At 46.5% G+C, this 72,089-nt stretch overlaps 1 protein-coding gene and 1 long non-coding RNA gene across 2 annotated transcripts; both read left to right on the plus strand.

Annotated features, from left to right (window-relative positions):
- The first annotated feature begins 28,739 nt into the window (after positions 1-28,739).
- On the plus strand, positions 28,740-55,778 carry ADRB3 (adrenoceptor beta 3). Its single transcript, XM_081843305.1, has 3 exons — positions 28,740-31,780; positions 49,228-49,294; positions 53,991-55,778. The coding sequence occupies exons 1-2, from the start codon at positions 30,150-30,152 to the stop codon at positions 49,265-49,267; spliced, it is 1,671 nt and encodes a 556-aa protein (XP_081699431.1). The 5' UTR covers positions 28,740-30,149; the 3' UTR covers positions 49,268-49,294; positions 53,991-55,778.
- A 7,920-nt stretch (positions 55,779-63,698) lies between these two features.
- Positions 63,699-70,515, plus strand: LOC309331283. The gene is made up of 2 exons (XR_014151765.1): positions 63,699-64,465; positions 70,358-70,515. It is a non-coding gene; the product is annotated as an uncharacterized lncRNA (long non-coding RNA).
- Positions 70,516-72,089: the final 1,574 nt, after the last annotated feature.

The following is a 72,089-nucleotide window of genomic DNA, read 5'->3' on the forward strand; positions in this document are numbered from 1 at the left end:
TGCCACCTCCATAGTCCCCAGGGTCCACATCTGACTTGGACAACATGCCTCCACAGAGGTGGCTGTCCACCCCTTCTGCTCCAGAGGAGTTGCTAATGGCTTCTCCATCACCTAAGTCACAAAGATGCCAGCACAGGCAGGGACAGGTCAGGGTCAGCCTTTTCAAAGGAGTGCTCATTTTCTTGATCAGTTTAAGGAACACTCCTGCTTGCCATATTATGTTTTGCCCACCCCATTCCCATATAACAGGGTCAGGGAGTGAGGTTTCACTTGTTGGATCAACATCTTAGCTTGCTTAACCTTGCATTGTACCTACTGTGCTGCTGAACTCTGTTTATGTATTGCGCTGCTCTGATAATTAAAGGATTGGGAGAAGTGAAAATCAGAATTTGAGTTCTCTCAGTGACAGCAGGACAAAGGCAGCTTCTTGTATCCTCACTTTGATTTTAGCTTTGTGGAAATCCACATAATTCACAATGCTGCAAATCCAAGGGATTCCAACGAAAGAGACAGAGGAATCCTCACCCACTATCACATGGCCAGATCTTTCTTCTATGCCAAGCATGAGGAAGAACGAGATGTCCTCACTGTTTCTGCCTGTGTGGGGGTGATTTGGTGGACCTAATGCTGAGGGGAGGGGCTTCTCTTCTCTCAGGCCATGACCCTCACCAGGCCTGTTCCACCTTATATAATAATAATAATAATAATTTATTATTTATACCCCGCCCATCTGGCTGGGCCTCCCCAGCCACTCTGGGCGGCTTACATAAAAACCAAAAATATAGTAAAATATTACACGTTAAAAACTTCCCCGAACAGGGCTGCCTTAAGATGTCTTCTGAATGTCAGGTAGTTGTTTATCACTTTGACACCTGCTGGAAGGGCGTTCCACAGGGCGGGCGCCACTACCGAGAAGGCCCTCTGCCTGGTTCCCTGTAACTTTGCTTCTCGCAATGAGGGAACCGCCAGAAGGCCCTCGGCGCTGGACCTCAGCGTCCGGGCAGAATGATGGGGGTGGAGACGCTCCTTCAGGTATACTGGGCCGAGGCCGTTTAGGACTTTAAAGGTCAGCACCAACACTTTGAATTGTGCTCGGAAACATACCTTGTTTTCTCTGTCCATTTTTGCCCTTCACTAGGCTCCCCTCCTGGCCCAGCTTGCCTGTCAGTGAATGTGAGCCTTAGGCTTAGAATTGCTGAGTGAAATCTTAGGATGAGGAGCTGGAAAAGGGTAAATGTCTATTTTCTACTTGGCATGAGAATCTCTGCTATTTATTTATTCATTTTATTTATAGAACTTATACAGGGCAAGCCAAAGACATTTTGCTGACTGAGGCAACGGACAAGATGGCATTGCCTTCTGCATTCCATGCACAGAAGCCAAACCAGCCTGGTTGTTGAGTCTTCAACCACATCTGTGGCATACATTAAGATTACCAGATTTTTTTCCAATGAATCCGGGGACACTTTTCAACTTCAATGGATTTTGTATGGGGACTGATTTGTAAATCCAGGGGCTGTCTCAGGGAAATGGGGACGTCTGGTAACCTTAGCATGCATATAAATCTATATAATACCATTTTAGACAGTCATGGCTCCCCCTACTCCCCCCATCAAAGAATCCTGAGAACTATAGCTTGTTAAGGGTGCTGAGAGCTGCTAGGAGACACTTATTCTCCCCACAGAGCTACAGTTTCTAGAGTCGTCTAATAACCAGTTCCTCTTTGTAGGGAATTCTGGGAGTTGTGGCCCCAATCCTTCCCCTAACAGAATCTTCTCCCTGATCTACCAGGCACCATCCCTTTGCTTCTGGTGGAGCCTAAGGAGTTCCGGCAGCCCTATCAGTTCTTCACTATCAATTGTTCCTTAGAGTCTCTCAATCAGTTTCCTAATGCCCAACCCATTTCCCTGCCAAGCCACATCCTGCTATTTGTACTGGTATCCTGATGCTTCCCAGTGGGGCAGATGCCATCGCTCTGCCCTGTAGGGACGGCTTTGCGTGACAAGATGCTCCCCCCATGACCACCACACATTTCAGGGTGGGGGAGTGTTTATGGCCTCTTGTGAGTGCAAAGGGACTGAGCTTGGACTGCCACGGGCAGCGAGGGGGAGTTCCTGCTGGCCAATGCGCTATTATCTCCAGTACTTCCACCAATACTAACTGGTCTGCTAATTAAAAGTGAGTTCACCCGAGACAGGAAGAAAAAATAGTGAGGGGAGCATAAACATCCCCTGTTCCGTAAACAGCCAGCTACAAAGCAAAACAGAGATAGTGACGGTGAGGGAAGTGGGCACAGGAATTATCCTTTCCTTTTTGTGATGCAATTGGAATGTTGCTCCCTTTGTAGAGCCGGCTTCTCTTCTCAGGCACCAAAGGACCTGACCTTTGCTATGCAAGTTTGCCCCACCAACACCAGCATCACCAGCTCAGGGCTTCTGACGGCACACAGCAAACACCACCCCACAGAAATGTGTGCTGAGAGCCACATAGATAGTGTTGATTGAATGGCATTTCCTACACACACACACACATTTTCTGTGTAGGGATTTTATTAAACTCTCTACTGTATGTTGAGATGCACATATGCTTCTTTTGCCTCTGCTTTGTCTTCTGACTCAAATAAACAACTCAAATAATTTAGATGCTGGAGTTAATGGACTTGAGGGGCACCCTTTAGCCCATGATGTTTTGCTGCTTAAGCCATGGTGGTTGGGACTGCTCCACCAATTTCAGTTTGCCCTCGCCAGCCAGAGTGTTGTGGCTGCCTCGACCATGGTCTCAGTTTTGCCCTCTGGAGGGAAGAGGATGGGAGCAAAACTAGCATTGATTGATGCTGCCTGTCATTGGCTCTGCCTCCGTCTACTGTTGGTCTCCTGGTCTTTCACAGTGGCGTAGCATGGCATAGTCCCAGGCACATTTTTAGGGGGTGAAATCAGGCGCTCCCATGACGGGTTCCCTCATCACGGGAAGCCACACCTGGGTCCTATCTTCAGGGCTGGGGTGGCAGCAGCAGCTCTTTCTCCTTAGGGCCACCCTTGGGCCAGCCGAGAGGGATCAGGAGGGCACAGCTGCCAGCCGGCAGATGCTCCACTCCCGAGTCAGGCCATGCAACTCCCAAAGAACTGCTGCCTGCTATTTCATAGAATCATAGAATCATAGAGTTGGAAGAGGCCACAAGGGCCATCGAGTCCAACCCCCTGCCAAGCAGGAAACACCATCAGAGCACTCCTGACATATGGTTGTCAAGCCTCTGCTTAAAGACCTCCAAAGAAGGAGACTCCGCCACACTCCTTGGTAGCAAATTCCACTGTCGAACAGCTCTTACTGTCAGGAAATATTTAATACACTGCAGGTGCTGAAGCTCATCCTGAATGCTTGATAAGCTAGCAATTGTGTCTGGGACCTTCTGCATGCAAAGCAGGCATGCACCTGCTCTCACTGAGCTACTGTCTTTTTCGAAGAACAGAGCTGCTGCAACTACCTCTTCTGCAAAGCCCACCTCCGCCCCTTCCCAGTCCACTTCTTGCATCCCACTGCCTTCCAAATGCGACATCTCCAGTAATAGCTGATGATGACAGGATGATGCAGCAGGTGATTGTGGAAAACCCTGGATTTTTAGTTTTATTTAATTTCTATATCTCTTCATAGATTTTAAAGTATCTCTATGCGGTATGCAAAAACAAACAAACTCCGAAGCAGCAACAGACAACTTAAAAGGAAATTTTTCAAAAATGCACAGTTACATATAAAAATGTTACATTAATGCAATTTAAATAATACATATCAATCAATATCCATTTGTTTTCCTTCTGATACATGCTCCCTCTCAGCCTTCTGAGTTCTCACTCAGGGCCCAAACAAACTCTCAGCTCACCCACGAAAGTTTCACAATGTTCCCGGAAACAGCAGACATCACAGACTTCCTTTTTCATGGGCAGGCCCAAGGCAGATGGCGATTCCTCAGGCTGCCCGCTGCTGTGCCCCATTCAGCTGCATGCTCCACACTCAGTTCCAGGTTTGTTGTGTTTCCAAGCAGGTCCAGAGGATGGGAAAAGGGACACACACACACACACACTCACTCCTCTTTTTTTACCCTCTGTCCTCTCCTCCTGCTCCAGCTGCTCAAGGTGTTGGGAGCCCATGTTCCAACATGCCAGGGACTCCTCAGATCACACAGCAAGGCCCCTCAGAATAGCATTCAGTTTCTCCTCTTGACGTCAGCCTGATGAGACACTTCTGATCTGTGCCAAACTTACATTCCTCTCTGTTTGCCAGCCACAATAGCATCCAGTTTGCCTCCTTGCCAGCCCGTTTGGCACACAGATAAATGGTGCCCCAGTAAACAACCTCATCCTGCTCTCAGGAAGCTCCCACCCACTCCGCCAGCCTCCACCTGCGCTGCCAAGAAGCTAGAGGAAGTGAAGCATCCTTACCAGAGATGAGAGTTGCCAGCAGATGTCACTGGGCCTCAGCCTGACAAAGAATTATCTGCTCCAAGGTTGAATTGTAGCAGGAGTTGTAAACCGCCCCCACCAGACAATTTGCTGTGCAACAAGTGGAGAATACAGTGATACCTTGGGTTAAGAACTTAATTCGTTCTGGAGGTCCGTTCTTAACCTGAAACTGTTCTTAACCTGAGGTACCACTTTAGCTAATGGGGCCTCCCGCTGCCGCCGCGCTGCTGCAGTGTGATTTCTGTTCTCATCCTGAAGCAAAGTTCTTAACCCAAGGTACTATTTCTGGGTTAGCGGAGTCTGTAACCTGAAGCGTATGTAACCTCAAGCATCTATAACCCGAGGTACCACTGTATCTGACTGCTGCATCTCAAGGTAATGGGGGAACAGTATCCATTTGTCAGGGGTTCAGGGAGAGAGGCGCAGATGAGGGAGGAGACAGAGAGCGAGGGGGAAGGATTCCAGGGTGACGAGGAAGAGGACGACAATGACCCAAGATTGAGAGGAAAGAGAGGAAGAGGTGGACCAGTACAAGCCTCTTAAACTGGTGTAGAGGCGGGACTGACTCAGAGGGGACTTCAGCGGTCTAAGCGTAACAGACGTAGAGTCACGGAGCTCGGATGCGAAGCTAAGAATGTTCTTCAATAAAAGCTTTTGTACATAAGCCGGACTGGACTTTGGTCTCTTGTGAGCTGGGACCACGGGTGACTCTGACACCATTGAACAGCTGCATGTTGGACTACTTAAATACATCTAGCTTAGAAACTAAAAACTTTTTAAGGATACAGATGGAATTATCTCCATCATTTTTAAAAATGGGAGAGGGCTGTTACAGAGCATCTGCTTTGCATGCAAATGGTTCCAAGTTCAGTTCTTTACATATCCAGGGAAAGCCTGGGGATGTTCCCTGCCTGAAACCATGGAGAACCAGACTAAACTGGCCTAGACGAGCCAAGGAACCAGCTACACATATTGCAGCTTCCACCCTATAATCCTTTATCCCACCTTTTCTCCAACAAGTTCAGAGTGGCACACGTGGTTTGACTCCACCGCTGTCATCCTCATAACAAACTCCTTAAGGGAGTCTCAAAGAGTGTCATTGGACCATGATCAACCAATGAACTCCATGACTGAGTGGGGATTTGAATACAGTACTAATATCTAGCCATTACACGGCTACTCTGAAGCCACCAAAACATCTCCCTGAATGTTGGTGTTCCTGATAATCTGCAAATATATCATTTCTACAGATCCTTCTTTCAGAAAATTGCACAGTGTACATGTGCTGCTTTTTTTCTTCCAATTTTAATCTATGTCTTCATGTCCAGCTTCCAGTTGATGACCTGGAATGCATCAAGAAGCAGGATTGTAGTTAGGGCAGGGGTCAGCAAATTTTTTCAGCAGGGGGCCAGTCCACTGTCCCTCAGACTGTGGGGGGGGGGGCTGGACTATACTGTGTGTGTGTGGGGGGGAGAATGAATGAATTCCTATGCCCCACAAATAACCCAGAGATGCATTTTAAATAAAAGGACATATTCTACTCATGTAAAAACATGCTGATTCCCGGACCATCCATGGGCTGGATTGTGAAGGTGATTGGGTCGCATCCAGCCCCCAGGTCTTAGGTTGCCTACCCCTGAGTTAGGGGATAGCCCTAGGTTTTTGCACTGAGACTTCCTCAATCTCCTGCTCCACCCCCTTATTTTTAACCTTAAAATGAAAAACAACAACACATTTATAGGGTGTTTTCCCCCCCTCTGAAAATCACTTCAATATGCAAATATATATCTACAAATTAGCATATGCAAATTTTATGCACACTTGTGTCCTGCGCATGTGACCTGAGTCCTTAATGATCTAGCAGCAAGTCATAGAATACTGGATAGCTCTTTATGAAGCCCGCTGATTGGAAAACTGCAGCAGATTAGTGAGGAAATTGCAAATGGTGTTCAAGTTGACTAACAACAACACAAATAACAATAACACATATTATAATACTTTTTTAAAAGTCCAAATGGAAATAAAATGCAAAGTAATAGAGAAACATAAAACAAATGCAAGTTAACCAATTAAAAAACCTCAGTTAAAATCCATTGCATCCTGTTTTCTAAGTCAGCTCATGGATCAGAGGCTTGTCTAAATTTAAAAAAACGATCATAAGAGCCCTGCTAGACCAGGCCAAGAACCCATCTAGTCTAATATCCTGTTCTCACAGTGACTAACCAGGTGCCTTGAGGAATCCCATGAGCAAGGCCTAAATGCAACAGCACTCTTCCCCACTTGTGAGTCCCAGCAACTAGTATTCAGCATCATGCCGCCTCCAACAGTGGAAAATGTATTTGTCTGCTGGCAGAAGGTCAACAAAGACAGAACTAGAAGGGCCTTCCTTGAGAAAGAATTCCAGAGCCTAGGAGCAGCCACCAAGAAGGCCCTCTCTGACGTTCCTGCCAAATAATAGAATGGAGCTGGGGAAATCAATTTGTTCCATATGCCACCATTCTACTGCAGACCAGCTGAGGATAATCCTAAGGCTGGTTGAGATGTTCTCACACACACACACACACAAACACAAACACAAGCTCTTAGAGTTAATCTCCATATGTGCAAGAACAACAAAATCATGAGGCATGTGGACAGGTTAAAAATAGACTCCTGGCATGGGAGGGCAATGGCCAATGGACAAGGAGTTTCACAACTGCTGGCCAAGCAGGAAGAGATATCAGAGATGTATTTTTTCCCCATTTCATAAACAAAGCTTTGAGCCCAGGATAAACAGTTGAAGCCCTGTTGTTCTCTCTTTCCTAACTTGGGGGCTTTAATGATGCGAAGAAGCAGAAAACACCCCTCCCCTTCCCATTCTATAGCATGGAAGCATTTATTGCTTTTTTTTCTCTGTCTCTAGCATCCAGAACATTCTGTGACGGAGGAATGTCACTTGCAGGAACAATTGCTCTGCCCCTCTTTGACTTAGTTCCAGCTGGAATGACCAGGCCATTCTGAAAGACAATTGACAGTGATCAAGGGGTTTCTGCTGGAATTGCAATTTATGTCTGAGGCACACTTTGACTGGCCCAATTATTAGGTAGGGTAGGGTGGCTACACATCACCAAAAAGAGGAAATATATCACCAGAAGACAAAAGATGAGAAGGACTTATATAACATTTGCATGCACTGATGACTATGAAGATTTGCACATTTGGAAAGAATTAGTATAATTTAAACAGAAATACATATCCTAGTGTGTAAGACCTGTGTGCCTGTTTGGGTTGGCTGTGCGTGTCCTCATTGTTGATGGATAACTTCAAGGGCCATGCTGGTTTTATTTCCAATGGTTCTTTTTCTGGACCAATTGGACTTGGACAAAACAGAGCTGTGGGATTACTCCAAGCTGCAGCTAAGCCTTGTTGTTGTTGTTTAGTCATTTAGTTGTGTCCGATTCTTTGTGACCCTCTGGACCAGAGCACGCCAGGCACTTCTGTCTTCCACTGCCTCCCGCAGTTTGGTCAGACTCATGTTTGTAGCTTCGAGAACACCATCCAACCACCTCGTCCTCTGTCGTCCCCTTCCCTTGTGCCCTCCATCTTTCCCAACATCAGGGTCTTTTCCAGGGAGTCTTCTTTTCTCATGAGGTGGCCGAAGTACTGGAGCCTCTGTCCTTCCAGTGAGCACTCGGGGATGATTTCCTTAAGAATGGATAGGTTTGATCTTCTTACAGTCCATGGGACTCTCAAGAGTCTCCTCCAGCACCATAATTCAAAAGCATCAATTCTTTGGCGATCAGCCTTCTTTATGGTCACTTCCATACATCACTACTGGGAAAACCATAGCTAAGCCTAGCTTAGCTAACCATAGCTAAGCCTAGCCACCATTTTAATTCCCCACTGCACTCCCAGCATAATGTAGTTGTGGTAGAGTGTCTGCTTTGCCTGAAGAAGGGCCCAGGTCCAATCCTTGGTGTAGGAATGCTTCCCAGTGCAAGAATTTAGGGACCCAAGTCTATGGGCTCATCCCTGAGGAAGAAGACACAAATGATTTCAGCTTGGGATGCCAGGGCTGTCACACACCTGCCAGGTAAAGATATTTTTCCCCTACCAGAGAAAGGAAAAACAACCAACCCAAGGTCATCCAAAATAAATAACTGTTGGCACGCCCTCAATTCTGATTACAGCATTTCTGGATATCAGCTTAGTGCTTACACTAAAGCTCTTGTCCCCTCCCCCGCCACACATTCTCTACATAGTATTTTGGATGTACAGAATACATGACAACCTTTATTTGGGGCTACCACTAGTCCTTCTCACAAGATGGGGATGCCACATTTCCAGATGCGCATATAATGGCAGCACAGCACATGTAGATGGCTGTGAGAAATATGGTTGCCATATTTCTTATGACTTCTAGTTTGAGCCTGGAAGGATAAATACCAACTGATTATACAGTGATCTAAGGTTTCCACTGCCCTTGCTACACTTGAACGTATTTTTTTATATAAACACCAACTTCACATGGATATCTGTACGGACACCTGGTGGGCTTATATCGACCTATATGTTTAATTTAGATGGAAGTACTGACAGCTACTGTATTCTCAATGTGCGTTGACAGTGTGCATTGCTGCCTGTTTCTCTGTCCTTTTAAAAACATTCCTTTGTTGTTGCTTTCCTCTTTGTTAAATTTGAAAGGTTTTCGCCTGGAATTCTGCCAAAGGAGCAGGATTTAAACACCACGCATCAGCCAATGAGTGGGGATTAAGTCCCACACAATTTGTCTCTGTGCCCTTGTTCTATACTGCTAAGAGGTATGCGCAACCAACACAGGATAATCTCGACACCATTTGATGATGTCATGAAGCCCATCAGCTGTTAGGCATGGCTTAGGGGGAAATGGCATTGTGGGCCGACTTGGACTCAAGACGGTTCGCTACCCTGGGGTAGGTATTCATTTTTAGACTGCATAAAAACCAATATGAGTTGCTTATGTGTAATACAGTGAAATAACTTTTTAAGACAATTAAATAAATGTAAACACGCCAGGCTACCTCTGTTTATGTCCAGGCTTGTGCAATGATTTCTGCTCTGCACAATTTTTGGCTTCAGACTATTAGTCTGATCATGATTAATTTACCCCGCTTTGGGGACTCTGGTACATACATTTTGCAGCTGTGTCTGGGAATTTCCTCAGCTCAGAAGGGTAATGCAGTGCTATTCGTTTCAGCCATTCCCATAGACGCCTTCGGGATTTCCCAATTCCTTGCATACAAAGCTCTGTGGGAACAGCCTACTGAACAGCAATAACATCAGGGCTCTGACCCTGAGCCAACAGCGCACTGAGCATGTGCCCTGATGCTGGCATCCCCAGTGCAATGCAATGCACCCTCATTCAGGGTTACGAATTATAAAGTCTTCTCATGCAAGTCTGTGGAAAACAGGAAGTGTGTGTGAACTATGGAGGGAATGCCAGAGGCATTTATAGATTGTTATAGAGTGATGGCTGGGACTGAAAGAAGCTTCAAAAGGCTGAGGTGACACCCTGGGTGAAGGCATCTGGAGGGAACCGCATAGCCCCCCCATCCCCCCGGATGTCCTTTTTATTGCACATTCATAGTGATTTGTGCTTATGGTGCTATTGGAAGTTTATACGTGAACCCACTTTCAATACTGTTTGTGCCTGCAAAAGTTTCAGGACAGACCTACTGCTTCATTTACAGTCAATGTGCGTCTCAAAGCTTCCCGCTAAAGTCTTGTATACCACACTATGTTCAACCTCTGTTGCCAGAGGCTTTATGCCACTGAATACCAGTTGCTAACAATCCCAGGTGGGTCAGAGTGCTGATGCTCTCAAATCCAGTTTGCAGGCTGTCCACAGGCACCCAGGCAGCCATTATGTGACCAGAATGCTGGACCAGTTAGACTACTGACCTGATCCAGCAGGCTCATCTTATGCTTTTAAATGTTCCAGGGTTGAGCTTAGGAAAATGCTTCATAGCAACATGGGCTCAGTCATAACCATCAGAATTACAGCAGGGATGGGGAGATTTAACCAGCTGAGGAAGGGTTACACAGGGAAGAAAAGAGAGCTGGGAGAGAAAAAGACCGAAGTGCCTTTTGCTGGCTTCTGTACAGTCAGAGGGACGCGGGTGGCACTGTGGGTTAAACCACTGAGCCTAGGACTTGCCGATCAGAAGGTCGGTGGTTCGAATCCCCGCAACGGGGTGAACTCCCATTGTTCGGTCCCTGCTCCTGCCAACCTAGCAGTTTGAAAGCACGTCAAAGTGCAAGTAGATAAATAGGTACCACTCCAGCGGGAAGGTAAACGGTGTTTCCGTGTGCTGCTCTGGTTCGCCAGAAGCAGCTTAGTCATGCTGGCCACATGACCCGGAAGCTGTACGCCGGCTCCCTCATCCAATAAAGCAAGATGAGCACCACAACCCCAGAGTCGGTCACGACTGGACCTAATGGTCAGGGGACCCTTTACCTTTATACAGCCAGAAGCCTGGAGGCAAGAGAAAGAAAAGGCAGGAATAGGGGACTAGTTATATCCCATTTGCTACTGAACTCCAACTCCCATCATCCCTTACAATTGGCTGTGGTGGTTTGGGCTGATAGGAGTTCGAGTCCCACAACATGTGAATGGGACAGGTTCCCCACCCATGTCAGTGGTGGCTGGTAACATTTTGATCTGGCAAAGCTGCAATTTTAACCATTCTGTTTTCACTGAAATATGACTTGTGCAGCACTTACGGTATTTAGGAAAACATGCCATTGTACACATGTCATCATCTCCTCAGTAAAAAAACCAAAAACCTTAATTATTCTCTGCAAAGGTATAGACAAGAGAAGGACTTTCATGTAAGTACAATTTTCAGACACGATTGACTTCATACATCTTATTTAGAAATTAAACCATGCTACATGATCAGTGGTGTGGTGTGGGGGAGGGCAGGGGCAGTTGCCCCAGGGGCAAAATTGTTTTTTAAAATTCATGTATTGTTTACACCTACCCGTCCATTGCCAAAGAACTAAGCAAGCACACAAAATCTGAGGAAAACTTGCTTCAGTTCCATGAAGTCTCCCCAAAATCAATTAAACTCCTCCCATATCTGCTATAGTGTCTGTGCTGATGGAGTAAAAGCCATCCTAATAGGACTGAATCTCCATCAGTCATGTGTGTTTTTTCTGCTTAGCTATACTTTTGTATTAGGATTTGCCTGAGCGGTGCAGATAGCTGATTGGCCAGAGAACAGGAGATTAACAAATACAGTACTTCTGTAAACCGAAGGAAGTATAAAATGTGTGCAGAAAGAGATTTGAGATTTTGAGGAGGAAGTGGTTAAAAACTCCTTGACCTTTTCAGTGGCAGGTCCATGCCCCAGTAGCCAAGTGGACCAGCCTTCATTGATCCATGTCTTAAGATGTTGCCTTCTGTAGAGCAACCCTCAATTGGTGGGTTACAGTTGTTGTGGAGCCTGCAAGGAAAGTTGCATGGACAGGTTGTGGATGTTGGATGACAGAAAGTGCTTCTTCACACCATGCATGGTTAAATTGTGGGATTTGCTCCCAAAAGCGGCAGCGATGGCCACCAAATTGGGTGGCTTAAAAAGTGGAGTAGGTAAATTGATGGAGGACAAAATTATAAATGACTACAAACACTGATGGCTATGTGCTGCCTAAATTGTCAGAACTAATATCAGTGTACTAGAAGAAGCAAAGATCACCAGTGTTGAAGCAATGATTCTTCAACATCAACTTCGTTGGACTTGTCATGTTGTGTGGATGCCTGATCATCGTCTTCCAAAGCAACTACTCTATTCCGAACTTAAAAATGGAAAACGTAATGCTGGTGGTCAACAAAAGAGGTTTAAAGACTGTCTCAAGACAAATCTTAAAAAATGTAGTATAAACACCGACAACTGGGAAACACTGGCCTGCGAGCGCTCCAGTTGGCGAAAAGCCTTTACCAAAAGCGTCATGGGCTTTGAAGACACTCGAACTCAGGACGCAAGGGAGAAACGTGCTAGGAGGAAGGCATGCTTGGCAAATCCACACCGTGATCAACTCCTGCCTGGAAACCTCTGTCCCCACGTGTGGATCCAGAATTGGCCTCCACAGTCACTTATGGACTGATTGTTAAAACAGTGTTTATGGAAGACAGTCTTACTCGGCTATGAGTGATTGTCAAAGAAGAAGAAGAAGACATTGCCAGAGGCAGTACATTTCTAAATACCAGTTGCTGGAAACTACAGGAGGGGCGAGTGCTGTTGCCCCCAGGTCCTGCTTGCGGACTTCCCATGGGCATCTGGTTGGCCACTGTGCAGTGGCATAGCGTGGGGGGTGCAGGGGGGGCCCGGCCGCACCGGGCGCAACATCTGGGGGTTAGGGTTAGGGGGCGCAAATCCACAGGTTAGGGGACGCAAATTACTTGCCTTGCCCTGGGTGCTGACAACCCACGCTACGCCACTGTGAGAACAGAATGCTGGACTATAGGAGCCACTGGTTTGATCCAGCCAGCTCTCCTTATATTTTTATGAGATATATTGGATTTTTTTTTTACTTTAATTGCAGTAATTATTTCTAAATAAACATATAAACTACCACATGCAAACCCTCTTTTATCCCTTTCCTCTGGCAATGTATAAGTGGTTGCCCTACCCACAGAATTGCTCCCATCTATGCAGTTGGGTGGCGCTGTGGGTAAAACCTCAGTGCCTAGGACTTGCTGATCGCAAGGTCAGCGGTTCGAATCCCCGCGGCGGGGTGAGCTCCCGTCATTCGGTCCCAGCTCCTGTCCACCTAGCAGTTCGAAAGCACACCTGAGTGCAAGTAGATAAATAGGCACCGCTTTATAGCGGGAAGGTAAACGGCGTTTCCGTGTGCGGCGCTGGTGCTGGCTCGCCAGATGCCGCTTAGTCACGCTGGCCACGTGACCCGGAAGTGTCTCCGGACAGCGCCGGCTCCCGGCCTCTTGAGCGAGATGAGCGCGCAACCCTAGAGTCGGACACGACTGGCCTGTATGGGCAGGGGTACCTATACCTTTTTATGCAGTTGGGCTGCTGAAATATCCCCCAGCAATGCAATACTTTCTTAGGATAAACAGCACCAGTATCACTGGGGAACCAGTATCACATGTACAGAGCATCTTGTGGAGGTTTACTGGCTACAGCCTTCCTGGGAGAGACAGTACCCAGTGGGTTAAAGCTGCACGCAGTGTTTTTTATGTGCTGATGGGGAAATATGATGACAGATCATTCCAAACAACTTCAAAGCTAAATGCAGTAGGCTAACATGGAAACTATTCCTAAGGGTCCAGCAAACGAAACCAGACTAATTAGCACACACACACACACACACACACACACAAAAACCATTAAAGGAGGAAGCTCAATCCAATGCCAAAGGCCTAGGGTTTTGATTGGCTCTGAGCCCATCCACATCAAACTACATGGCTCAGCTTTTCTCTCACCATCCATTTAACGTATCAAGCAGCCAAAGGGGATTTGGGGCTAAGTTTGTAAATTAGCATTTCTCTCCTTTTCTATTCCCCTCCACAAAAAAGGAACACAAATTGCTTTCTCTTCAGAGACCTCAAAGACCTACATCAGGCCTTGAGCTGACGTGAACTTTATAAGCTTCCATGTTGACTTTTGCTTGTCAGATCAAAGAAACTACAATGACACAAGTGGTGGCTGGTTCATTTCTCAGGCTGACCTCATGTCCAGGCATATGATTCAGATGGATTTTTAGATCTGGACCTGAAATCAATGTTGCAGGGCATTCAGAAGGAATCTTCTTGGACTCAGTCTTGCAAAAACAGGGCAACGGCCCAGAATGAGCTGCCAGCCAAACATTCTGACCAGCTCACAAGGAGGGGCTTGCCACTTGTCATTCATATGTCACTCATATGCCACTCACACGGTGTCAAGTCTACCTTCCGTTCCCACTAGAAATGTTTTCCGTTGCTTGTTCTGGCTCACAAGCAGCTGTGAACAGATTTGCAGGAAAGCTATGAAGGCAGTCCCTTTATAATCTGTTACTCACAGCATCAGTGGCACTGGCTTAGCATTTGGCATTTAAGAGTCCAAATGGACCTATTTGATCTTTACTGGCTCAACAGCCAGTGTGGTCTGGTGGACAAGGAAAGCTACCAAGTCCGATCACTGGTCCATCTAGTTCAGGATTGTCTACAATGATTGGCAGGGCCTTTGAAGGGTTTCTGAAAGGGAATATTCGCAGCCCTATCTGGAGATGCCAGGAATAGAATCTGAGACCCTCTGCATGCAAAGCAGATGCCAGACCCTCCAAGTGTCCCCATCTTCCAGGGATGTCCCTGATTTAGAGAAGCCGTCCCCATTTCTGATTTGATCCCAGAATGCCCCACTTTTCTTTAGGACGTCCCTATTTTCACTGGAGAAACGTTGGAGGGCATGGAGTTATCTGACCCCCAAGTTGACTGAAGGCAAACCTGTATAGGGAATCTTTTTAAATGTTTAATGTTTTATTATGTTTCTATATATGTTGGAAGCTGCCCAAAGTGGCTGGGGCAACTCAGTAAGATGTGTGGGGTATAAATAGTAAAATTATCTTTATGGAATGGGGCGTCCCTATTTTCATCGGAGAAATGTTGGAGGGCACTACCACTGAGCTATGGCACTTCCCAAAGTGTCAAATCAAACTTTCCCTGTCAATGAATATTGCTGTCAATGAATATTGACGCCATTCATTTATTTAGAATGCACACAATTCCCCCTGCCCCGAGACTGCAACATTCCTTACATTTTCCAAGGAATCTTCTGTTGCTGAAGAGGAGGACACCATATAGTGCAATAGCAAAGGGGGTTGCAGTGATTATTCACAGAACTGTATTTGGTAGTACAGTGGTACCTCACATACGCTTCAGGTTACATACGCTTCAGGTTACAGACTCCGCTAACCCAGAAATAGTGCTTCAGGTAAAGAACTTTGCTTCAGGATGAGAACAGAAATCGTGCTCTGGCAGTGCAGCGGCAGCAGGAGGCCCCATTAGCTAAAGTGGTGCTTCAGGTTAAGAACAGTTTCAGGTTAAATACAGACCTCCGGAACGAATTAAGTACTTAACCTGAGGTACCACTGTAATATGGTAAGTGACTTGTCTTATAAGCAGAGATTGGAACTGGCCACGTGAGCAGGTGAAGAGAGAGTTAACATCCCTCCCCCCCCCCTTGGTGATCAGCACTCTGTCCACCCACATCTGTTGCTGTTTGCATTTTCAACTTAAAGATCAGAGATATGGAACCTATGCATCTCCAGATGTTGTTGGACTACACCTCCCATCATCCCTGATCATTGACCATGCTGGCTGGGGTTGTTGGCAGATTTAGTCCAATTGCATCTGTTGAAGCACAGCTTCCACATCCCTGGGTTTGACCCTAAGCCAAAAAGAGGTCAGCTCCTGCCAGCTTCATCACCTCATCAATGCATTAAAATGTTCTCATGAATTGTTCTTGTAACTGCAGGGGGTTTTTTTATTTAAAAAACCAATAATAATTACCAAACCAAACATCATTTTTATTAGTTAGCCAAGAGCTGTGGATACTATATAAAAATCACTCAAAATGTGATAAAAAAAAAACCATAAAATCTAGTCTTCTACACTACAGCAATACCAATAAACAGTAGCACATTACAAAAAGGAAAGGAAATGCAACATATATTTGTAATTTAACTTGGCACTTTTAACTTAGATTTAGCACCCATGTCTCCTCCCTCTCCTTTTCTTCCCTCTCCACATTCACTGTTTCAGAAATCATAGCTGAGTCAGAAATGAATATTAATCTGCATCCTGCAGGAACCTTATTACTCAGGCTTGCTTCCATTCCTGAGATATCACAAGCAAAATCCAGCACTCAGCAGCCCAGAATTCATCTTCTTACTTTTTACTTTAATCTTATGAAAACAATGGCCAAGTTGCAGACAGTAAGGTGTCAATAGCCAACATAACAACAAGATGACATCACCACGAGATTCACTCCAATCAGACAGGCTTGCGGCAGCCTATCCCCGCCTCCCCATTACTAAAAGTCTCCAGTCCATGCCCTGCTGGACTTCAGAGTTCTGGGCAACCCTACAGAGTTCTCCTGTCCCAGGCTCACCAGAGGTATCTGAACCACCATAAACGCAGTTAGGGACTGAGATCTACAGTAATGGTTGGAGCTCTTTAGCTCCATGGAAGAATACAGCTGTGTGTTCTGCACCTCCTAAGCTAGGACCCCTCTAGATGGGTGTTATGTACTAAGTTTGGATCCTAGAACAATAGGCAAGTAGGATCCTAGAATGCAAAAACTGATTGGCTTGCAGGAAAAGACCAATCAGGCTCCAGGAGGGAAGCCGGATCAGCCAATCAGATGGGACTCATTGTTTAAATAATGTATATAAAAGCCTGAGGTTTGGGGGGCAATTCAGTTACTGTTTTACAAGCTGCAATAAAGAGCATGAAATCACTACAGGATTCTGAGTATATTTCAATGGGTGTTTTATTGAAACCAGACAGGCACCTACAGTTCTGATACGTTGTCATCTCTTCTGTTCTGTATTTCATAATTGTTATGATTTTAAAAATGTTTTTATTGTACACCAGCATGAGTTGGCAGTTTATAAATATTCTTAAAAGTAAGAATGAAATAGATAATGCTTAACGTAACAGAGAATTTGGTTATTACAGACCTGGTGAAGCTCCTTTGTATAACCTGTTAGCACCTCTTGCTAAGTAAACATTTTTTAAAAAAGATTTATGAATTAACCTTGATCACAATCATCTTTGTTTAAGGGCTATTGTCATCTCTGGTTGAAGCTGTGTAAATGGGGCCTGGAATAGGAAAAGTCCCCTCCCATTCGTTTCCACAGCAAGCCTTTTTACATAGCCAATGGTGGTCAACATCTCCAAAGGGTTGTGTTAGGGTTAGCTCTACCCCTCAGCCACAGAATAGTCTGCCAATGTTTGCCTAAGAGGAAACAGCCAAAAGTTTACTAAAATTTAAGACATATAATAAAAGAGACAGTGATGACTACCAACTTTAAAAAGAGGATCAGACTAATTCATAGAGGATAAGGCTATGTTCCGCCTCCGTGATTGAGGCAATACACCCTTGTAAGTTGTTGAGAATCACAAGTGGAGAGAGTGCAGTTAAGCTCAGGTTCTACTGGATATTCCCACAGGACCAGCCTGGCCTGGTCCAGGGTCCTTCTTAGGTAAACGCTTACTTTGGAGCATGTATTATTATTAGTAGTATTAGTACTAGTATTAAAGAAATTACAACATAAATGTCATAATCCAAATGCATATCATAATATTCATAAAATAATAACAATGATATAAGCCCACCCTGCATAATCGATCACAAGATGCGGTGCAAACACACCATTCAAATGGCAATGCCCATCAACTTCAGGGGGAAGCCCTCTCAAATATTTTATTGCAGGGGCCAAAGGGAGCTCAGCCCCTGGGAGTTGGCTCCTATGGTTCCCAGGATTCTCTGTGGGAAGTTTTGAATGTGTGTTAAGCGTGCTTTGGATACATGATGTGGATGTGAACTTACAGAGCACGGAGGGCTGCAGAACCCTTATCACCACCTTTGTGACATCATTGGATACAACTCACTGCATATTAAACAGAATCTTGCTGATAAATTCTAAAAATACATTTAGGAATGACTCCCACACTTCAACTGTAGCGCGCAACATGCAATGTCCTCTGAAGCCAAATGAAACATGAATGTTTCGTACTTTGGGTAATGTACCAGATTGCTTCCTCCTGCCCACGCTGGAACAGTCTTTTGAATAAAGAGGACTTGGAGACTCCGGTCCACCCTTCGGACATTTGCAAAAAGCCCACGTTCTACTTACAAGCAACCTACTAATTTCTTTTCCAACTGAAATGCCTCTCCTTTCTTCCAGTGACAATTCCCAGAGCTGTTGGCCAAGGAATGTATGAATAACAAGTGACATTACCGCTTCTCACTGGGATTCCATAGCAACACTCTGCAGTATGTTCTCAATGTTCCAGGATAGAGAGATCACAGGAGAGCAATCTTGCAACATCTTGTACTAGATATACATATAAGGTTCCAAGGATTTTCACATCTAGTGCTTCTTCTTTTTTTCACATTTAGCAAGAGAAGAAAGGACATCTGCACTAAGCCCAGCTGTGTGAAACAAGGCAGGGTTCCTCCTATGTGAAAAAGAAAAAAGAGTGCTCTTCTTCTTTCCAAACAGAAAACAGGAAATGGGTCACTTGTGCTGCATTAAGAATGGACGTTGGTTAGATAGGGTGATCCTTCTAACTGAACCAGCTGCAAAAATTGTTTGGCTGCATAGAACTGTTCATCTGCCACTTCGACCACTGAAAAACAGCTACAACTAGATACTGAACAGAAGAATGTGAATCCATCATAAAAAGAAAAATGCATCATCAGGTGTGTAAAAGGCGAAATAGAGCAATAAAGGACAGGGAGCAGGGCCGGGGCAGGAGAGTGCTAGAGTCCTGTCTAGTCAAGTTGTGTGGGATCGATTGCAATCTGTTACCCCCGAGGATGTGGACAGGCTGCTTGGACAAGTGAAACCAACCACCTGTCTCCTGGATCCTTGCCCATCCTGTCTTATAAAAGCTAGCCGGGAAGGGCTGGGCAATGGGCTTCATGGGGTGGTGAATGCTTCTCTCTGTGAGGGAGCCTTCCCAGACTGGCTGAAAGAGGTGGTTATCAAACCGCTTCTTAAAAAACCATCTTTAGATGTGGCCAATATGGCCAACTATCTCCCAGTCTCAAATCTTCCATTCTTGGGCAAGGTGATTGAGTGAGTGGTTGTTGAACAACTCCAGGCATGCCTGGAAGAAGCAGACCATTTGGATCCCTTCTAGTCGGGATTCAGGCCTCATCATGGGACTGAAACTGCCTTGGTCGCACAGGTTGATGATCTCCAGCGGGCTAGGGACAAAGGTGAGAGCTGTTTCTTAGTTCTGCTGGATCTCTCAGCGGCTTTTGATACCATCAACCATGACATCCTTCTGGACCGTCTTGAGGGGCTGGGAGCTGGGGGCACTGTTATACAGTGGTTCCGCTCCTTCCTCCTGGGCCGTGTTCAGAAAGTGGTGGGGGGGGATGAGTGTTCAGACCCCTGGGCTCTCACTTGTGGGGTGCCTCAGGGTTCTGTCCTCTCCCCCATGCTTTTCAACATCTACATGGAGCCGCTGGGAGAGATCACCAGGGGGTTTGGGCTAGATGTTCATCAATATGCAGATGATACCCAGCTCTACCTCTCTTTCAAATCAGAACCAGTGAAGGTGGTGAAGGTCCTGTGTGAGTGTCTGGTGGCAGTTGGAGGGTGGATGGTGGCTAACAGATTGAGGTTGAATCCTGACAAGACAGAAGTACTGTTTTGGGGGGACAGGAGGCAGGCAGGTGTGGAGGACTCCCTGGTCCTGAATGGGGTAACTGTGCCCCTGAAGGACCAGGTGTGCAGCCTGGGAGTCATTTTGGACTCGCAACTGTCCATGGAGGAGCAGGTCAATTCTGTGTCCGAGGCAGCTGTTTCCCAGCTCCATCTGGTATGCAGACTGAGACCCTATCTGCCCGCGGACTGTCTTGCCAGAGTGGTGCATGCTCTGGTTATGTCTCGCTTGGACTACTGCAATGTGCTCTATGTGGGGCTACCTTTGAAGGTGACCCAGAAACTACAACTAATCCAGACTTCTGGGTTAGCGCCTCCGGCAATGGCGGAGCTCCTCCGATTGGGAGGAACTTGCTCCGTGGAAAGCTGGGTCTGAACCGCCATGGCGAAGGCGGAGACCCTTGGAAATCACAGGCAGAAGAGCCTGTGAACTTGGGATTCGGCTGGCACCTTTTGCGCCCTCCCTACTCGCGGGGAGACCCGGTATCGGGAATCCGGAGCGACGTGGGGTGAGCGGCGCAGTGCTTTGAATCGACCGCTTCTTTCACGGAGTGAAGCCGCATTGCTGCTGCCGGAGAGCGCTGACTTTTTCCTGTGGACAACTGGATTTTAAACAACAACCCGTGAGTAGAACGGAAAATTGGATTTCTAAATACTTTAATTTGGCATCGAACGGGGAAGGCTCAAAACAGGAAGTCCGCCTCCCCTTCTTGTAAATAGACTGAAGCAAAGTATTCGTAAGCTAAGGTTTTGGAAAGCTTCATGTAAAGGATCAAATTTCCATTGATTGAGACTATAAAACCCCCCTTGGAAGCAGGGGAAGAGGGGGGAAATTTTGACCAAGCGTGCCTGCAGGAGAGAGTGGAAAATTAAACTACCACGTCTCTGAACCTGGGAACGGGCTGCAAAAAGAAAAAAAAGGAAAAAGTCCATTGACAGTGAACAGTACATATTTGACAGCTAGCTACAAGAGAAAGATACTGTTTCCATTGTCCGCTCCTGCGTTTTAAAAGAAGAAAAAGTAACTGAAAACTGATATTATTTTTCACCTTTGGAACTGTGTTGGAAAGGACTGAGTTTTTGAAACTGTTACAAGAGTGGAGTGGAGTTACCCAGCTGTAAGATAAGGACTGTGAGAAACCAGAGCTTGACCTTGAACATCCCAAGAATGTCGGTTAGGGAAGATTTAGTGTCTGCACTCTATAAGACAAATTATTTGCTGGAAAAGCTTCATAAACAGATAGATGCTATGGCCACTAATGTTGTCATCTTGGGATCAAAAGTGGGTATCAACACAGAAGTTGTCAAGGATCCGGCACAGGAATTTATCATGACTGAACAAATCGTTGAGAAGGAGAAGGAGAAAGTTGCTGTGGTCGAGCCTAGAGTAATACAGGGGGGAGCCTTGACCTTGCTGATGCAAATTGAGGATTACAAATTGAGGCCCTTTATGACTGAAACTAGAAAAAACCAGATTTTGAAGATTGGAGCCTGGCCTGGTCTGGAAAAGGAAAGTTGGAGAGATTCCCTAATGCAGGGATCAATTGACTTTTGGGATATGGAGCTGGGTCAGGAGGAGATTGGAGCTTTTGGGACATTTGGATTTGGAGGATTTTTGAAACAAGATTTGGAACGCTTTATGGATCCTAGCTTCAACTATGGAAATCTGGCTGCCCTGTTAAGAAGGAATAAAGGCATTGTTGGGATAGAGCTCCCCCGAGATCTGCTTGTTAGCACTAAAGATTATGAAGAAGACCGGCAGAAGGGACGTGAAGAAGAGTTAAGAGCCTCGGATATAAGATCTCCAGGTTGATGGACTTTTTGAAGTTGACAGAAGGGACGGCAGAGGCCGAGACCAGGGAGAGGAGACGGTGGGAGAAGATTGGGAATTTAAAGTTTATATTTGGAAATCTTGTAAAATTAAATGAGGGAGAGAAAAATCGTGGATTGAAATTCTTATGACCCTAGTGGAAATGTTTTAAGAGTTTAAGTTTAAATAGATATATTAATTTTAAGGAGAAAAAGAGGGAAAGGATTTGCTGAAATATTTAATTGAATTAGAATACAAAAAAGGGAGGTGGGAGGAGGTCAAGGAAACAAGCAAATGAAAGATATACTATGTGAAGGTTTGATGTTTTTTTTTGCTTTTGTTTTTCTTTTCTTTTTGATCTTTTTTTTGTTTCTCTTTTTTTTACTTGTATGGTATTTTTCTTTTTTTAATGTGATACATTGTTTTGTTTTTTGTTTAATTTGGTGTTTTTCTGTTTTATTTGTAACCTTCAAAACCCTAATAAATATATATATATATTTTAAAGAAACTACAACTAATCCAGAATGCGGCAGCTAGACTGGTGACTGGAAGTGGCCACCAAGAGCACATAACACCTGTCTTGAAAGACCTACATTGGCTCCCAGTACGTTTCTGAGCACAATTCAAAGTGTTGGTACTGACCTTTAAAGCCCTAAACGGCCTCGGTCCAGTATACTGAAGGAGCATCTACACCCCCATCGTCCTACCTGGCCACTGAGGTCCAGCGCCAAGGGCCTGCTGGTGGTTCCCTCACTGTGAGAAGCCAAGTTACAGGGAACCAGGCAGAGGACCTTCTAGGTAGTGACACCTGCCCTGTGGAACGCCTTCCCATCAGATCTCAAAGAGAACAACAGCTACCAGACTATTAGAAGACATCTGAAGGCAGCCCTGTTTAGGGAAGCTTTTAATGTTTGATGGATTACTGTATTTTAATATTTTGTTGGAAGCCACCCAGAGTGGCTGGGGAAGCCCAGCCAGATGGGCAGGGTATAAATAATAAATTCTTATTGTATTATTATTATTATAAAGGAAATGAGAAAAGTATGCTTGGTGAAATTATGTATAAAACATGATGTCTATTATCCCCAAATATATTTTCCCAGATTTCCTCTCCCCTTTTTGTCTTTGCTAAAAATCCAGTTCTTTTTTTAAAAAATAATATTTATTCAAATTTTAAAAATTACAGAGAGGAAATTAGAAAAAAACAAAAAAGAAAGATAAAAAATACAGAAAAAAATACAAACAGTTAGAAAAACCCCCCAGCTCAAACCTTTACATAACTTTCTTTCCTTTGCCTATTTCCTTGACCTCCTCACACCTTCCTTTTTTGTATTCTAGTTCAATTATATATTTCAGCAAATCCTTTCCAGCTTTGTTTTTATCCTAATAATTTATCTTAATATACTATAATTTTACATTCTCCTCTTTCACCAATTAAAAAATCAATTTTTACCTAATCCTTTATATCATTTCTGCTAAAACCCCATTACTTCATTCCAACATCCTTCTAACATTCCTTAATTTTACAATGTTTCTGTAAATAAACTTTAAATTTTTTCCAATCTTCTTCCACCAACTCTTCACCTTGGTCTCGTAAAAATCCAGTTCTAGAGTATTGTGTCGAGTTATGGGCACTGTGGTTTAAGATGGATCTTAATAAATGGGATCATATCCAGAGAAGACAAAACTGGTGAGGAAACTGGAGAAAAAGGGCACCATTGCTATTCTGGGGTAAGATTCAATCACATACTGGCAAATTCAGGTTATACAATTATACTTTGAGGTTTCCTTAATAAGCTCTTTAGTTTCCTGCATTGTTTCTTCCCCCTCTTTTCCTCTTTGATGGTCTTTGGGCAAGACCAATTCAGTCCTCACATAAACATTATGGGAAAATATTCACAACATTCTCTGTTTATTAATATTTATAAACAGAGTTTCGTCAGGCCCCCAAATATTACTATGGCTCAAATCCTAAGCACTCTCACTTGTGAGGAAGTCTCACTGAATTTAGTGAAGTTTGCTTCCAAGTAGATGTACACAGAATCAGGCCACACAAGTGTGATGGCCATGTTATTCTAAAGCAGCAATGCTGCAGCAAGCAAAGGCTCTAACAGCTCAGACAGCTGCTTGTGGCTGGAAAGCCAAACAGGATGTGTGTGACTGCTGCCATGGAAACAAAGGGGCAGTCCATCCTTATTGAGCACAGGATATGAGCTCAGTGTGTGTCATATGACCTGTACAGGATGTACATGGGTGGAGTTTGGAGTCTCTCTCTGTTTGTTGAAGAGAGCAGACATCTTTTACTGTATGACTGCTAAAGACAGGAATAAAAAGCATGTAGTTACATTTCTGTCTGTGTCTGATTCCCCTCTCTGGGGATATGCAGGGAGGAGGAGAAGGAGGAGAAGCAGTTGGTGTGTTTTTCTCACAGCCTGAGGAAAATCGCCGGAACGGACCTCGTGTTGTTTTTCCTGCCGGGAGTCGCCGGAGGGAGGTCAAAGGAATTCAGCCGGTGCCTGCAGATAGGCACATACCTCTGACCGAGCCTGAATTCCAACAGGCCATACTCCTGTCTAACATTTGCCCATTGTCAATCTGAATGGCTGTCAGAGGACAGTCCTCTATTTGAAGCGTTATCAGATCCAAGACTGAGGGCTTAATCACATCATCTTCCCTCCTCAGGGAAACATAATCTTTAGTGCTGAATTGGAACAAATGGCCATTACGTTTTCCATGGATTGCCATTTGTTCTGATTTAGCACTAAAGAGCAGGTTTTCTGGGAGAAAGCAGCAGGTCAAGTGGAAAACCATGTGGGAATATTATTAATATCCTTCCTAACTTGCGCTAGCAAGTTCCTTTACTTAGCAGAGTTTACATTCCCCTTCTCAAATGCAGCAAAAAACTAGTTGCAAACTCGTGTGAGTTTCTCAAGACAATACGCAATTCCATCTGGCTTGTCCGGATTGAAATGTGTTGTAATATTTTTCTGGCAAGACCCCTTGAATCCCTCCTAAATGAATAAAGACACCACAGTCTTATTCATAAGCAATAAAAAGAAAGTTTACTCACAATCAGGCAGAGCACGGTGTGATCCCTGAAGGCAGACTTAAGACTTAAAGTTACAAGCATATACAAACAGGTTTACCCCATATGTGGGTTGACCTAATGACGGCAGTTAGCAGTCCGGGAAGTTCGCAGGATGAAAGGAAGATGGAAAAGAGAGAGGGAGGCAGCATGCCTTGTTCTTTTACCAGGTCTGGAAAGGTCATGCCCACCCACTAGTGACATGCAAGGAAGGATGCTCCAGGCCAGGAGGAAGAGGAAGTTTCGACTGGCTGGACCAAACATTCCCTTGCATGTCCCCTCTAGGAAAACAAGGAATGTTGCACTTGACTGCTCCCAGTGGATTACATCCCACAAACCACTTCCTAGGCACAGGACAAGTGAAAGTGTGAATGAGCCCTAAGGAGCATAAAAGGGACCATGAAGATGTCGATCAGCACTAAGCACTTGGGCAGCAAACGGAGCAGATGCAAAGGTCACCTGGCCACAGTCTGGTTCTCACTATAGAGAGATGTATTTTAGTAGATATGTTACTTGAGAAACTGCCTTATTCATACCCAGTAGGTCCAGGGGTTTTGCAGGAGAGTTTTGCATTCAAGTCTCCAAAATATCTGAAGCCCACTCCACAGTAACTCAGAGCAGCCCCTCTTCTGTTGAACAGCATCCCTGTTGAGCTATGACAGGTGCCCAGTACCTGTACTTTCCAGAAACAATTGAAGACATTTCTCTTTCCTTAAGTTTTTTACAGCTGGATGTAGAAGTCTCTGCCTTAGGTAGAAGATAAAGTCCCTAGCAGAGATTAATGGCAGATGAAATTGTTGGACTATGACAAAATGGTAAAACTGACCGGAAAGCTCAGGAACCAGGAAGACCAAAACTGTAATAAGGAATGGGAAAAATCTATATGTTACCTTAACTGTAAGCAGTTGAAAACACTAGCAGGACTGTAATAATGCTTGTAATGTAATAAGAACTTTGGATATAATGGAGTTATTAAAAAACTTGGTTTTGTGAAAATGATGCAGTAGAAAAGGTTTAACGATGGAACGCATTGGAGGGGAAGGTGGGAAGTCCAGAGATTCAGAGGACTCTTAACAGTGGCTATTTCATGGAATGATTGTAATTTTGAATATGTAAAACCAAATAAAAATTGTTATAAAAAAATAAGCCTTGTGTTAGCTGTTTATATGTGAAAGGTGATTTGTGAAGATGTGGATGTTGATAATTTCTAAATTTGAATCTATACCAAAAAATAGCAGATGCAAATGTTATGAAAATAGGTGTCCTCTTTGGTAATTCATTTCCTCTCTCGAACAATGGGCTTTCTCTTTCTTGAGGCTTAACATCCATGACAATACCAGCCTGCAGTCCAGCAATACTGAAGTCCATCTAGGTCCACAGGCATGGGCAAACTCAGCCCTCCAGATGTTTTGGGACTACAATTCCCATCATCCCTGACCACTGGTCCTGTTAGCTAGGGGTGATGGGAGTTGTGGTCCCAAAACATCTGGAGGGCCAAGTTTGGCCATGGCTGATCTAGGAAGAGACTTTGACTTGAACCTTACACACATTTACCTAGTAAGCTGCATTGAAAACAATGGGATCTGCTTCTGAATGGACATGCCTAAGATTGCACCACACAGCTGCAGCTGCATTAGACAGTGACACAACTTGGCATAATGCACAGAGACTGCAGAGGCACTGTACCTTTAAAGCACATTCTTTCCTCCAACGAATCTGGGCACGGTAGCTCACTCAACACAGAGTTGCCATTTTCGGCAACCCTTTACAAACCTAAAATTGATAAAATAGGGTTTTAAGGCTTGTGCCTGGCAAGGCTCACTTGAGGTTGGGGCTGTGTGTATTTGGTGTAAGGAGGTTCACCCAGGGCTCCTGTCTGAGACTGCTTTATTTCCCCCTGCATATTTAAGACAGGGATGGGGAACCTTGTGGCTGGGAGCTGAATGTGGCCCTCCAACTTTCTCTGTCTTGGGATTCTCTCCAGCCAGACCCCTCCTCAGCCCTGATTTGCATATCTCCTGAGTGTTTTTGGCTGGCTGGAATGTTTCCTTGAACCCGTAATGTCTTTTGCTTGCCTGGGAGGAGGATAGAGAGGTGTGTGTGTGTGTGTGTGTGTGTGTGTGTGTGTGTGCTTGTGTGTGTAAAGGAGCCTACTGTAAAAGGGCAAAATTTGCATTTGTTGCTCTGCCCATTTTTGCATCTGATCTTGCCCAGCACCAACATACAGCCCTTAGAAGGTTGCTCCAAAAGGAATATAGTCCTCAGGCTAAAAAAAGTTCCCATCCTCTAACCTGCAGATTCACTGGCAGTTTTGCACAGAGCTTTGTGTTCTAATCCTGAACACAGGAGGCAATGAAACTACTCCAATGTAGTTGCAAGTCCTTGATTTGAAAACAAACTTGCTCCCCTATGTTCAGAGAAATGTCTGTTTAAAAATAACCTTTAAAGTATCCCTTTAGGGTGAAACTTTGCTACTTTGCTAGGAAAAACTAATAATACAGAGCTTCCTCAGAGTTCATCTGTTCTCCAGAATCTTGACACTTTGGGTCACACCCAAACCATAAATTTCAGAGCCAGTGTGGTGCAGTGGTTAGTGTCAAGCCAGGACCTAAAGGACCAGGGTTCAAAAAATCCCTTCAACCAGGAAGTTTCTTGGGGCCAGCCACTGCCTCCCAACATCACTTACATCACACGATTGTTGTGGGGATTAAATGAGGAATGGGAAAACCATGTACACCAACTTTAACTCCTTGGAGAAAAAGGTGGGATATCAGTGCAATAAATAATAATAATTCTTGTACCTCTTCAACAGTCACAGCTTCACCCAAAGAATCTTGTGAACTATAGTTTGCTATGGGAGCTGACCTCACAGACACACAATACCCATCACCCTGTAAAAGCTGTAGTTTGCAGGATTCTCCATGACTGTTAAAGTGGTGTACAAGTGCTTTAAATGTGTGGTGTAGATGGGACTTTGTTCTGTAATAATGGTGTCCAAAGAGACTGGAATTTTGTGTGTTTCTCCAGAAAGCAAGTGAGTCCTGCCAAATGAACATATGCCTCTATTTTTGTCTTCTTATTTACACAATATTCAATTTCAGGAGCCAGGCTCCCCCCCTTCCCCCCTCAGGATGGGATTTCATTGCTAGATGGACTCTTTCATTGCCCAGGAGCACTCATTAACTTGTAAAGTGAGCTGGGACATTATTTGTGGCCACTGTTTCTAGCTGTTCTTGATGCCTCCCGCTCTTAACCCTGTCATGATGGAAATCAAAGAGGAAGGCAAATCTGTGTGGCAGAAGCAGCTCACCAGGTGGGGCAGAGCTGCTCTGCTAGTTTGTCAGCAGGTGGGTTGCTGTTGCTTACCCAGCAAGTAAAGGGTGTTGTAGCAAGGGACATCATTGTGGTGCAAGCACATCAGCGGGAGAGGTAGATTGGTTCTGTTGGTGCATATTTTTATGCATATTGTATTATTTACATGATGTTAGGCGCTCTGAGCCCGGCTCTGGCTGGGGAGGGTGGGGTACAAATAAAAAATTGTTATTATTAATTTATTATGTGTACTATGCTGACTAGGGTGTCAGGTCAGGAGCATTCCAGACCCTGAGATTTCATGGAGTGGGCCCTGGAAACGGAAGTTACTGTATTTTTCGCTCCATAAGACACACTTTTTTCCTCCTAAAAAGTAAGGGGAAATGTGTGTGCATCTCATGGAGCAAATGCAGGCTGCGCAGCTATTGTTGAAGCCAGAAGAGCAAGAGCGAGAGCTGCTCAGTGCCTCTTGTTCTGCTGGCTTCAGCGATAGCTGTGCAGCTGGCTCTGGCTTTTCAGGGAGGTGGGAGAAAGGACAGAGGGCAGCCCGTCTGTCCCTTCTCCCACCTCCCAGAAAAGCCGGCAAGAGCCGCTCTATCTTTAAAGAGCGAGTGTGTCTGCGGCTCTTGCTGGCTTTTTTTGTTTTCCTCCACCCAAAAATAGTGCTTCTTATGGTCAGGAGTGTCTTATAGAACGAAAAATACGGTAATTGGAAGAGGGGAGCAGAGGTGGGCAGGCACAGCCACCCAGAGTATCTATGCAAGAGTTTTTCAACCTTGGGCCCCCAGATGTTGTTGGACTACAACTCCCATCATTGCCTGAAGCCAGCTCCCCAGCCTGGGGGATCCTTGCATCTTCCATGCAGAGGACCCGATCAGGCCAGCACAGAGCTTGTTGAGACAGGAGTGTGAACAAGCTGAGAATGTGGGCTTGGGAGAGCACATCTTTGCTGAAGACTCTGCTCTGCCATGTGATGCCCCAAATCTTCCAGGCACGTGGATGTTGTGCACGGCTCACTTCCATAAAGCAGCATGCAAAACACGCAGCCTGGTAGACCCTCATTTTGGTAATGCATGTGCACAGATTACAACTCTGGGAGGTGGGTTTGACTGGGAGAGAGACAGTCCCAAAATCGCAAACTGAGCGAGGATTTGAACAGCAGCACCCCCGACAGTAGCCTGGCATTGCTGCCTCTCCCTTATCTCACTCTACCACTGGGCTGAGGTGAATGCGCACATTTCTCTTTTCTGTTTCTATTCGCGAGACACCCGTGAAATGCCGCAGTTCCACGCTCGGCCTCTGGGGACACACTTGGTTCGCTCCGCTACCCATCAGCGCCCACCAGCCTCGCCATCACTCCGACCGTCGGTGGTACCCGAGGGTCTGTCCGTTTCTCTCCCACGGGGAGTCCCCACCCCTCTGCTTTTTGCTTTGTTTGCGCTAAAATGCGATGTGGTGCTGGGAAGGGCCGGAGGTGACAAAAGCGGACAGTGAAAAGTGGCTCTGCCCCGAAGCCCCGGAAGGGGAGATCCCGAGGGAGCGAACGAGAAACTGGGGGATCAATCCGTTTGCTTTAAAGTAGGAGGATGTGTAGGACTATGGCTGGCCGACACATAACCACCCGCCCCAGCGCCATCCTTCCAGCGGTCTGCAACCCGGGAGTCTTAGAAGGAACAGCCAAGATGGGAAATCTACGGCCCTCCAGAGGCTGTTGAACTCCCATTAGCGCCAGCCAGCACGTCCAGTGGTCAGGGATGATGGGAGCATGTAGTCCAACAACTCTGAGAAAGCCAAAAATTTGCTTCCCCTCCCATTCCTGAATTCTAGAGGGTTTGTAAAGGACTATCGATGCCAAGAAGAGCCCTAGAGTAATGCGAGGGAAATGCAATTTCTTCGCACGTGGGGCAACGCGTTGCAGCTATATCAGTGCAACTTAAATTTGAAAAGTACTGGGGTGCGGGTCGATCTCTGCAGTGGGAGAGGCGGCTTTGTAAAAGAAACACCACCCTGTTAGACGTCAGCGCCGCTCGCTCTCCTTCCCGCAGCAGGCTCGGGGTGGGGTCGGGCGGAGATGCAGGAGAGCTGTGCCCGGGGCGTGTCCCGTCTCTCCCTCCAGGCTCCCTGCGCCTTTAAGGACTCCTCCTCTCCGCAATCCCCACCGAAGGGGAGGGAGCCGTCCCTGCCGAGGCGCCTTCCGTCTCCCCAGGAGCATGGGCTGGGCTGCCGAGCCAGAAGCAGCGGGCCAGCAGTGTCCGACGCGCGCGGAGCCCGCTCTCCCTGCGCGACAGTGGCGGAGCGCGGGCCCGTCGAACTAAAGCCGTCGAGGGGCTGCCTCCAGCTAGGCGCGCCGAGCTTGACTCCCGTCGCCGTCTTAGCCGCGATGGCTCCTCCTTGGCCGCCCAACGGGACGTGGCTGGGGGCAGCGGGCGCGGCGCCGTCGGGGAACGGCAGCAACTGCTCCGGGGCGGCGGGCAGCCTGGGCCGGCAGGGGGCGTTGGGCGCCGCTCTCAGCCTGGCCGTGCTGGTGACGGTGGCGGGCAACCTGCTGGTGGTGGTGGCCATCGCCAAGACGCCGCGCCTGCAGACCATGACCAACGTGTTCATCACCTCGCTGGCCTGCGCCGACCTCATCATGGGCTTGCTGGTGGTGCCCCCGGGGGCCACGCTGGTGCTGAGCGGCCGCTGGCCCTTCGGCACCACGGGCTGCGAGCTGTGGACGTCGCTGGACGTGCTGTGCGTGACGGCCAGCATCGAGACCCTGTGCGCCATCGCCGTGGACCGCTACCTGGCCGTGACGGCGCCGCTGCAGTACGAGGCGCTGGTGACCAAGGGCCGCGCGCGCGGCGTGGTGTGCCTGGTGTGGGCCGTGGCCGCCTTCATCTCCTTCCTGCCCATCATGAACCACTGGTGGCGCGACGGCGCGGACGAGGAGGCGCTGCGCTGCTACGAGGACCCGCAGTGCTGCGACTTCGTCACCAACATGCCCTACGCCATCCTGTCGTCCATCATCTCCTTCTACGTGCCGCTGCTGGTCATGCTCTTCGTCTACGCGAGGGTCTTCGCCGTGGCCACCCGGCAGCTGCACGCCATCGAGAAGGACAAGGGCAGGTTCCTCCAAGACGCCGCCAAGGGCTCCCGTCGCAGGAGACCCTCCCGGCTCCTGCTGGCCATCAAGGAGCACAAGGCGCTCAAGACCTTGGGCCTCATCATGGGCATCTTCACCCTCTGCTGGCTGCCCTTCTTCGTGGCCAACATCCTCAAGGTCTTCGCCAGGGCGCTCATCCCCGACCAGCTCTTCCGCTTCTTCAACTGGCTGGGCTACGCCAACTCGGCCTTCAACCCCATCATCTACTGCCGCAGCCCCGACTTCAGGTGCGCCTTCAAGAAGCTCCTGTGCTGCCCCAGGAGCGCCGATCGCCGCCTCCACGCCGTCTCCAAGGACCTGCGCCGCTGCCCCTGCGCCTTCAGCCCCCGGGCCCCGTCCGAGAAGGAGGGCGAGCCCATCGCCAAGGGAGCCCGAGAGGACGACGACGAGGAGGACGAAGACGTGGGCTCCAGCAGCGCCAGCAGCCGCTCCAGCAGCCGGACTGGCGAAACGAAGCTCTTGTACCTCGCCAGCAATGGGCACGGCTGCGCGCAGCGCCCCCTGCGGGAAGCCCAGCTTCAAGGCACGCAGATCACTTTGTGCCCGCAGCTGGAAGAGTAGGTGTCAGGAATGTGTCCGTGGGATGCGGAGGGAGGGGTGTCTTGAAGATGCAGGGTAAGGTTCCTGCACCTAGTGTCTGCCAGACGCTGTTGGACTACAACTCCCTTCAGCCCAGCCCATTGGCCATACTGGCAGGGGCTGATGGGAGTTGTAGTCCATAACATTTGGTCTATAGCAGTGATGGCCAAACTGTGCCCTCCAGCTGTTTTGGGACTACAGCTCCCATCATCCCTAGCTAACAGCACCAGTGGTCAGGGATGATGGCAATTGTAGTCCCAAAACAGCTGGAGGGCAAAGTTTGGCCACCACTGGTCTATAGCAATTGAGGAAGGGGTAAATATTGTACTCTTGTCAGTGGCGTAGCGTGGGGGGTGCAGGGGGGGCCGGCCGCACCGGGCGCAACATCTGGGGTTAGGGCAAATCCACGGGTTAGGGGGCGCAAATTACTTGCCTTGCCCCGGGTGCTGACAACCCACGCTACGCCACTGACTCTTGTTGTCCAACAGTGTGCCACAGGGTGGTGTGGGAGGGGAATGAAAAGGGAAGGAGTCGCATGTTTACTTGGAAGTAAGTCCTGGTATGTTCAATGAGGCTTGCTCCTTAATTAGCGCGTTTTGGATTGCACCCATCATCCTGGGACTGGTGCCCAGAAGGCTGCATCATGGACTGATTACTCAGAGCTTAACTCTTAAGACTTACAGGTGTAGCAGGTATAGAGAACCTTTGGACCTCCAGATGTTGTTGGACTACAACTCCCATCACCCCCTGCCAGTATGGCCAATGGACTGGCAAGCAGTATGGCAAGCAGGACCAATGGCCAGGGGTGATGGGAGTTGCAGTGAAATCTGGTGGGCCAAAGGTTCCTCACCCTTGCCTCAGAGTTTATGCTTTCCTTGAAGAAGGTATCAAATTTAATCTAGCATTTCTTCCGGTTAAAGAAGTCAGGTGTCAGGTGACGGGGAAGCTCTGCTGGAAAGCAGTCAGAGTAGACAGCCTGGAGCTCTGGGGACAAGTGATCTGAGTGGGTATAAGGAAGCTTCCTGTGCTATTTCTCTACTGCAGCATTTCAAAGAGCTGCACACTTGAAGGAAGGGCTGTGACTTTATGGTAAAACATGCTTTGCATGCAGAAGGTTTTCGGTTTAATCCCACGAAAGCCACTGCCAGTCCATGTAGACCATACTGATCTAAATGGACTCATGACCTGATTTGGGATAAGGCAGCTTCCTCAGATCCTCTGCAGTGCTTTCTTTCAATGTCAGTTCCCCCAATTTTTCTTTTTGGTCCTGCAGTTTTCAAACATGATGGTGTGTGTGTGTAGGGCTCCTTCATTTGTTTCTCTTTCCACAGAGATAATTGAATTGTAGAAAATTGCCCCACATTCAGAAATGGTGGGATTTTCCTCCTGACCTCTGAATATTTATGTTCAGAAAGATCAGGACCCAAATGCTCCCAGCCCATGAAGGTTGGGGGTCCCAAATTTGTCTAGCTACCAATGGGGATGCTGTCAGCCTGTCTAGGAGAATGGATTACACAGGAGCAAGTGAAAAGATGGATTGGGGGCATCTGATCCTGCTTTCCATGTCGACTTAGCCTCCACCCTTGATATAAGTGAATACCTGGAAGCATTAAGAGTGTCATTGCCATGGTAGGTGCTGTGCACAGTGTAAATAGCCCCTGGATTCAGGGAGTTTATAAGTGCAGCCAAGACTGTGAAAGGAGCTAGTGCAAGAGTAGGAATGAGGGATGGGGAGGAACCATATCTGGTGTCACAGCTGAAGGCACAAGCTGTGTGCTCATTATCATTACTCTGGCTCCAGTGTGCTCTTACCACTGGTGTTTGAAGCTGTGTACACATGACATTGGCCACAATCCACATCTATCCTGGACTTCCTTGAGAAATACTGGTGTTTGATGTGTTTTCCCTCAAACCAGGTCACTTTGCAGTTAAGCTGAGGTGTGTACATTTGAGATAGCTGGTTGACATGTGCAGATGACAGCCTCCTGAATAGGAATTGTCGGGAGGGGTTTGCAACCAACAGGTAGTTTGCACTGGGTGAAGACATCCCCCTCCCTCTCTGATGGGTTGCAACATTTGCAACATGCAAATGCGACCTGAAATGCAGCCCCAGGTGGGTGGCTGGGTGGGGGGTGGCAATCATGTTTCGTTTTAAGTCTCTACTGTGTAGATAGCCGCAGTGAGTTTATGTAGTTGGGTGGTCTCCTTGTTTTGATCTTGGCTTTGCTTACTGAAACTTTCTAGTACATAGGTAGGCAAACTAAGGCACGGGGGCTGGATCCAGCCCAATCGCCTTCTAAATCCGGCCCGCGGGCAGTCCAGGAATCAGTGTGTTTTTACATGAGTAGAATGTGTCCTTTTATTTAAAATGCATCTCTGGGTTATTTGTGAGGCATAGGAATTAGTTCATTTACCCCCCCCCAAAAAAAATAGTCTGGCCCCCCACAAGGTTTGAGGGACAGTGGACCAGCCCCCTGCTGAAAAGGTTTGCTGACCCCTGTTCTAGTACTTTCCATTCTTTGGCTGTTGTGCTGCAAGTTCCTGTATATTAGAAAAATGGAAACGTTCAGTGCATGTAAAATTCAGCCTCCAAAAGAAAATGTAGCTGGAGGGGAGGGAATATGACACAACCTTGGGGGGGGGCAACATACTCTATATGTTGCACAGAATGTATGTATAGGAGCACCTACCATTTTTGTTAAATAAAGTACAGAAAGTTGGAGGGGGAGAATCTGGAGCAGAGACAGAGGCTGATTTAGGGGAGCAAGACTGGTTTACCCACACTAGGCGCCAGGCAAAGAGGTTGCTGCAGGGGGCGCTGCAACAATGAGTTAGAATGGAAGGCAAGGGGGGGTGCGCCAAATTTTGGTGCTGCACAGGATGCCACTGAAATTTGGAAGCCCAAAGTCTGTCACTGGCAGAGATGTGGTATGTGTCTATGCATGACTGTGTGCCCTCAATCCTTCTCCCACTCCACTTTTTCTGCTCCAAGTTGCACCCCTTACAGAATTCCCAATGCCTGTCAATAGCCTTTCAAATGTAATATCATTTCACTTTGGGTATAACCACCCATCAGTTTACCCTACACCTTTCCCCCAGGAAAATCTGTGGTTTAGCACTGATTCAGAACAAACGGCAATCAGGTTCTCCACAGATTGCCATTTGTTCTGATTTAGCACTAAAGAGTGGTGTTTTTTTTAGGGGTATTATCATCATCATCATTTAGATATATATACCACCCCATATCAAAATACCCTAGGGCTGTGTACAATATTAAGAACGTATTTTACAGAGCATAAGAAAAACAATACAGAGCATTATAATAGGCAGTGTACTAATAAAATCACCATAACAGGAAAGCAGCAGAGCAAAGGCAGAACCACTTGGATCCATGCCTACAAAATGTGGGACAAACAGAAAACTGCTTGGACCCGTACTTTCTAAGCACGAGTCAAGCGGAAGTGTGGACGAGCCCCTCAACAAGAGGTTGAGCATGTCAGCTTAATTAAGCAAATGATGAATGCAGGGGGGTGTCCCATCTCACTGCGGCGCTTAAACTCATCTCCCAGCTCACAGAGTCAACTTTACCAGTTTCTGGAAATCGCAAGTGAGGAGAGTTTTGCTGTGCTCAGGTCTTGCTTGCAGGCTTCCCACCAGAATCTGGTTGGCCACCATGAGAACAGGATCCTGAACTAGACGGGTCTTTGGTGACGGTCCAGTAGGTCTCTTATTGTGTTGTGCTTGGCTTTGGATACTATACAGCAGGAGCCATGTATGTCTTCCTCAACATGATGCAGGTGGCTGGTGTAGACTGAGTTGCTATGCAAGTTATCTTGCAGCTGCTGTCATTTTCGAAGGCAAAAGTTCACACATCTGTGTTTTAAATACAGATGAGGTAGTTCCTCACCCCCTGCTGTGTTTGGGGAAGCAGAGCAGATATCGTCTATGACAGCTTCCAGTCTTTGGTGTCCCTCCGTTCCTCTTCTTTCACTGCCAGGGACAAATTAAGAGGATGAATGAGAACAAATCTCTTTGCATCTTGGTTGCTCACCCCAGGCAACTTCTGCTTGGCACACTCAAGTGGCAAGTGGTATACTGTAGATGCCTTTGGCCCCTTGTCACCCAAGACACTAAAACAGATGTGGGGAGACCGTCGCCTCTAGATCAGGCATCCCCAAACTCGGCCCTCCAGATGTTTTGGGACTACAAGCCCCATCATCCCTGACCACTGGTCCTGATAGCTAGGGATGATGGGAGTTGTAGTCCCAAAACATCTGGAGCGCCGAGTTTGGGGATACGTGCTCTAGATGCTGTTGGACTCCAGCTCCCATCAGTCCCAGCCAATGTAACCAATGGTCAGGGATGATGGGTACTGAAGTCCAACAATACCTGGGGGCGGGGCACAGTCTCCTCATTCCTGTGCTAAAGAGTGCCTATGTCTCTTATTTGTGGCCTGTTTCAATCTTGCTAATGTGCAATGAGGGCACATTGTGTGGAAGACCAAGCAATTATACCACTTCAAACAGCCATAAGGTAAAGGGAACCCTGACCATTAGGTCCAGTCACGGACGACTCTGGGGTTGCGGCGCTCATCTCGCTCTATTGACCGAGGGAGCTGACGTACAGCTTCCAGGTCATGTGACCAGCATGACTAAGCTGCTTCTGGCGAACAAGAGCAGCGCACGGAAATGCCGTTTACCTTCCCGCTGGAGCGGTACCTATTTATCTACTTGCAATTTGGCGTGCTTTTGAACTGCTAGGTTTGCAGGAGCTGGGACTGAGGAACGGGAGCTCACCCCGTCGCGGGGATTCAAACCGCCGACCTTCTGATCGGCAAGTCCTAGGCTCTGTGGTATAACCCACAGCGCCACCCGTGTCCCTCAAATAGCCATAGATCCCCCCCAAATACTGGGAGTTATAGTTTGTTAAGGGTGCTGAGAGTTGCTAGGAGACTCCAATTCCTTCTGCAGAGCTTCTGTTCCCAGAGTTCCCAAGGAATAGGGAATGACTTTGAAACCACTCTGAGAACTGGACTAATTTATTAGGGCTTGTCTTCTGTTTCTAGGAAACTGCCCTCCCCCCAGATGTTGCTGGATACACCCCCGACCATTAGCCATTCACCCTTCACCCAGCAGATGCATCCCATCATGTGTTTCAGGGTGAACATTGACATTCTAACTATGGTATATTTGTGAAGAGTCACGATGTGGTTGTAGCTCCCTGGCAACTCATATTCACAGGTTCATAGAAGGCGGCTTTATCTGTCCATCCAATCCAAGTGTGACTAACTTTTGGCCCTCCAAATGCTGTTTGACTAAAACTCCCCATCAGTTCCAGCAAGCATGGCCAATAGCCAGGGGTGACTGGAGTTGTAGTTTTGCAACATCTGGAGAGCTACAGGTTCACCACACCTGATCTAACCCAATCTAGCTCAGGACTAGCCAACGTGGTGCTCACCAGTTGTCACTGAGCTACAACATCCATCATCCCTGACCATTAGCCATGCTGGCTGGGGCTGATGGAAGTTGCAGTCCGAGAGCATCTGCATGGATACCAGTTTGTATACTAGTCCAATATTATCTAGTCTGACTGGCAGTAGATTTCTGGGGATTCAGACATAGAAAAGCCGTTCCCATCACCTGTGACTGATGTACTTATAACTAGGGATGAAACAATCGTTGAGACGGCTAGAGCGCCGGTGGCGGATAACTCATTCTGAATCTGACCGGACACGGGTTAGAGCTCAACGTCGAGCCTACCAAGTGGCGATAGCGACGGCGAAGAAGACTTTCTTCACCGCCTCTATTGCATCTGCAGAAAACAGCAGCAGGAGACTCTTTCAGGTGGTTCGCAATTTAGCGGAACCACCTGTAACATCGGGGCCCAGTACGGGCCACATGTTCTCCTGCAATGATTTTGCAAATTTTTTTGCAGATAAAATCGCTCAGATTCGGGAAGAAGTAGACTCCACCGTGGGAGCAGGGCCGGGGCGGGAGAGTGCTAGAGTCCTGTCTGGTCAAGTTGTGTGGGATCAATTTCAATCTGTTACCTCCGAGGATGTGGACAGGCTGCTTGGACGAGTGAAGCCAACCACCTGTCTCCTGGATCCTTGCCCATCCTGGCTTATAAAAGCTAGCCAGGAAGGACTGGGCGATGGGCTTCGTGGGGTGGTGAATGCTTCCCTCCGTGAGGGAGCCTTCCCAGACCCGCTGAAAGAGGCGGTTATTAAACCGCTTCTTAAAAAACCATCTTTAGATGCGGCCACGATGGCCAATTATCGCCCAGTCTCAAACCTCCCATTCTTGGGCAAGGTGATTGAGCGAGTGGTTGCTGAACAACTCCAGGCACGCCTGGAAGAAGCGGACCATTTGGATCCCTTCCAGTCGGGATTCAGGCCTCATCATGGGACTGAAACTGCCTTGGTCGCACTGGTTGATGATCTCCGGCGGGCTAGGGACAAAGGTGAGAGCTGTTTCCTAGTTCTGCTGGATCTCTCAGCGGCGTTTGATACCATCGACCATGACATCCTTCTGGACCGTCTTGAGGGGCTGGGAGCTGGGGGCACTGTCATACAGTGGTTCCGCTCCTTCCTCCTGGGCCGTGTTCAGAAAGTGGTGGTGGGGGATGAGTGTTCAGACCCCTGGGCTCTCACTTGTGGGGTGCCTCAGGGTTCTGTCCTCTCCCCCATGCTTTTCAACATCTACATGCAGCTGCTGGGAGGGATCATCAGGAGGTTTGGGCTGGGTGTTCATCAGTATGCAGATGATACCCAGCTCTACCTCTCTTTTAAATCAGAACCAGTGAAGGCGGTAAAGGTCCTGTGTGAGTGTCTGGAAGCGGTTGGAGGATGGATGGCGGCTAACAGATTGAGGTTGAATCCTGACAAGACAGAAGTACTGTTTTTGGGGGACAGGAGGCGGGCAGGTGTGGAGGATTCCCTGGTCCTGAATGGGGTAACTGTGCCCCTGAAGGACCAGGTGCGCAGCCTGGGAGTCATTTTGGACTCACAGCTGTCCATGGAGGCACAGGTCAAATCTGTATCCAGGGCAGCTGTTTACCAGCTCCATCTGGTACGTAGGCTGAGACCCTATCTGCCTGCGGACTGTCTCGCCAGAGTGGTACATGCTCTGGTTATCTCCCGCTTGGACTACTGCAATGCGCTCTACGTGGGGCTACCTTTGAAGGTGACCCGGAAACTACAACTAATACAGAATGCGGCAGCTAGACTGGTGACTGGGAGCGGCCGCCGAGACCATATAACACCAGTCTTGAAAGACCTACATTGGCTCCCAGTACGTTTCCGAGCACAATTCAAAGTGTTGGTGCTGACCTTTAAAGCCCTAAATGGCCTCGGTCCAGTATATCTGAAGGAGCATCTCCTCCCCCATCGTTCTGCCCGGACACTGAGGTCCAGCTCCGAGGGCCTTCTGGCGGTTCCCTCACTGCGAGAGGCCAAGTTGCAGGGAACCAGGCGGAGGGCCTTCTCGGTGGTGGCGCCCGCCCTGTGGAATGCCCTCCCATCGGATGTCAAGGCGATGGACAACTACCTGACATTCAGAAGACATCTGAAGGCAGCCCTGTTCAGGGAAGTTTTTAATATGTGACATTTTAGTGTATTTTTTATCTCTGTTGGAAGCCGCCCAGAGTGGCTGGGGAAACCCAGCCAGATGGGCGGGGTACAAATAATAAATTATTATTATTATTATTATTATTATAGGGATACTTTCCAGAGATTAGGAACATTGGGAGCTGCCTTATATAGAGTCAGTCAGTTTGCCCATCCAGCTCAGTATTTTCTAAATACAGTCATACCTCCGCTTACGTATCCCTCAGCTTACGTAAACTTCAGGATACGTAAGCAGCAAACCTGGAAGTATATTTCTGGGTTTTTGCTGCATGCAGAAGTGCTCTACCGCTGCACATGCATGCACAGAAGCGGTCTCTCCGGTTGTGGAAACCTTGGGATCCGACCGGAGTTCCGGAATGGATCCCGTCCACAACCGGAGATACCACTGCATCTACACTGTCTGGAAGTGTCTCTATTTCAGGTTTCAGACAGGGCTCTTTCCCAGACCTACCTGGAGATGTTGGGGGTTTAACCTGGGAGCTTCTACATGCAAAGCAGCTTCTCTACCAGTGAGCTATGCCTCTTCATCAGTTTAGCCATATAAGTTAACCAGACTTGGGACTTCCCTATTAAGATTCTAAGACATTTAACTGGTAGTATTTTAGATGGCATAGTACTATCTCAGGACTTTAAAGACACAAACAGGGTGGATTGGTTTTTGTGTTCTTAAAGTTGGAGCTGGATTTTAAAGTGAGGGCTGCTGTAAGTCTGAGCTCTTAATCTGATGTCCCAGGACTTTTTGCACATGCTCTTCCATTGAGCCCTGGCCCTTCCTACATCTCAGAGTGTGACTCAGCCCCAATATATCTCAGCGGGCAAAGAGTCCTTTGGTCCAAACTATACATTTCACACAAATGTCAGTGGGAGAAGCCTGCTCATGTTGGGGTGGGGTGAACTGGTGAGAGGAGGACCCTGAGGAACATAGGAAGCTGCCTTATACTGAGTGAGACCCTTGGTCCATTGAGCCCACCATGGTCTACCCTAGCAGGCAGCATCACCTCTAGGGATCTCTCCCATCCCTACGTGAGAGATGCTGGGGATTGAACCAGAGTCCTTCCAGATGCAAAGCAGATGCTCTACCACTGAGCTACAACCCTTCCCCATCTCCACCCTCCACGCCCAGCGTTTCAAATGTGTGTTTGCCCTGGTCAGCCCTCTCAAAGGGCACATACACATAGCATGGCAATGTGCATTTAGTGCTGGATGCGAGTGCTTTTTTGGGGTGCTGTACACATGACATCATCCCCAAGTCATCCCTGGCCCGCGCTACTTGCCAATCTAAAGTGCATTCTGCTGTGCTGGGTATCATTCATTTTGTGCCAGTAATGTACTTCTTGAGCACTTGCTGCCTGGGTGAGTACTACACAGAGAGAACTTACTTGGGTTTCTTATACTTACTAGTCCCCTTCAAAATAGGATGCAGTACAGTAACTCTGTATACCAATATAGTATACCAACACACTAAATTCTAGCTCCTCACTTTTGAAAGGTTGGGGGAAATGATTATTTTTTTTAAAGGACTGTGGAAACACTAATTGAGAGGTGGAAATTAGTGAAAATGTGCTCATCTGCGTGTACAGATGACACAGAAGTACAGTGGTACCTGGGGTTACATACGCTTCAGGTTACATACACTTCAGGTTACAGACTCCGCTAACCCAGAAATAGTGCTTCAGGTTAAGAACTTTGCTTCAGGATGAGAACAGAAATCGTGCTCCAGCAGTGCAGCAACAGCAAGAGGCCCCATTGGCTAAAGTGGTTAAGAACAGTTGCAGGTTAAGTACGGACCTCCGGAACGAATTAAGTACTTAACCCGAGGTACCACTGTAGCTGCTGCTTTAGATTAATTGTAAGTAGGTAGCCATGTTGGTCTGCTGTAGTCGAAACAAAAGAAGTGTGCATGCACACAAAAGCTCATACCAGTAACAAACTTAGTTGGTCTCTAAGGTGCTACTGGAATGAATCTTTTTATTTTTTATTTTGTTTCACTTTAGATTAGGTTATTGTGCAAAGGTGGGTTTACTTGCTAGCCACTATATGCAAGGGCAGCCTGTGAAAAAATGTCCTTGGTGTGTTTCAAAGGCTACACATGTGCACAGCCTAAGTGGTTTCTTCAGCAAAAGGAGGGTCTTGGCATACATTGCTGAACTGAGAACTTATTTATTGCTATTTGATTTGATTTTTATCCTGGCATTTTTAAAAAAGTGAACAGCTGCATTTTTATCACAGCTATCCTGCTTCTACAACCCCCTCCCCCGCGCTTACCCTCCCCCTTCCTATCTGTACACATTTACAGATTGGGCATAAATTACAGAATAGCTTCGCTTACATCCAGTGTCCATATAAAATGTCAAAAATAGGCCTATAGGACATCTCAGCGTACTAAAGTCCGCAAATAAGATATTAAGAATAGCATTACTAATAAAGAAAGAAACAAAAGCACATTCCGTTCTTAACACTGCACTGAGCTTACTTCTTAGACTCTTTTAGAATATCTTGAAATGTATCTTCTTCCTGGAGTCTGAAATATCAGCCCCATTTGTAAGCAGAAAGTTCCAAAAGGTCTCAAAACCAGGGTTCAACAGTGGGGACAGTCAGCGTCTTTCAGTTTTATAGGAGGATAGGCTTGGCCACCAATATGTGTCTAGACTGTGTCCTTGTCTCTTCAACGGACAGCTCTGGTTTGAGGCAAATATGCCCCCACAAAAGGGCGCATGTCTTTAATTTCTAATGATTCCTCTCATACCATGTTGCATGCTGCTTTGAAAGCTGGAAAAACAAGATGTAAATAATGGGTTATTTTTCCAGTACTAGCCCTGATCAGAGTAGACCCATTGCAGTTAATGGACAAAGCTAACGTAGGCTCATTAATTTCAGTGGGTCTGTTCTGAGTAGAACTTAGCTGTCTACATTGCACTGTAACAAGCACTTGCATTTATTCCTTTATTTCATTTTACACCCTTCATTTCTTCAGTGCAACAGAAGAAGTTCCCAGAAGGTCTTCTGTCTAGATCAGGGGATGGAGAACCTCACGCCCTGAGACCAGCTATGGCCCTCCAAGCCTCTCTTGTCTGGCCCTCATTACTCCCCCTACACCACACAACCAACCTTGTCCACAATCCTCAGAGGCCCTGCTTTGCACCCCAAGTGTTTTTGCCTGGCTAGAGCATGTCTTTGATCTCCGATAATGACTCTGGGTGGAGACTAGAGATGGCTGTGTAGGAATTAACCTATCATTACAAAGGTACAATGTACATCTGTCGCTCCATCCACTTTTGCCTCTGGCTTTTCGCACTGTCAGTGTGGCCCCCAGAAGGCTATGCGGCCCTTGGGCTGGAAGATCTCCCCACCTCAAACCATTTAGCTTTAGCTGTTAGCCTATATAGAGCGAGTTGGAAGAGATCACGAGCGTCATCTGGTCCAACTCCCTCCAAAAGGAGGAATCCTTTGCCCAACGTGGGGCTTGAACCCACAATCCTGAGATTAAGTCTCATGCTCTACTGCCTGAGCTATCCCGCCCACACCAACACACACACTTCAAGTGAGTCAGACCATTGACCTCTGGAGTTTAATACTGTCCTTTCTGATTGGCAGAGCTGACATTCTCTGTCTGGAAATGTCAAGGTTTAAACCCTAGGCATGCAAAGTATGTACTCTGCCTCTGAACTAGGGGTCTCCACAGCAACATCTTCAACCCATTACACTATTTCCCCCAACTTCCCCAGTACTTACAGTTACATTCTTTCCCTCACCTCCTCATGCCTCCATACAGATGGCCATATGCATTTCGTTCTTGTGGTTGGGTATTTTTGCATCAATCTCATGCTGTCTTCTTGCCCATAGTTCTAAGTTTGATCTTATTTTCTGGGAAAAACAGGGTTGAGGGGGTTGATTTGCAGGTGAGATCATGAAGCAAGCCATGCGTATACTTTTCTAAAAGGAGTCAGCCACTGAAAGAGGGTACCTACATGAATGGATGCATGCATCCCGATGCAGTGATACCCAAACTGAAAAAGTGGGCTGGGCTAATGCAATGTAACAAATCTAATGTACTGGTAATAAGGGTCTTCAGGATCAGGCCAATGGTCCATCTAGTCCAGCATCCTGCTCTCACAGTGGCCAACCAGATTTATTCATTTAACAAAATGTTAATGGGGATAGCTCAGTCAGAAGAGCGTGAGACTCTTAATTTCAGTGTTGTGGGTTCAAGCCCCACATTGGGCAAAATATTCCTGCATTGCAGGGGGTTGGACTAGATAACACTCGTGGTCCCTTCCAACTCTGCAGCTCTATGATTCTATATACAGTGGTACCTCAGGTTACGGTAAGTACTTAATTCGTTCTGGAGGTCCGTACTTAACCTGAAACTGTTCTTAACCTGAAGCACCACTTTAGCTAATGGGGCCTCTTGCTACTGCCGCGCCGCCGGAGCACAATTTCTGTTCTCATCCTGAAGCAAAGTTATTAACCCAAGGTACTATTTCTGGGTTAGCAGAGTCTGTAACCTGAAGAGTATGTAACCTGAAGAGTATGTAACCTGAAGCGTATGTAACCCGGGGTACCACTGTACTTCTTGAATGCAATCAACCCTAAGTGGTCCAGCGCCAAGGGCCTTCTGGCAGTTCCCTCACTGCAAGAAGCCAAGTTACAGGGAACCTGGCAGAGGGCCTTCTCGGTAGTGGCACCCACCCTGTGGAACACCCTCCCACCAGATGTCAAAGAGAACAACAACTACCAGACTTTTAGAAGACATCTGAAAGCAGCCCTGTTTAAGGAAGCTTTTAATGTTTGATGCATTGAAAAGGTAAAGGTAAAGGTACCCCTGCCCGTACGGGCCAGTCGTGTCCGACTCTAGGGTTGTGTGCCCATCTCACTTAAGAGGCCGGGGGCCAGCGCTGTCCGGAGACACTTACGGGTCATGTGGCCAGCGTGACGAAGCTGCTCTGGTGAGCCATCACCAGCGCACCACACGGAAACGCCGTTTACCTTCCCGCTATAATGCGGTACCTATTTATCTACTTGCACTTAGGGGTGCTTTCGAACTGCTAGGTGGGCAGGAGCTGGGACTGAAAGATGGGAGCTCACCCCACCGCGGGGATTCGAACTGCCGACCATGCGATCGGCAAGTCCTAGGCACTGAGGTTTTACCCACAGCGCCACCCGCGTGTTTGATGCATTACTGTATTTTAATATTTTGTTGGAAGCCGCCCAGAGTGGCTGGGGAAGCCCAGCCAGATGGGCGGGGTATTATATTATTATTATTAGTAGTAGTAGTAGTAGTAGTAGTGAAAGCAGGAACTGAGTGCAACAGTATTCTCCCCACCTGTGTGATCTCCAGAAGCTGGTATTCAGGGGTTATGACACTCATCTCACTTTATTGGCTGAGGGAGCCAGTGTACAGCTTCCGGGTCATGTGGCCAGCATGACTAAGCTGCTTCTGACGAACCAGAGCAGCACACAGAAATGCCGCTTACCTTCCCGCTGGAGTGGTACCTATTTATCTACTTCCACTTTGACGTGCTTTCGAACTGCTAGGTTGGCAGGAGCAGGGACTGAGGAAACGGAGCTCACCCCGTTGCGGGGATTTGAACCACCGACCTTCTGATTGGCAAGCCCTAGGCTCTGTGGTTTAACCCACAGCGACACCCGCGTCACTATTCAGAGGCATACTGCCTCCCAACTGTGGATGTGGAACATAGCTGTCCTGGTTAGTTCCAGAGATATTTCAAGCAACTATATACACAAGGGCCGCAAGACGAATCGGAGATAGAACAATTCTTAAAGAAGAATGGTTTACCAAGATTGTCATTGCGTAATAGAACTATCCTGAACTACAAAATAACACAACAAGAGATGGAAGAAGCCATCCAGAACATGCAATTGGGCAAATCTCCAGGGCCAGATGGTCTTACCTCCAAGTATTATAAGACATTGAAAGACTATTTGATATACCCACTAATGGAGGTTTGTAATGAAATTATGGAAGGGAAGAAGGCACCAGAGTCGTGGAAAGAGCCTTTCATCACGTTGATACCCAAACTAGAAACCGAAAAGACACAACTTAAAAATTACCGCCCCATCTCCCTCCTGAATGTGGATTACAAAATATTTGCAGACATTTTAGCAAGCAGACTTAAAAAAGTGTTAAATGAAGTGATTCACAAGGACCAGGCAGGCTTTCTCCCAGGTAGACATTTGTTTGCAAACACAATAAACATTATTGACATTTTGGAACTCCTGCAGACAAATATTAACACAAAAGCAGTTCTGATATTTATAGATGCGGAGAAGGCCTTTGATAACATTTCTTGGAAGTTTATGAAGAAAAATTTGGAAGGAATGGGAGTGGGGCGGGGGTTTCAGAATGGGATAGAGGCAATTTATTCGGAACAGAAGGCAAAATTGATAGTGAACAATGTGGTAACAGAAGAGTTTAATATTGAAAAAGGAACACGACAAGGTTGTCCTATCTCCCCTTTGCTATTTATATCGGTCCTGGAAGTGCTCTTAAATATGATTAGAGGAGACCGGTTGGTGGAGGGCATTCAGGTCGGAGCGAAACAGTATAAACTTAAAGCATTTGCAGATGACCTAATATTGACCTTACAGGAGCCAGAGCCTAGTACCAAAAGGGCACTGCAACTGATCCAGGAGTTTGGTCGGGTGGCGGGATTCAAACTTAATAAGCAAAAAACTAAGGTTTTGGAAAAAAACTTGACCCCTTCAGAATCAGAAAGGTTTCAGAAAGAGACAGAATTAAATGTGGTTAAGAAAGTAAAATACCTAGGGGTAAACATAACAGCCAAGAACATGAACTTATTTAAAGATAATTATGAAAAATGTTGGTCTGAAATTAAAAGGGATCTAGAAATTTGGTCAAGATTGAAGCTTTCCTTGTCAGGACGCATTGCTGCTATTAAGATGAATGTATTGCCAAAAATGCTGTTTTTGTTTCAAACTCTACAGATTGTGGACAAAATGGGCTGTTTTGAGAGGTGGCAGAGAGATATTTCTAAATTTGTCTGGCAGGGCAAAAAGCCCAGAATTAAGTTTAAGATATTAACTGATGCTAAAGAAAGAGGGGGCTTTGCCCTGCCAGACTTAAAGCTGTACTACGAATCAGCAGCTTTCTGCTGGTTGAAGGACTGGCTGCTTCTTGAAAACACGGATGTTTTAGATTTGGAAGGATTTAACAATGCTTTTGGATGGCATGCATATTTGTGGTACGACAAGGTTAAAATACATAAGGCCTTTAAGAACCATGTTGTCAGAAAAGCATTGTTCAATGTCTGGATAAAATATAAAGACTTATTGGAAAACAAGACCCCAAGGTGGCTATCACCAATGGAGGCTAAGGCCCCGAAAAGACTCAATATGGAGGCCAAATGGCCGAAATATTGGGAAATAATAGAAAAAGATGGAGATAATTGGAAGCTGCAGAGTATGGAGAAAATAAAAGATAAAGTGCGAGATTGGTTACATTATGCTCAGATTAAAGAAGTTTTTAAGTTGGATAAAAAGATAGGATTCCAGGTGGAAAAATCAAAGTTAGAAACAGAACTGTTAGAATCCAGCTCTAAGACACTTTCAAGAATGTATAACTTGCTGCTAAAATGGAATACACAGGATGAAACGGTTAAAACAGCTATGATAAAATGGGCACAGGACATAGGGCATAACATTATGTTTGCTGACTGGGAAAAGTTATGGACCACCGGTATGAAGTTTACGGCATGTAATGCCTTGAAAAAAAATATTATGAAAATGATATACAGGTGGTACATGACCCCAGTCAAGCTTGCAAAGATATACCATTTGTCTGATAACAAATGTTGGAAGTGTAAAGAAGCTGAAGGAACATTCTTTCACCTCTGGTGGTCCTGTCCTAGAGTGAAGACCTTCTGGGAAATGATATATAATGAGCTGAAAAAGGTATTTAAGTATACCTTCCCTAAGAAACCAGAGGCCTTCCTTTTGGGCATTGTCGGCCAGAGTCTGCAAAAGAAGGACCGAACTTTTTTTATGTATGCCACAACAGCAGCAAGGATACTCATCGCTAAAGGCTGGAAAACCCAAGATTTGACCACACTGGAAGAATGGCAGATGCAACTGATGGACTATATGGAACTGGCAGAAATGACGGGCAGAATCCGAGACCTCGGAGAGGAACTGGTGGAGGAGGAGTGGAAGAAATTTAAGGACTATTTACAAAAATACTGTAAATTGTACGAATGTTAAGAAAGATGTAAGATTCGTAACAATATGGCTCCAATAAATTAGTAACAAGGAATATAAATTTAAATGTAATTGAAAGATAAGATAAATTTTGGATAAAAAATATCCTAGAATTAACTTTTAAAGAATAAGAGTTATTTAAACTCTAAAATTTGAGATTCAATATTGGACAATTATATAATATAAATTGAACTAAGTAAATAATTTGCTAGAAAAATTTATGTGTTTAGAGTGCAGGAACAAGAAATGTGAGGAAGTCCAAAGATGAGAATGAAATGTGGTTAATGAAAAAGAACATGTTTTTATGTATGTTGTTGTTTATTGTTTAAAAATTTAATAAAAATTATTATATATATAAAAAAATAGCTGTCCTGGTTAGTATCCATTGTTAGCTTTATCCTCCATGAATTTGTCTAAGCCTCCATGTTCCTGGAAGGAAATTCTGTAGTTTAATTATGTGCTTTGTGAAGAGGTACTGTATTTTTCGCTCTATAGGGTGCACCGGACCATAGGGCGCACCTAGTTTTTTTGGCTGTCTTGGCTTCCTCTTTAGCCACGCACAACCTCTCCAGTCTTTGACAGAAGCCAAGACAGCGAGCAGGATGGATCCCGCTCGCTGTCTTGGCTTCCTTTTTAGCTGCGGGGCTGGGGCGGGGGAAGCCCGAGCTTCCCCTGACCCCAGCCCCCAGAACGGGTCCGGGAGCGGGGGCGAGGTTGTGCGCAACCTCGCCTTCGCTCCCAGAGCTTGCTGCTATCTGCAAGCCTTCTGAGCCCGGCGGGAACTCCTGCCGGGCTCCGAAGGCTTGTGGATAGTTGCCCAAAGCCCGGGGTGCGCAGAACTGCACTCCCCGGGATTCGGGCTGCTGCCTGCTATCCACAAGCCTTCTGAGCCCGATACTTTCTTTTGTGTATCCTGAATCTTTCAGCATTCAGCTCCACTGGATGTCCCCAAGTTCTAATCTGCTCATCTTCTGCATGACAGCTCTTCAGACACACCTCATCCTTACATGAATACCAGTAACACATTGAATAAAACTTGTCAGTTTTTGGACACACCCCTCAGAGGGGCCCATTTCAGCTTATCTTAATTAATTTCAGAAGACTTTTTATGGGTAGCAATGTGGGACAGTGGTTAGAATGCTGGACCAGGACTTGGGAGGACAGGATTCCAGTCCCTACTCAGCTATGAAGCTCGCTAGGTGACCTTGGGCTGGTCAAGACTGAGACAGCCAAACCTACCTCACAGGGTTGTTGTGAGGCTAAAATGGGGAGGGCCACCTTCACCTGCGTGGGGGAAAGGTGGGATACGGTGTATATGTAATAATAAAAGAGATACAATACGAAATGTGCCCATGACAGACTAAACAGAGGACGAGAGAGAGAACACTTTGAGGATTTGCTCCACGGGCAAATCTGCTCTGATCAGATGCAACTTGTGCATTAAAACACCTGCGTCGAACAAGACCCAGTTCTCAATGCTGTAAAAGATTGGCTAAGAAAAAAACCTGACTGGTAAATTAAACTGTTTTCATTCTTGTTGCCTTTTTCTTTTTTTAAAAAAAGATTTCCCACCAAAGAAGTGACAGATTGTCCTAGAATGTGAGAGAAGGAAGAAGCCAAAGAAAATACAGTGAGTATCCCCCTTTGAAACTCTGAGCCAAATATGCAGGTTGTTTGATAGATTCTGCCTTTGAACGCAGACTCAGTTGCCTTTGCTTTGGATAGATTATTACAATCTGCTATATGAGGGACTGCCTTAGAAGATTGATCAGGATGACATGTTCTGTTTGCTGATGCTCTAAGGATGCAGTGGTGGCAGAAAAATTACTGATGGGCCAATAGTGGGTATAACCTGTATTTCAGAAGTGGGAAACCTCCAGCCCAGGAACCCAATTTCGCCTGTTAGGTCAATTTCCCCAGCCACCTGACATCATCTGCAACGTAAGGGTTGCTGCAGGTGGAGACACAGCTGGGTCCTGTGACTGGAAAACACAGTTGAAGTCCCTGTGCATCAACTGAGGGTTCAATCCTGCTTGCTTACGGTGCTCAGTCTAGTGCTCCGGAGGGAACTCACTGGTGCACTTGAACTCTGCTCACTACTTTCCCTCACCCCTGCAGGCCAACTTTGACAGGATGACAGAACCACCCACCTGCCAATCACCTGACATCATTAGATTGCCATGTGTCAAAGTTGGCCCATGGAGTGTGTTGAGGGAGATAAAGATCTAGCCTAGTAGGCCAAAAAGGTTCCCCACCCCTGCCATATTTGGTCATGCAATATAAACTGGGATCCTCTCCTTGGGGCTGCTTTGCAGTTGAATTCTTCTTACTGTACTTGCAGTTGAATACTTCTTACAAGGTACTGTGTACCTTGGAGTACCCCCAGAAAAGAAGCCCTGCTTGAGCCCTAGATGGAGGATAGAGAAGTATGTTTGTGTGTGTGTATGTGTGTAGAACCTAGGCTACTGTTCAAAGGTAGTGTCTGCATTCATGACCGCACCCACTTTTGCCTCTGGCTCCACCCACCACTGGCATGCAGTCCTGAGATCGCTGCCCAGAAGGAACTGTGGTCCTTGGGCTGAAAAAAAGAATAGAAGCACAGAATGGCAGAACTGTCATCTAGATTCTAGTCCACCCCCCTGCATTGCAATAACCTCTTGCCCAAGGTGGGGCTTGAAGGCACAACTCTGAGATTGAGAGTCTCATGCTCTACCAACTTGGTTATAAAGATCCTCATGCCTGCTTTGAGTTCTCCCATAACTACTTGGAGAAGATGGAGATGGAAGCTGGGACCTCCTGCATATAAGAGCTAATACTCTCCCTCTCAGCTCCAGCCCTTCAGCTGACGAAGCAGGATTCCAAATCCCTCTCTAGGTGATCTGATACCATGTACAGTTAACACTCTGAGTTGGAGGGCAGCTGCACAAAATGGGGAGCCTCCTCTGCTTGTGGGGGCTCCCTGTGCTTTTCAGAACCCTAATTCCCCCCCAGGGTTCTGAATCATGCCCCCGTTCATTTGAAGAGGCTCAATGACTTCTTGGCAAGCTCTTTTAGTCATGCTGTAAGATGCAGATATTGCACAGGAATGGAGAAAGCTGTCTTAGTTAGACTATTAGTTCGGTATTGGCAGCACATCTCCAGTGTTGAGTAGGGGATCTCCCACAGTCCTACTGGAGGTTGAACCTGGGTTCTTCTGCATGCAAAGCAACTGTTCTGGCCCCAGGCTATGTCCTTTCCCAATCCTTGCTTTAACCATGCAAATTAATCAGATCAGGGGGCTTTTCTACCAAGAATTCAAGAAATTCAACCAGTCGTATTCTTTAGACAGCAGGAGAAAGAACCACAGCACAGTCACAGAACCTTCAAGAGAGACAAACAGGCTGGACAGTTTTTGTTTTTTAAGGTTGGAGCTGGATGGATGTTTGGGCTGCTGTAAGCCTGAGTTCTTAATCTAAAGCTTTGGTGACTGCATGTGGATGTTGGACTGGACAAGAAGGCAGTCCAGAGGCAGGGATTGTAAGTACAGGGAAAACATCAGAAGCGCTTTCTGTCCTCAAGCTTACCCAGAGAATTTTATCTTTCCTGCTTACACTCGTAATCTTCTTAGTGCTCCCAGGATCCAAATGCCATATTTGGAATTTGGAAAGCATATCTGATTTTGTTCTATGCCTGAGGCTTTTAATTTAAGATGCTTTGGTGCTTTGTTTGTAGTGAGTGACTAATAAGTATTATTATTAGTTATTATTATTTCAATTGATATCCTGCTGTTCCTCCCAAAGGAACCCAGGGTGACAAAAACATTAACACCAACAACAGCAATCTAAAAGCATTCTAAAAATAGTGATCTCCGGGTTGACAGGAAGAGTGTTTCTTAGCCGTCAAATGCCTGGAAGGTTTTCAAATTCCTCCTGAAAGGAGGAGACAGATGAACCTCACCTGGAAAGGTTTTCCACAAACAGGGAGCTGCCACTGAAAAGGTCCTGTCAAAGGCCCCTGGGGACCAAGAAACCCCCACCATTTCACCAGCTGGTTGTGGAGATGGTTGAAATTGGGGAAGCCACTGTTTTAGGTACTCTGCTCCCGAGTCATTTGTATGCCCCTACTAACACCTTGAATTGAGCCCAGTACATTAAAAGTAACAGGGCTTCTCCCAAAGCATCCTGGTAACTGTAGTTTGCTGGGAATGGTAGCTCTGTGGGGGTGAACTACAGTTCCCAAGATTCTTTGGGGAAAGTAATGTGCTTTAAATGTATTTAAATTATTACTGACTTTCAGGATTTTATTTTTTTAAACAAATCCTGTTTACCCCAGCATTTGATGGCTGAAAGACACTGTTACTGGCAACCCTGAGATCACTGTTTTTCAAAAAATGTTTTATTATTGATGTGTTTTCTGCTCTGGGCTCCTTCAAAAGCAAGGGTGGGATATAAATTAAAATAATAATATGAATAATCCAATGTTGTGCTTAGAGTTTCAGACCCAGACCTGGCAGAGCACCCATTCACTGGGTGATCTCAGGGCAGTCACTGCCTCTTAGCCTAACCTACCTCTCAGGGTTGTTGTGGGGATTAAATTGGAGGGGGGGGGACCACAGATGCCCCCTTGAGCTCCTTGGAGAAAATGATGGGGCATTAATGCAAGGAATAAAATAATAACTAAATGATAATGTTGTGAATGTGCCCCGTTCCCTTGTTGGGCTGGGGATTCTAAAGGGCACATTTAGCTGAAAAATGCATGGGAGGGGGAACCCTTCAGACCTTCCCACTCAGTGGAAGGAGGATAGGAGTCAGGGTAAAGCAGTTGTGGGTAGGAATTTTGCGGTTGGGGACAGTGGCCCCCATTCTCGTTGTGTGACTGCCTGCATCCACAGAACACATTTATTTAGAAGCCTCTTCGTCAAAGAGCTCTCTAAGCGACGTCCAGCTAAAGCTGTAGAGCAAAGACAGCTAAAATCCACAGAATCATTTAAAAGGCAAATCTTCATAGTATATTTCCCCTTAAAGTGCAGATAAAAATAAGCCAGACCTTTTAAACCATCTTTGACACTTGGGTGAGACAAGCCACCTGTCAGTTGCCTGGCAGCCTTATGATCCAGCAACTTCTCTTCCTTCCCCTCACCTGATGCCATATATACCGTATTTTTTGCTCTATAAGATACACCAGACCACAAGACGCACCAAGTTTTTGGAGGAGGAAAACAAGAAAAAAAAATATTCTGAATCTCAGAAGCCAGAACAGTAAGAGGGATCACTTCTCAGTGAAAGCAGTGATCCCTCTTGCTGTTCTGGCGTCTGGGATAGTTGCGCAGCCTGCATTCGCTCCATAAGACGCACACACAATTTCCCCTTACTTTTTAGGAGGGGAAAAGTGAGTCTTATAGAGCAAAAAATACGGTAACATCAGACCTGGGGGAAGTGGATTTGGTTTCAGGGAGAAACGGCCTCGTGAGTCAAATCCTCATCAAATTTTTTTATATACTGCTGTTTGTCCAAGGCCCCCAAAGAGGTGAATAGATGAATACACCCCCAAAATACAATAAAAGTGCATCAGCTAGAAACACAAAAATACAAAACATAAATCTGGTAAACCAATGAATAAAGATATAGAACAGGAAAAACCCAGGCGCACCATGAATCACACCTCGTGCATTTGTGAGTCGCATTCCTGCTCTCACCGCAAATGCCAACTGCCCATCACAAACCCTGTCCTCAACAATAGGGTTCTCCCTGGAAACAGCTGCAGCTGTGGCAAAGTTCTTACGGTTGCTGCCTGGGAGCAGGCTTGCCTGGCTCAGGTTCCCCAGCCCCTGGCCTAAAAGGAAATAGTGAGGGCGTCTGTCTAACATCAGTGAGCAGAGAGTTCCAAAGCACAAGAGTGGCTCCTTGCCCCAGTGGGACTCAGGTGTGCTGAGAAGCACACGATGTCTTGTCTTCTTGGTTTACTCGTTTTCACGGCTCTGCAGGTACAGTGGCAAGGGGCCAGCATTTTGCTGGAGTAAAATGTGTGTCACCTTAGAATTGCTTTTGCTTTCGTTGGCTTTATGCCTTAGCTTGGGACGGAAATGGTTTATGGTTTATTTCCCCCGGAGAGAAATCCACCAGGAGCTCCGAAGAACCAGTTATGCAATCAGTTCACACACACTTGCTTATTGATTCCAGCTCTGTGTGTTTGTTTGCCTTAATGAAACCTAAGCCTGGCTTGATTTGTCAATGACAGGCTAAATTGCTGTGTTGGATTAGGGTCTGTTGTTGTCTTTGATGGGAATTGACGTGCATCAGCAAACTGTTATTTCCCTTTTCAAACTCCCTTTTCTTCTTTCTTTTCAGGACAGCAACGCAAGCTTGGCTAGGAGGGGTCTGGATCTCCTGATCGCCAAATAATTATAATTGACTCTACATCAGTGTTCAGAAAAGAAGGAGGAGGAAAAACTCCCTTTTTAAAATTACCAGTTTGTTCCTTTTGTGTTCAGTTTGGGGAATGGCTATCATGTGCTCCCCAGAGACAGGGAAGTTGCCGTCATCTGATAGGGATACTCCAGAGGGGGTTATTTTGGTTGAGAAAGGACAGAAGTAGTTACTCTGGATCCCAGAATCATCAGCTATAATTTAACTTGCTAGTTAAATTACAAATCCTAGAAGCAGTTCTGTCCCTTTAATGCTGTTTCTCCACCCAAGATGCTCACTGCTGGTTTAACATGGAACTTACACTGAGGGAATACAAGTCCTTCATCCATAGTCCGGCTATAAGCCGCTTCTATGGGTGCTTACTTGACATGTATAGATGTCTATCTTTTTGATGCTGACTCAGGTATTTTGAAATGCACATGTCATAATTCCCCTTTCATCCAGCAGCCAGTCATTGTGAAGAAGGAACAACAACACTTTAAGCAAGTCATGATGGCTGGATGAAGCCATTCCTTAATGCAGTTTCATACTTACAACAGAGGCAGCGAAGGTGTGTCCCTCCTGACGTTGATGTAGTCCTTCTTCCAGCAGCCCTAGCAAGCATGGCCAATGGTCAGGGATGTTAGGAGTATTTGGAGGGCTCCAGGTTCTCTGCTGCTAATCTGCCAATAGGCAAACGTAGCAAAGGTGGGGTAGGGCTATGGATTTTGTCATGATTGGTTTTGGTAGTGATGGTCAAGGATCAAACAAGGGTGAATATGGAATCATGCTTCAAGACAGCCGTCTCCAACCCAATGCTCTCTAGATATTTTGGACTACAAGTCCCTTCAACCCCAGTCAGTGGACAGAAATGATGGGATCTGTAAAATAAAATATATGGAGGGCACCAGGTTAGGGAAGACTGTTTTAGGCACTGTTGTTCTGCAGTGATGGCGGAGAATAAACAGGGGTGGGCTGTCTTATCACCACATTTCAGGGTTTCCAGCATTTCAGCTGGTCGTTTGATTTGCAGGTGCTAATTTGCAGGTGCTAATGTTTATAGCAGTATGCCGTCAAAAGCTTCCCCTGCTGATTTTTAGGGACTGAAACCTGTAAAGCAGGTGTAGGGAACCAGTGGTGAACTACAACTCCCATCAGTCTTAACCATTGCCTATGCTTGCTGGGGCTGATGGGAGTTGCAGTTCAGCAACATCGAGGCTGTTTCCCACCTGCCTGGCTAGGCAGCAACCCTGCTATAGCTCAATGGTAGAACATATGCATTACACCCAGAATGTTCCAAGGTTCTCCAATTCACCCATCAGGTGGCAGCTGACAGCTGACCTCTGCCAGAGACCCTGGAGAGGCACTGCCGGCCAGAGTAGACAACACTGGGCTAGATGGATCAGTAGCCTTTGCTGATAGAAGGCAGCTGATTAGGTTCATAATAATTTCCAGAAACATTGCATTTGCTGGATTTCTCTCTCATGCAGTTTCAAAATCCCAGGGTGGGACTGAGGAATGACAGTCTAGCTGCTGTGAATTTTTGTGCCCTATACTGCTGATTGATCCATCTATTGTATTTGTCTGGTCCAACTTTGTCTGCAAAATTTCACCTTATAGCTGCGACTTCCAAGGGGCCAGATGCAATTCATCCAAGCCTCTTCCAATCCAACAGATTTGCCTTCAAGAAGCTATCCCATAAGGACATATTCTCTCTCTCTCTCTCTCTCTCTCTCTCTCTCTCTCTCCGTTGAGCAGCCAGTTTCAGAGGAGAACAAGGATCCTCTTAGCAGAGCTTTGGCAAAGGCCCTTTTAGCTGTTTAGAAGAGCAGGAAATATTGGCACACATAGCTTGCCAGTCAGGAGCGTGTGAAGCTGCTTCTGTTGACATTTCCTGATCTACACAACTGTTAGAGTCCTGTGAGTTCTGATGTCTCAAAGCAGTTGGCGGCATTTTAGAATGAGATACAGAAGCTGTAGCACCTGCCAGTCAGTATAAATAAGGGACCAACAGGCCCACCCAAGAGGCAGACTGATGTGGCTGCCATGGGTGGCGGAATGCCATGGAGAAGTGCCTGCATGGGCAACCCCACCCATCCCTGGAGAAGGAAGGAGAAGTGGTGGCATCATCTGGCAGGATTTTGCCAGGAGCTACTGCAGCTGTGTAGGGACGCAGGTGGCGCTGTGGGTTAAACCACAGAGCCTAGGACTTGTCGATCAGAAGGTTGGCGGTTCGAATCCCCGCGACTGGGTGAGCTCCCGTTGCTCGGTCCCTGCTCCTGCCAACCTAGCAGTTCGAAAGCACGTCAAAGTGCAAGTAGATAAAGTGCTCCGGCGGGAAGGTAAATAGCGTTTCCGTGTGCTGCTCTGGTTCGCTAGAAGCGGCTTAGTCATGCTGGCCACATGACCCGGAAGCTGTACGCCAGCTCCCTCGGCTAATAAAGCGAGATGAGCGTCGCAACCCCAGAGTCAGCCACGACTGGACCTAATGGTCAGGGGTCCCTTTACGTTTACCTTACTGCAGCTGTTCAATCCCAGTATGTGAGATGACAGGGGCAAGGCACCTTCCCTCTTTGCCTCAGGCAGTGAAACAAGATAGGCAGCCCTGGGGACAAAGATGGACCACTTGCTAGAAAATGCAAGAAGGGAGAGGGGTCTTGTGCTTAGGGCCTGTTTCTAGGTTTTCCACAGGCATTGGGCTGGCCACTGTGAGAACAGGATGCTGGCCATTGGCCTCATCCAGCAGCCTCTTCTTATGTTACCTCTGAAACAATCTATACACTCTGATGCTTTGCACTAGTTCAGAAGTCATCAATTCAAATTAGAACTGCAGACTCAAAATGCTTTTCTTCCCTAATGTACTTATATGCAAATTCCATAACTCATCTGAAAATGTAAAATGCCTGTGAAATAGGATTAGTCCAGTGCCAGTTTGTTTGAGATTGTAATTATTTTATCATTGGCATTTATTTCATGCGAGTTTTGACAAATCTGGAACGTAGTGTTAATTCAGTTGAAAGGTGCAGAGATTGCAGCGAATGTCTTCCTTGGAAATTCATTTCCAGTTCTATTTATTAAAATGAATAAAAAGGCCACAGCCTAATCGAAATGGAGTTGGAATGGATCCTGTTTGAAATGTATGCCAATTTGCATTTCAAATACTTGCAATTTAAATATCTGTCCAAGTCCATGAATATTTATATTTGTTCCATGAAGATAATCACCTTTCTTTTTACTGTCAGTCCTTCCTGGGCCAGAGAACAGCTCTGAAAAATCCCCAAAAGCAACCACAGAGGGAATGCCTCTTGTATTGAATTATCTACCTCAGAAGCCAAAGCTTTGGAGTTCTGCCAAAGTATTAGCTTCACATGCACTCTTCCTCCCTTCTTTTGGTTTTCATATTTTATAATATATTTGGGGGAAATTCACTAGAGCACTCTGTTAAGCTTAGTGGAAGAAAGGGTTAACTATGACGCTGTTTCTCTAGGTGGTGTCAAGGGTCAACATGGTCAGGCCCACTGACAAACCTCCTGATCTGCTTCTTCTCTTCACCATTGCTTGTTCACCTGCCTCTCCTTCTGGCCCAAACAATGCTGGACAATAAGTGATGGAAATAAGGGTGGGGAACTTGCGGCTCTTCAGATGCTGCTGGACTCCAGCTCCCATCCTCCTTGACCATTGACCATGCTGGCTGGGGCCTGATGGGTCCTTGGAGTCCAATAGGGTCAGGTTCTTTCCATTCTTGCTGTGGAGTACACAGACACCCCATGGAAAGTCCTATCTTGGGGGTACCTTTGCATGCAGGTCCTCCATGCTTACTACATACAGTCGCAATAGAAAAAAAGGGACTCCCTGCACTTGTCATGCTTAGGTAGCAAGGAAGATTTGGGCAACTCCAGCTTAATTCTCACTCCTGCAGTTCTGTGCCACTGGAATCAGGGCTTGCTGAAATTCCCTGGTCCTCACCAACTAATAAGAACCGAAGGAGCAATGGCGGCTGGTGTCTGTTGGGGTGGAAGGCAGGAAGATCAACATTAGGTGGCGCCATACAGTGGCGTAGCGTGGGGAGTGCAGGGGGGGCGGCCGCACCGGGCGCAACATCTGGGGGTTAGGGCTAGGGGGCGCAAATCCACAGGTTAGGGGGCGCAAATTACTTGCCTTGCCCCGGGTGCTGACAACCCACGCTACGCCACTGGCGCCATAGCCAATGACAGGCACAGCCAAATCATTCTAGTTTGGTCCCCAGCCTTCTACCTGCTGACTTCTACAAGGGGAGCACTGGGGCAGAAATTGCCAGCCAGTGACACCCACCAAATTGGTTGTATGTAAGAACACAGGTGGGTGGGAGCTGGCTGAGGGCAGTCTCAGACGGAGGGTGCATTTGCCTTAATGGACAAGCCGCTGAAGGAGGAGGAGGAGGTTGTGCCTGGCCGTCTTACACCAATGGCATTTTGGATGGTGAATATAAATGTGTTTTAGTTACTGTATTTCCGCCCCACCTACCCTCCCCTTACCAGCAAAATACCCATCAAAGAACTCTTTAACCATCAATGTATGTAAATTTTGTAAAATAAAAATAAAAACTTGAAAACTTTGCGAGTGTTGAGAAGTCTTATTTACAATCAGAAGCAGTCTTTGAGGTTCACTGGCACTTTTGAGAAGTCTTTTATAAGGGGCCCTTGGGATTAGAGCAGGGGTGGAGAAGATGTGTGGGTCTCCCGATATTGCAGGCTTATAACTCTCGGGTTTTTGGCGAACTCTTGACCCCACAGGTTAGGGGTCATTTTGTGGGGTGCTGTGAAACGCGGGATTTTCAGCACCAAACATTGCAGAGAGGCTTGTCCTTGTGTTTGGCACCACTTTGGAGTGAATCGGACAACGTTGGTTTATCAGAGAAGGGGTCAAGGGGTCATTTTGTGGGGTGCCCTAAAACATTGGGCTTTGACCATCAAGCGTTGTAGGGGGACTTCTGCCAGCGTTCGGTTCTGCTTTGGAGTGAATCGGATGACACAGGGTTTTCCTCAAAATACTGACCCCTGTGGAGTTTTCACTGCCAAACATTAAAGGGGGCCTTTTCCTGGCATTTGGCACTGGTTTGGAGTAAATCGGATGACGTTGGATTTTTGGCGAAATCTTGACCCTGAGATTAATAGCCTCATGCTCTACTTTCCGAGCCATCTGAGCCTTGTCACATGCTGACAGCTTCTAGGAGCCACAGGTGAGAGCTGAGTGCAGGGTGGGGGTAACAGGTTGTGATGGCCTGGGATTCCAATTCAGAGGCTGAACCAGAGGAATCCCAGCCTACACAGGAGTCCCCGCCTCCAGGGCCGGCTGAACTGGGGCAGGGCCTTGATTCTGAAGCGCCTGCACCTGTGCCGGATCCTCAGGAGCAGGCACCAGGTGATTCCACTCTGGCTCCGGAGGTGGTTGAGGACTCAGTGCCTGCAGGTGAGTCTCCCCCTGGGCCCAGTAACCCTTCAGCCTCTCCTGAACTGCAGAGGCTCAGGGCAGAGAGGCAAAGGGAACTGGTTTCTCCCGGGAGGAGTGCTCGCCTTAAGGCCAAGAGAGGCGGGTCTCCTGGGGGCCGGGACCGACCCTGGTCTCAGAGAAGATAAAGGCCAGTCAGCCCGGTCCCAGGTTGCGGGAGCAACGTCAATGAAGAGCTGTTTCAGCCAGCATCCAGTCTGTTCCTCCAGTGTTCCTGTCCCCGCCTGGCTTCCTGCTTCGGCCCTCGTCCTGCTCCTTCGGAACTGTTTCCAGGCTATTGACCCAGGACCGGACTTTGACTACGCCAACGGTAACCTTCCCCCCGGGACCAGCACACAGGTAGTCAAACTACTACCCCAGGATGAGCGCATTGTGCCCCCCACCAGAGGCATTACCCCTCCTCTAACACCCTATACAGTGGTGGAGCTTCAAGCTCCGGCGGGGGGGTGGGGGTGGAGAGCCGGCGGGGCATGGCTGGTGCACGTCCCGGGGGCATGGCATGCATCCTGGGGCCGGAGTGTGCCACCTGCGGGGGCATGGTGCTCAGTGCTGGGGAGGGGGCAGCCGTGATGGCACCCCACCGGGATCGTGCACCCGGGGGCGGTATGCTCCCCCCCCACACCCCTGTTCCTCCGCCAGTGCATACACTCACTGTACCCTTGTGTTTTGGTCACCTTATCAAGAACAAAGTTCTGCTGCCATCTGCTGGATACAAGTTTCTCTTCACGAAACACAAGCTAACTGGATGACTTAAAATAGACACGCATTCTGTGCCTTTGAGTACTTTCACATGTCATAAAATCAGCTGCAGTCTAGATGGGACAGCACAGTTAATGTATAAAAGCCGCAGCCATGAGCTAAAGCTGAACCTACTTTTATTTCCCTTCCTGCAAATGGGTAACAGGCGATAAAGTCATAAGAAATTTACACCATGCCAGCTCATCAGTTGCCTCTCTAGCTAAAGGTTGCCAACTTTGTAATTGGTCCCTGTAACCATTTATTTAACTGCCATTTAATCTGCAGCAGTTAAGACAGGAACTCAGGAACTGTGATGTTCCAGATGTTGTACTCCCAACTCCCATCAGCCCCAGCCAGCAGAGCCGGGAATGATGGCAGTTGGGAGCCTAGCAACATCTGGAGGCCAAAACGTTCTCACCTGTAATATTTACTGTGGTAGAGGGCAAGCTCTGATATGCCTTGGCATGACTAGAAAGGAACTCTGCACATGCTCAGAAGTGCTGGCATTCTTGAGTGTTCAAAACAGGTTCAAGCGGCATGCTGCATATTAATGGACTAAGGACTCCCTGAAATCTGATGATGGGACCAGGGAAGACTCTTTGCCAGATACTCTAGAGAAGGCATTGCCAGTTGAGGGTAGATGACTGAACAAATAGCCTGAAGTGGTATAAGACAACTTTTTCTCTCTGCTGTTCCTCATTTTCCAAAAGGAAACACAAATCTTAGGTAAAGCTCACCTGGAACCCATGGAATCTTGTGGTGGCGTGTGTCAGTATTTGGGGGAAAGAGACAAATTTGTGTGTCTCCTACATCAGGCTTAATTTTAGCCCTTCAGAGGCTTTTAGCTTTTGTTTCACTTGTTGGGCATGCCGTTCTATAAGCTGCTTTTGTGAAAAGAATTAAGAATAGATGTATTGGAAATGTGGGTATATAGCAATAATTACAGTAACAAAATGCATAATTAGAAAGACTTTAGAAAACCACCAGTCAAGGTCGAAGGAAGTCTTAGGCTGTGGTAGCCAAAAATTTTAAAAGGATGTTATGCTGAAAAATATGTGTAAAAACTAATAAAAAAATATTTTTTAAAAATAGCAATTTTAGCCCTTCAGAGGCTTTTAGCTTTTGTTTCACTTGTTGAGCATGCCATTCTATAAGCTGCTTTTTTCTAACCTTACATATTCAAAAGTGGTGTACAGCTCATTAAAGAACCAGCTACTATTAAACACGATGGCTCTCACCATTAAATACAGAGGCATTAGTAATGATTTCAAGCTGGCAAGAGTAAATTCTCAAAAAGGCACCTTCAATCAACACCCACAACCACCTCTTCTATAGGGGAAGTCCTTGCCTGAACCTTGCCAAACCTTGGCCACCGGAGGCATCTAGCAATGGCAATGCTTATCACAGGGATGGGGAACCACCAGCCAACCTGTGAACCAGAAGCAACCTGTGGAGTCTCCCCATCAGGCCCAAGGCATCCCCTCCTTGCTCAGCCCCTTCCCTGCTGCAATTATGCCTGTAAGATGTAGCCTACCTTGATTTCAGCAAGGCATTTGACAAGGTGCCCCATGATATTCTTGTAAAGAAGCTGGTAAAATGCGGTCTTGACTATGCTACCACTCAGTGGATTTGTAACCGGCAGACTGACCAAACCCAAAGGGTGCTCATCAATGGTTCCTCTTCATCCTGGAGAAGAGTGACTAGTGGGGTGCCACAGGGTTCTGTCTTGGGCCCAGTCTTATTCAACATCTTCATCAACGACTTGGATGATGGACTCAAGGGCATGCTGATCAAATTTGCAGATGACACCAAACTGGGAGGGGTGGCTAACACCCCAGAGGACAGGATCACACTTCAAAATGACCTTGACAGATTAGAGAACTGGGCCAAAACAAACAAGATGAATTTTAATAGGGAGAAATGTAAAGTATTGCACTTGGGCAAAAAAAATGAGAGGCACAAATACAAGATGGGTGACACCTGGCTTGAGAGCAGTACATGTGAAAAGGATCTAGGAGTCTTGGTTGACCACAAACTTGACATGAGCCAACAGTGTGACGCGGCAGCTAAAAAAGCCAATGCAATTCTGGGCTGCATCAATAGGAGTATTGCATCTAGATCAAGGGAAGTAATAGTGCCACTGTATTCTGCTCTGGTCAGACCTCACCTGGAGTACTGTGTGCAGTTCTGGGCACCACAGTTCAAGAAGGACACTGACAAACTGGAACGTGTCCAGAGGAGGGCAACCAAAATGGTCAAAGGCCTGGAAACGATGCCTTATGAGGAACGGCTAAGGGAGCTGGGCATGTTTAGCCTGGAGAAGAGGGGGTTGAGGGGTGATATGATAGCCATGTTCAAATATATAAAAGGATGTCACATAGAGGAGGGAGAAAGGTTGTTTTCTGCTGCTCCAGAGAAGTGGACACGGAGCAATGGTTCCAAACTACAAGAAAGAAGATTCCACCTAAACATTAGGAAGAACTTCCTGACAGTAAGAGCTGTTTGACAGTGGGATTTGCTGCCAAGGAGTGTGGTGGAGTCTCCTTCTTTGGAGGTCTTTAAGCAGAGGCTTGACAACCATATGTCAGGAGTGCGCTGATGGTGTTTCCTGCTTGGCAGGGGGTTGGACTCGATGGCCCTTGTGGTCTCTTCCAACTCTATGATTCTATGATTCTATGTAGGGCAGCATTTCTGCCTGCTTTATCTGATTTGGGGCTTGGTCCAGCACTTCCAAGTGGATCTGATTTGGTTCAGAGCCCCACACCAATTGGGAGAGTCATGCAGTCAGGGTGGCAGGAGGAGGAGCTGCACGAAGCTGCCTGTACATCTCTCTCTTCCTGCTCCCTGGTTCTCCCCATCAGACTGTCCCCCCCCCCATTTTGACAGTCCCAGACATTTTTGTAAAATACATTTTTATTAAATAAATGTTATTAACATATAAAACACATACATATACATTTACACAATTACACAATACACGTACATAACACACTACCTTTTATTCATAACATAAAACATACCTACATTACTCTATATAATGCCTGCCTATACTGTACATATCAACATACCTACACACCTACCCCACACGGACACCCACCAAGTGACTTGACTTCCAGCTGTTCTTGTTGTGCTACTTTATTTTTCCAACTAGCTTAAACGCATTTCATTACTTCTTTAATCTCTTCTTCTATCTTACTCTCCTTTCACTCTAATCATTTTCTGGATTCACTCAGTATCAGTCAGAAATTCTACTTTTTCCATATAAATTTTGATATATTCACTTTTTGTACCATGTCTCCTCTTATCCTCCCTGTTAGTTCGGCAAGATGGAAGTATTCCATCATTTTAGATATAACCAGTCTGTTTTAGTTGGGATGCTGTGGTTTTCCAATTTTTGCCAATCAATAACCTGGCTGCCATAGTTGCATACATAAACATTGGTCTGACCGTTCTTTTTATCTCCTCTGACATGATGCCTAGGAGAAAGGATTCTGGTTTTTCTTCAAATGAAAATCTAAAGATCTTTTTCAATTTGTTATAGATATTTTCCCAGAATCCATTGACAGTCCCAGATCAATCTGTGTGGACCCAGTGTGATTGGGGGATCCCTCAACTCAATACAGCCAATGCCTGGTTCAGTGCTGGATCCACTGGGCAGCCCTAGAAGAAACTCTTTTATTGTAGCAACTTTTAAAATAAAAGGAGCCAGCGTGCCAGTTTCCAGCATCAGGTTCTTCTTACAAACGCCAGCCTTTGCTGTCATTGTGACATCACTTCCTGCTCTTGCTTCTATTCTCTCCACCAACATCCAACTTAACTGGCACAGAACTCTTTGTGCTGTTGAGTCCATTGGCTGCGCTCCCCTACTAGAGGAAGGCTCTCTGCGCAGCCCAGGACATTTCTTTCTTCACTGTCCTCCTCACCAGTTTGCCCAGAGCACTTTTTGTTTAGGGAAGGAGGCGATGCCTTTCAAAGGAGCACAATTGTGTTGTTGTTGGTTTTTCTACTTCGTCCTGCTTTGCAACTCCCTTTTCCAAGGCTATGGACCTGGGGACTACGGGGCGCCAGAAGTGGATTATTCAAATGAAGCAGACTTCGGGGAGAGCAATTATGGAGAGGACGTGGAGCAATATGGTCCTGAAGCTGCAGGAGAAACTGCAGCTGAAGCACAAGCACAAACACAAGCACAAGCAGTAAGTTGTGTTCATTTATTTCATGTGTAGTTTATGCTCATTCCCTAAGTGAAATTCAGGACCCTCTAAGTAGCGGATGATAAATAACATGGGAACATAGCAACCTGCCTGGCACCGAATCAGACCGTTGGTCCATTTAGTCTACGGTATTATCTACCATGGGGATGTGGGTGGCACTGAGGGTTAAACCACCGAGCCTAGGACTTGCCAATCAGAAGGTCAGCTGTTCAAATCCCCGCGACGGGGTGAGCTCCCGTTGCTCCGTCCCTGCTCCTGCCAACCTAGCAGTTCGAAAGCACGTCAAAGTGCAAGTAGATAAATAGGTACCACTCCGGCGGGAAGGTAAACGGCGTTTCCATGCGCTGCTATGGTTCACCAGAAGCAGCTTAGTCATGCTGGCCACATGACCCGGAAGCTGTACGCCGGCTCCCTCGGCTAGTAAAGCGAGATGAGCGCCGCAACCCCAGAGTCGGTCACGACTGGACCTAATGGCCAGGGGTCCCTTTACCTTTACCTTTTATTATCTACCATGACTGGCAGCAGTTCTTCAGGGTTTCAGACAGTTTCTTCTGCCCTACCTGGACATATTCTGGGGGTTGAACTTTGGATCTTCTGCGTACAAAGCAAATTCTCTGCCACCAAGCTATGTCCCTTCCCCGACGTTCCCATATCTGGGAATACCTCTTGAAAGGTGGCATATAGGTTAATTGAACCAGTAGTCCTCAACCTTTTCCAGCTCAGGATTAACATTTAACCCAAATGTGCCTGTGGGGACCCACTTCTTAATTATTATTTTTGTCATATATTTGTATAGTTGGTAGCACTACTGTTGCAACCCACCTTGGCTGAGTAGTGGATCCCAACCTCTCAGCTGCAGACCAATGCAGTAAAACAAATGGTTGGTTTTAGTATTTTGTAATTTGGTTAAAGGGGGAAATACTTTAGGTATAATAAAAAGAGAATTCTTTGCTAAATCCAGGTTTGGGGCAAGTACTCTTTGTTGAAAGAGGCCAAGCAGAGATTTAAAATCACAAAATATGCAGCAAAATAAAGCATGGAAAATATTTCTTGCTTTAAAATATTCGTTTCCAAGTTGCTTCCAAAGCCCCCCACTTCCCTGAGCATAGAAAGAAACCACATGTAAGTTAAAAACGATTTACTTACAAACTTTTCAAAGGTCAGATTCATGTGCTTTTCCATATATCAGCAAGGAAAGTCAGGCAGTAAAACTTAGGTTAGTTCCAAAATGGTAAAGGATTCTAAATTATTTGTATAGAAACACAAAGATGGATTGCCTAAGCTTGGAGCATCCAGCTTAGACCTCCTTACTGGAAGTGTTCTCATGGTGGAAGAGAGAAAGAACAGAACTGGGTAGCCCTTCCTCCCAAGCTAAGGGGGTCTGACTTAGATAAGCAAGGCAGGACAGCTTACTCTATGGTCTTAACCCCTTCATGTATTAATTAGAGTTAAGTATGTTGGTTATATGAGGCTGATTTATCTCACACCAATAACCTGGACCAAGTTGTCTTACCTACCAAGGACTCCAAGTGGAGCTCAGCCTTTATTATGGCACACCTAGGCCCAGCTTGGTGCTTTCCAGATGTTTTGGATTAAAACTCGCATCAGCCTCAGCTGGAAGGCACCTGGCTGGGGAAGGCTGTTGTAGCATTTGAAAATGGCACGTGAAAGACTGTGCCACCTATTTTTTAAGCACACCTCACTGTTTCATCATTGAATTTTCAAGGTGGCTGTTCCCTCATGGGCAGCCTTCTGTGAGCTGCATGCTAGTGGTGGGTGGGGCCAGAGGCAAGAAGTGGGTGGAGCAACAAATGGTGAATCTTACTGGTTTAGCTACACTCACAGTTTAAGGACACATTCCAACCAGGCAAAAGCACTTGTGAGGGGCACACAGCAGTCTGGTGAGGTATATGGCCCTGGGGAAAGAAAGATAGGGCTGGGTGGGGATTCACTTAGCCCCTGGTCCTGAGGTTTTCACTCCTGTTCTAATTTAGATGCTCATGGAGTTTGTCTGGGGACCTTGGGAGGAAGTGATCATGTCCTCCTGGGTTTCATGATACAGAGGCAAGGGAAAGTTGAGTGTAGTTGGACATGCACTCTGAACGGATTTCAAAAAGCTTAAGGAACTACTGGGTGAGATTTCGTGACCAGAAATAAGCAAAGAGAAGGTAGTCTAAGAAGAACTGGAGTTTTGTAAAAGTGAAATATTGAAGGCACATATGCAGACAATTCCAACAAGAGAGAAAAGAGGGAGGAACCTAAAGAAACCAGCGTGACTGCATAAGTTACTGTCAGGTGAGCTGTAATGTCAGGGCATGTATGAGAAATTGAAGAAATTTAAAGTTCAGTGTCTGAGCTCCCTTCTTTTTGCTCTGGAGCTTTCCCCACAGAAACCTGCTATTTAAAGCCCAATCTTAGCAAACATAAATCCATTGAAAGCTTGAATTGATGTTTGCTCCAATTCAGCTTTAAAGAGCTGGTTTTCATAGGGAAGGCTCAGCCCTGGCCATGTGCACCCCGCCCTGCAAGTTGCCCAAGAGGAAATGTGGACCTCCAGCTGGAAAATGGTCTTGAATTGGGTCAGTGGCATAGGAGGAAAGCACTGTGAGTCCTCCCCTACCATCCCTCAATTGCAGCATCCCTTATCAAAACTCAGGGGAAGATGGCTGCCTCCACGGTCATAGTGAGCACCCACAGCGCTGGGCACCCACAGTGTGGGGCCCAAGTCAGCACCCTCTGCGCCTGGGAAGGCTGCAAGTGTGACCTGAAAGCACCAGTGCCCTTCCCACTGGTGCTTCACAGCAACTGGTGTTGACAGGTGCACTTCCAACGCTATGCAAGTCTTCTCAGATGTAATCTGCCCTGGGTGTGATGGGGCCTTTCTCGAGGATATAGAGCAGGCATCTCTAGACACTCAGCCCTCCAGATGTTTTGGGACTACAGTTCCCATCATCCCTGACCACTGGTCCTGTTAGCTAGGGATGATGGGAGTTCTACTGCCAAAACATCTGGAGGGTCAAGTTTGGGGATGTCTGATATACAGGATTTTGTTGCTGTACAGCTATGGCTCTTGTCAGTCAGGTGTGGCCTTCCAGATGTTACTGAGCCACAACTCTCATCATCCCTGGCCATTGGCCATGCTTACCATGGCTGGTGGGAATTGTAGTTCCACAACATCTGTGGGGCCAAAGGTTCCCCAGTCTTGCTGCAAAGCAAGAAGTAATTCATTTCTGATGTTAGTGTGCTGGGTGAGCGCTTGGCTATATATAGGGCTTTTTCCAGCTGGAACTCACTGGAACTCAGTTCTGGCACCTCTCTGGTGGGTTCCGGCACCTCTCTGTTGCTATTATAAGAGAACGAGGGAGGTGTTCATGGTGAGTTCCAATACCTCTTTTTCTGGGAAAAATAGCACTGGATATGTTATAAAAGGCTTTTGTTGGCAAAGCTAAGTATTATGTTCATGCAGGAGATACGATTAATTTGATTTTGTTTTTTATTGAAATATAGCAACTCTTTCCCATGGTTGTCTTCCTCATAATTACCACTGACCACCCTCAGGGTTGGTAGTTGGCATGCTTGGTCTCCCACCAATGGCTCCTTCCCATTGCTGCTGCCATCAGCATGGCTTTGCTGCTGTTAACTGCCATCAGTCACTCGCCTCTGCCCACCCCTCCTCCCCACAGGTATTCTGTTTACCTGGTGGCACTGACTATGGTCAGTTCCATGTTAGGGATGGGTGACTCCATCTCTTCCTCTCAATTTCTCAATTTCTCTAATCTTAAATTTGGTTTTCTACAATAGTTTGGGATTGCTTTTTTAAAAAACAAAAGTCCTCATGAAAATTCAGCAGCATTTTAGTGCTAATTTATCCTAATGTACTCATTTTTGTAGGCTGTTTTGCCTAATGTACTCGTTTTTGCAAGCCTTGTTTCCATAATAATAATTTTTCCACTAATGTAATGCATGGATGTTATTTTCAGTAATATATGCATTCATCTGTGCATTTCACCCTACAATTTGCATTTTGGATACAATACTTGGCTGGAAAACTGCATTGCAAAATTCAGACAAGTGTGGATTTCAAATGATAGTTGTGTTTTGATTTGCATATTGTTCCAAAAACTATGATTAGGTAGATTTGCCTTTACATGCAAACTAAATTGCATTTCTTCCCCTGTCCCTCCTTCTGACAGCCCTTCCCTGTATCTGAATGATACTGCTTTGGCCGCATAAGCAACAGCCCAAACACTGGACGAGGGAGAACTAGTTTAATAAATCCTATAGTAACTTGGCTGTTGGATATGGCCAGACATTAACTGTTGTAAAATGGCTGGATGTCAAAATGCTGATACCAAATATCACCTGGCCAAATATTTGTGCAGCTAACAAATTTTCAGAGTTTTTGAAGTCTCAAGAGTTCATACAAGACAATTTTAAGTGGTGATGGTTTCAGTTCTATTCAAAACACATGGGATTTAGAGGTTTGACTTATACTGTGACCATTGAATTCTGATTCCCTCTGCTGGATTCTTTGGAAGAGTGGGATATTTTGAGCTGATTTCTGTAGCAGCATTTCAAGACAGGCTCCAGTGGATTGAGCAGAAGAGACCGAGAGTGAGTCCAAGGGTCAAGGAAGTGGCTTCTACACGTGCTGTAGAACGAAGTGAGAGGCAGATGGGGCTCATCCACTAGCTCATCTAGTAGAAGGAAAACTCTGACCCTAAACCTCCACTGCCTCATGGGACGTATTTGGGAAAAGAAAAGGCTATAAGAAATGTTGTTGTCGTTTAGTCGTTTAGTTGTGTCCAACTCTTTGTGACCCTATGGACCAGAGCACGCCAGGCACTCCTGCCTTCCACTGCCTCCCGCAGTTTGGTCAAACTCATGTTCGTAGCTTCGAGAACACTGTCCAACCATCTTGTCCTCTGTCGTCCCCTTCTCCTTGTGCCCCCCATCTTTCCTAACATCAGGGTCTTTTCCAGGGAGTCTTCTTTACCCATGAGGTGGCCAAAGTCTTGGAGCCTCAGCTTCACGATCTGTCCTTCCAGTGAGCACTCAGGGCTGATTTCCTTAAGAATGGATAGGTTTGATCTTCTTGCAGTCCATGGGACTCTCAAGAGTCTCCTCCAGCACCATAATTCAAAAGCATCAATTCTTTGGCGATCAGCTTTCTTTATGGTCCAGCTCTCACTTCCATACATTACTACTGGGAAGACCATAGCTTTACAAATCCAGAGTGGAGTCCCTAAGACAGTTCAGTGGTGTTTTGTACACCTCTGCCTGGCATCTCCTTCAACCAAGCTGGTGCCAGATGTATTGCTCTGCTTTCGTTTGGACCACATCAGCAAGTCCGAGAGGGTTGGTGGTCTTCTTGTCTGGGCAACCAAGGATCTCCATACACACCACCAGGGCTTGTGCCCCAGCACTTCAGTGCTGCTAACGCAGTGGTTTGACTTCACCCCCAGAAGTGCACTCCATTGACCCTTGAGATGGACAGATGCCAACAACAATACATTTCAAGCTAGCTGTTGAAGATTAATGTGGTTTTAAAAGAAGAAGCAGCAAGGGTAGTCATTGTGGTGCCGTCCACATGTTGAAGAACTGCAGCTCCCACCACTTCTGGCTATTGCCCATGCTAGCTGGGGCTGATGTGGGCTGCAATTCAACAACCCCTGGAAGGCCACAGGCCCCACAGCTCTGTATGAAAGCATTTTTGCCCTCTCTTCAGCTCACAAAGCTCCCAGATGGGCTGAATAAGGAAAAAATAGAAATGAAAAGGTGGCAACAGCAGTTAGCACCTTCGAACTGGGAATCTTAAGTTTGTACCAACTTGAGCTCTCAAAACTGATCTTTTGCTGTATCCCCCATCCTTAGGAAGAAGAAGCTAATCAACGATGATGTCCCATTTCCTCGTTGTGGCAAGCATCGTCTGGAGGAAGTCTGTCAAACGAACAGCTTCAGATGGTTCCAAATGCTACCAACAGATTATATTATGGAACAGTTATTAAATATTTGTTAGAGGAGGAAAAAAAGCTTCTTCTCTTCCAGTCTGTGCCATGAGGTCCTCTTGGTTTGGCGGCATTCTGTGGTTAAAATATTACGAGCCCACTATATATTTTGGAAAATTACTTGTCCCTATATACTTGATCTTGGTGAAAAGGCTGAGAAGCCTATGTTTTCTATGCATTCAGATGTCTCTCGAGATATCATCTCCAAATTTGGCGTGAGGGTTCCCAGTGTGTTTGTTTGTGTGTGTGTGTGTGTGTGTGTGTGTGTGTGTCTGCCATTTTGTATCAAGATCAGGCTGAAACATCACTTTGGCATAGGTTCAGCCACCTCTTGAGATATTGTAACCAAACTTAGTACAAGGGTTCCCAAGGTGGGAATGGTGGTCTTTGCCAATGTTTGGATGTTGGGTGCCACTTTGAATCAAGATGATGGATCAAAATGTGACTTTGCAGTGACTTAACCCTTTTTTTGGCATAAGGGGTCCAAACTACACCAATTTGGAACCTCTGAATGTTCCATCCCCCCATTTGGTGGGTCTTTACCACATTTAGTGGGACAGTTCCAACCTGCACCAATTTGGATGCCTCCTAAGATATCATTGTGAAACTTGGCACAAGGGTTTCTGAGGTGGAAGTGATGGTCTTGGATGCCAGACACCATTTTGAGTCAAGGTGGCTGACCACATTAACCCTAAACATTAGCTCTCCCTCCCAAAAAGTTGATTTGAGGACAAAGCGTGTACTCCCTGGGTCAGGGTAGAGCCCTGAGTTGGTTTGTGCATGCATGTGTGTGCACAGTGCCCAAACTCACAAATTACACTCTTACATTCTCCTCCTCCTCCTCCTCCTCCTCCTCCTCCTCCTCCTCCTCCTCCTCCTTTCTCTCTATTGGTAGGCTGTGTTTGAATGGTATACTCAAGCAAGTAAGCATTAGCAGCAGACATTCATAATACAGTCATAACTCGGGTTGAATGTGCTTCGGGATGAGCGTGTTCGAATTGCACTCCGTGGCAACCTGGAAGTAACGGAGCTTCTTACTTCCGGGTTTTGCCGCTCGCGCATGCGCAGATGCTCAAAATGATGTCATGCACATGTGCAGAAGAGCCTAAACGTGGCCCACGCACGCACAGACGCGCAGACACAGGTTACGTTTGCTTCTAGATGCGAACAGGGCTCCGTTCGCATCTAGAGGTACCACTGTACTAGAACTTGGAGACATTGGTGGAAACTGAATATTGGAAGATTCAGGACCGACAAAAGTAAGTATTCCTGCACGCAGCACACAGTGGAATTCACTCCTGCAAGAGGTAGTGATAGTCACTATGACCCAAGGTCACTGGATGAACCAGTGATTGATTGATCCTAACTAGGCTCTAACAACTGCACCACACTCCTCCATGCAAAAAGACTTCTGAAATAATTACGATAAACTGAATTGGGACCCTTTGAAGGGTGTGTGTAAAAAAAATGGCACATTTTATGCAATGTGTTACTGGTATTCATGCAATGAAGAGGCCTGTCTGAAGTGCTGCTATGCAGAAGATGAGCAGATTAGAACTCAAGGACATCCAATGAATGCTGGAAGATTCAGGACAGAG

Source organism: Podarcis erhardii (assembly GCF_964252035.2).
Source record: "Podarcis erhardii genome assembly, chromosome: 16".
Classification (NCBI taxonomy): domain Eukaryota; kingdom Metazoa; phylum Chordata; class Lepidosauria; order Squamata; family Lacertidae; genus Podarcis; species Podarcis erhardii.

What these genes read in the sequence shown, in the direction of transcription:
- ADRB3 (XM_081843305.1), top strand. Translation starts at nt 30,150, where the DNA reads ATGCAGGAGAGCTGTGCCCGGGGCGTGTCCCGTCTCTCCCTCCAGGCT. An exon ending in TTGTGCCCGCAGCTGGAAGA is followed by an intron (nt 31,781 to 49,227) that starts GTAGGTGTCAGG and finishes TTTTAAAAAAAG; the next exon opens with ATTTCCCACCAAAGAAGTGA.